The sequence below is a fragment of the Camelina sativa genome, chromosome 5 (assembly GCF_030686135.1).
Source record: "Camelina sativa cultivar CO46 ecotype springtype chromosome 5, ASM3068613v1".
Classification (NCBI taxonomy): Eukaryota; Viridiplantae; Streptophyta; class Magnoliopsida; order Brassicales; family Brassicaceae; genus Camelina; species Camelina sativa.
This window is the reverse complement of record NC_141884.1, coordinates 14,045,417-14,117,014: the sequence shown is the minus strand read 5'-3', so window position 1 is coordinate 14,117,014 and position 71,598 is coordinate 14,045,417. Positions and strand designations below refer to the sequence as shown.

General features: G+C 33.1%; 7 protein-coding genes, 1 long non-coding RNA gene, 2 other non-coding genes and 1 pseudogene across 14 annotated transcripts; 6 read left to right on the top strand and 5 right to left on the bottom strand.

The window, feature by feature from the left end:
• Positions 1 to 1,624: 1,624 nt before the first annotated feature.
• On the top strand, positions 1,625 to 2,323 carry LOC147943735 (uncharacterized). The gene is made up of 2 exons (XM_087512340.1): positions 1,625 to 2,060; positions 2,151 to 2,323. The coding sequence occupies exons 1-2, from the start codon at positions 1,625 to 1,627 to the stop codon at positions 2,321 to 2,323; spliced, it is 609 nt and encodes a 202-aa protein (XP_087368466.1).
• Positions 2,324 to 3,896: 1,573 nt separating this feature from the next.
• On the bottom strand, positions 3,897 to 5,508 carry LOC104789243 (MADS-box transcription factor PHERES 2-like). The gene is made up of 3 exons (XM_087452820.1): positions 4,723 to 5,508; positions 4,483 to 4,572; positions 3,897 to 4,229 (listed from the first exon to the last, which is right to left on the bottom strand). Exons 1-3 carry the CDS (start codon positions 5,431 to 5,433, stop codon positions 4,107 to 4,109), a joined length of 924 nt encoding a protein of 307 aa, XP_087308946.1. The 5' UTR covers positions 5,434 to 5,508; the 3' UTR covers positions 3,897 to 4,106.
• An 11,971-nt stretch (positions 5,509 to 17,479) lies between these two features.
• On the top strand, positions 17,480 to 18,242 carry LOC104786827 (zinc finger protein ZAT12 pseudogene; annotated as a pseudogene). Its single transcript, XR_015558476.1, has one exon. The product of XR_015558476.1 is annotated as a zinc finger protein ZAT12 pseudogene (transcript).
• A 2,580-nt stretch (positions 18,243 to 20,822) lies between these two features.
• LOC147943734 (uncharacterized) lies at positions 20,823 to 21,429 on the top strand. The gene is made up of 2 exons (XR_015598223.1): positions 20,823 to 20,960; positions 21,126 to 21,429. It is a non-coding gene; the product is annotated as an uncharacterized LOC147943734 (long non-coding RNA).
• Positions 21,430 to 28,522: 7,093 nt separating this feature from the next.
• LOC104786826 (uncharacterized) lies at positions 28,523 to 29,150 on the top strand. The gene has a single exon (XM_010512286.3). The coding sequence runs from the start codon at positions 28,616 to 28,618 to the stop codon at positions 28,946 to 28,948; it is 333 nt and encodes a 110-aa protein (XP_010510588.1). The 5' UTR covers positions 28,523 to 28,615; the 3' UTR covers positions 28,949 to 29,150.
• TRNAC-GCA (transfer RNA cysteine (anticodon GCA)) lies at positions 28,990 to 29,061 on the top strand. The gene has a single exon. It is a non-coding gene; the product is annotated as a tRNA-Cys (tRNA).
• Positions 29,151 to 29,604: 454 nt separating the features above from the next.
• LOC104786825 (histone H4) lies at positions 29,605 to 30,160 on the bottom strand. Its single transcript, XM_010512285.2, has one exon. It carries the CDS (start codon positions 30,080 to 30,082, stop codon positions 29,771 to 29,773), a length of 312 nt encoding a protein of 103 aa, XP_010510587.1. The 5' UTR covers positions 30,083 to 30,160; the 3' UTR covers positions 29,605 to 29,770.
• Positions 30,161 to 32,396: 2,236 nt separating this feature from the next.
• LOC104786824 (UDP-glucuronic acid decarboxylase 6) lies at positions 32,397 to 35,273 on the bottom strand. 4 transcript variants are annotated; one of them, XM_010512284.3, is made up of 10 exons: positions 35,042 to 35,273; positions 34,590 to 34,675; positions 34,128 to 34,302; positions 33,937 to 34,028; positions 33,692 to 33,845; positions 33,530 to 33,607; positions 33,348 to 33,441; positions 33,192 to 33,258; positions 32,921 to 33,025; positions 32,397 to 32,811 (listed from the first exon to the last, which is right to left on the bottom strand). In XM_010512284.3, the coding sequence occupies exons 2-10, from the start codon at positions 34,671 to 34,673 to the stop codon at positions 32,629 to 32,631; spliced, it is 1,032 nt and encodes a 343-aa protein (XP_010510586.1). In that variant the 5' UTR covers positions 34,674 to 34,675; positions 35,042 to 35,273; the 3' UTR covers positions 32,397 to 32,628. The 4 variants fall into 4 exon arrangements, with proteins under 4 accessions (XP_010510586.1, XP_087306197.1, XP_010510584.1 ...); XM_087450071.1 differs by having other exon boundaries at positions 34,590 to 34,683; positions 35,042 to 35,221; XM_010512282.3 differs by having other exon boundaries at positions 34,808 to 35,081.
• Positions 35,274 to 49,834: 14,561 nt separating this feature from the next.
• Positions 49,835 to 52,048, bottom strand: LOC104789242 (uncharacterized). Its single transcript, XM_087512339.1, has 2 exons — positions 50,960 to 52,048; positions 49,835 to 50,866 (listed from the first exon to the last, which is right to left on the bottom strand). Exons 1-2 carry the CDS (start codon positions 52,046 to 52,048, stop codon positions 49,835 to 49,837), a joined length of 2,121 nt encoding a protein of 706 aa, XP_087368465.1.
• Positions 52,049 to 54,932: 2,884 nt separating this feature from the next.
• On the top strand, positions 54,933 to 55,004 carry TRNAH-GUG (transfer RNA histidin (anticodon GUG)). Its single transcript has one exon. It is a non-coding gene; the product is annotated as a tRNA-His (tRNA).
• An 83-nt stretch (positions 55,005 to 55,087) lies between these two features.
• LOC147943733 (uncharacterized) lies at positions 55,088 to 58,764 on the bottom strand. Its single transcript, XM_087450072.1, has 3 exons — positions 58,012 to 58,764; positions 57,127 to 57,294; positions 55,088 to 57,020 (listed from the first exon to the last, which is right to left on the bottom strand). Exons 1-3 carry the CDS (start codon positions 58,546 to 58,548, stop codon positions 55,332 to 55,334), a joined length of 2,394 nt encoding a protein of 797 aa, XP_087306198.1. The 5' UTR covers positions 58,549 to 58,764; the 3' UTR covers positions 55,088 to 55,331.
• Between the last annotated feature and the right edge of the window lie 12,834 nt (positions 58,765 to 71,598).

Sequence of the window (71,598 nt, the reverse complement as noted above, 5' to 3'; positions counted from 1 at the left end):
GTGTGCTTTTAGAGTCTTTTTGGTCTTTTGTGAGTCTCTACAGGTTCTAGGTCACTTTGGAAGGAAACTGAGTGTTATGGGGATGAAAACAAGCATCTGGAGCTAAAGTTGGTTGAAGACCGGTTGGACTAGCAAGCAGATGGAGCAAACGCAGAAAAGCATCCGAGATCGGCTGATTCGCATTTGAGATCGACCAGGCCCATACCCGAAGCAACTTTTCCTTTTATGTTTTAAACTGACTTTTAGGGTTTTATTTTACTATTTAAGCACGAGGCTCGACCTCTAAAAAGACAAGTTTTTATTCTACGCAGCCTTTGAGCACTTGTAAGCTTTGGGAGAAGATCTCTTATCCTTTCTAACCCTTTGGAGAAGAATTCTAAACCCTTTTATTTCTCTTTGCAATTCGATTATGATTTCTTCATCTTTGATTTGATGTTCTTTTACTTCCATGTCTGAGTAGTTTTACTATTGGGTTTCGGGTTTCAAAGGGGGTTTTATGATTATTTAAACTAAGGTTGTTAGATTTGGGATATATCTATTTGTTCTTCATCTATTGTTGCTCTTAATGCTTAAGCTAGACTGATCACCTAGATTAAGATCTTAGGTTTAATTCCTCGTGGTACCGAAAGTGTTGTTGAGTTACTTGAAAGAAACATAGGTGAGCAAGGTGGACCTTAGCCAACGAAAGTTGAAGTTGAGGCACTTTGTGAACAAATCAAACTTGAACTTTAATGCTTTCTTGTTTATCTAGATTCAAATGGAAGTTTAGGGTCTAGTTATTTCTTTGCAAAGTTAGCTAATGCTGCGAAAGTAGGTTAGCTTTATAATAGTGATTTGAGTTCAAGAACGGTTCTTAATGCATTCCAATCTATCATCTAAATTTGTGATTGTAAACCCCTAACTGATTCCCTGCACCCAATACCTTTCCTTGATTTTGCAACTTTTATTTATTTTCTGTTTTTGATCGGTTACTTGAGACACAATCTTTCTTATTGCCTTAGCTATATTTGATCTTTACAATTTCATAGTGCATCGCTTGGTCTCTGAGGACTCGACCTTAAAGTGCTGCGACGAAACCACTAGATCGTGGTTGAGTGTACTTTGGGTTCAATTGACCTTTGATCATATATCATCAAAATAATCAAGAATCGTACCTCAAATTGGAGTGCCAAACGTTTATCCCCTGCAGGCAAAGAAATCATGTTGAAATCGGTTGCATTAGCTATGCCAGTCTATGCGATTTCCTGTTCAAATTAGCTATGAGTGTAATAAATGATATTGATTCCCTGTTAATGAATTATTGGTGGGAGAAGGGTCCAAAGAAACGTGGTGTACCTTGGATAGCATGGAAGAGACTACAATACACTAAAAAGAAAGTGGATTGGCATTTAGAAATCTAGAGAAATTTAACGATACACTCCTTGCAAAATAGGCATCGCGACTAATTCACCATCCAAATACTCTGTTTGCTCGTATAATGAAAGCTCGCTATTTCAAAGACGATAAAATTTTAGATGCAAAACTAAGAAAGAATCAGTGATATGGTTGGTCATCTATGTTAGTTGGAATTGATGTTCTAAAGAAGGGATCACGTTACCTACTAGGATATGGCAGGAATATCAACATGGCAACAGATAATTTGGTTGATTCTCACCCACCTCAACCTCTAGAGATCATTCACACGAATCAGGACTCTGATAATAAGTTAAACACTCTTATATCAAATTGTGGTTCTCACAGATATTGGAACAATGATCAAATACAGGCTTTCATCCACCCTAGAGATCATGAGTTTCTACACTCGATTCATTTACTAGTCACTACTTTGGAAGACAATTTAATTTGGCACTATGCACCATATGGCGCTTACACTGTTCGATCTGGATCTTGGTTCCCCACCCATGATCCATTGAACTTTAATCCTCGAGCACCGGCTCCACATGGTTCACATAAGTTAGAGACTAAGATTTGGCAACTACTGGTGCTTCCGAAAATCAAATATTTTGTATGGAGACAATTATCTGGTGCTCTGGCAACACGATCTCGATTGAGGATGAGAGGTATACGAATTGATACACTTTTCCTATGATGCTGTGTGGAAAAAGGAACTATAAATCATACATTGTTTACCTGTCCTTTTGCTAATCTAGGATGGAGACTATCAAATACGCTCCCACAGAATCAGGATCCTTTGGAGGATATTGAAGAAAACATTACGGTTGTTCTGAATTTCACTCAATCTTTGAATGAGATAAGTGCCAAACATTTAGAACCTTTTTGGATCATGTGGAGAATCTGGAAAGCAAGGAATAATTGGGTTTAAAGTCCTTCAAAAATTGTGGTGAAGGCTAAAGCTAAAGTTTTGGAATGGTGTTCTGCATTAATCCCACAACATTACCGTGATTTTTCGCAACGCTTGGATTCCCTCCAATCTACACATTGGACACTCCGTTCACTACCTTCGGTTAAATGTAATTTTGATGCAAGATTCAATCAACAAACTTCAAATGCACAAGGTGGATGGATAATTAGAGACCATCAAGGTGTTGAGAAAACTTGGGGTGCTATTGATTTGGGTAAAGTATCTTTCCCTTTAATAGCAGAGACTAAAGCTCTGTTAACAGCTTTACAACAAACATGGATTTGTGGTTACACATCACTAATCTTCGAAGGTGTGACACCCCAGTTTGCGGAGAGGTTTAAAAGAATTGATTTGGCCACCTATGTCACCAAAGTGCACTTATCTTTTAGGTCAAGAGTCCTGAGAGAACTCCAGAGTTAAGCGTGCTTCAGCTGGAGTAGTCTCAGGATGGGTGACCTTCCGGGAAGTAACTGTCAGAACTGTGCAAGTGAGGACAAAACACAGGGAAAGATCATGTGGTGATTTGTATGGATGGTAACAAGTCATTAAAGCCTCCCAGACGTAGCAAATCGGCCGTCAGATATGGATGGGCTCACGGGTCTAGTGAAAGGACGTGAGGTCCATTAAGGAAGGTGAGCCCATGGACTGGGATTGGACATGGGGCCCACTAAGAGGTGGCGGTCGGGGCGTTACAAATGGTATCAGAGCCAAACCCAGACGAGTGTGGAGTCAAGTAGACTCACACCGTCGGGGGGACGGTCTTGGTGTGCAACGAGGACGTTGCGATCTGTTAGTGAGGGTTAATTGTGACACCTCAGTTTGCGGAGAGGTTTAAAAGAATTGATTTGGCCACATATGTCACCAAAGTGCGCTTATCTTTTCGGGCAAGGTGCACTTATCTTTTCGGTCAAGGGTCCTGAGAGAACTCCAGAGTTAAACGTGCTTGAGCTGGAGTAGTCTCAGGATGGGTGACATTCCGGGAAGTAACTGTCAGAACTATGCGAGTGAGGACAAAACACAGAGAAAGATCATGTGGTGATTTGTAGGGACAGTAACAAGTCTTTAAAGCCTCCCGGACGTAGCAAACCGGCCGTCGGATATGGATGGGCTCACGGGCCTAGTGAGAGAACGTGAGGTCCATTAAGGAAGGTGGGCCCATGGACTGGGATTAGACATGGGGCCTACTAAGAGGTGGCGGTCGGGGCGTTACAGAAGGTGACTGCGAAGTTCTCGTCAAGGTCATCAACGATGAATATGTCTGATGTGAGATAGAAAACCTGGTGCAAGACATTCATTTCTGGAGGAAAATTTTTATTTCTCAGTCAATAACTTATATTCATAGATCATGTAATATTGTAGAAGATACTCTCTCCAAATCATATTTGTAGCTTCCCCCCCCCCCTTCCCCCCCCCCCCCCCCATCGGGTCTTTTACACTTGATGTTAGTTGATCTAAGAAATAAATAAACCCCCCCTCCCCCCATCGGGTCTTTTACACTTGATGTTAGTTGATCTGAGAAATAAATAAACTTTAATTGACGAAAACAAAAAATATTATAGCTCTTAACTTATTTATTGTTATTTGCCAAAAAAATTATAACATATTAAGAAGATTGCATAATGTTTATAAACTACGAATATAAGACATACAAATCAACGATTTGTTACTGAAAAATGAGAACTTCTGTAAAGATGAAAAAGATATAACATCGTCAGGCAATGGCGTCTGCGTCTAAATAGATGCTTTAGAACTTGTTGGGATTGTCTACTATCCAAGGAAAATTTGTTTCCTCAGCATATTTGATCATCTCTTCAATGAATCCTTGTTGATTTCCATCATAAGTTTGATTTGGATAGTGAATTTCATCCTGAAAAAACAATGGAATATTATTATTGCTTATGTTTTTTTTTTGTCAACAATTTTTAATGCTTATGTTAACAAAGAATTAAGCTACAAAAATATTAATAACATTATTAATGCTTATAAACTTGATTTTTTCAATCAGTATATATAGATTTTGGTTCCTACTAGTATAAAAATCAAGTTGATTACAAATCGTTAATTAGTTTAAGAGAAGTAAGAACTAGTTCTAAATATATGGATATTAACCAAAAACAAACCTGATCCACTGATGGAATGTAAACTTCTTGATTGTTATCACTTATCTGAAAATCAACATGATCTGCTCCATGGTTTGAAAGGGTCATGGACTGCAATTATTTGGTAAGTTGATGAGAGTAGAAGCATATGAAACTCATGTATCTTATGATTTAAAATACATGGAATTATCACAACAAACAAATCTGATTCATAGTTGGACCACAAAATTCTTGGTTATCACTGAGGAAAAGAGTACTTACAAGAAAATTCATATCTCCTGGTGTTTGATTTGGAGAGACTATGAGCTGAAACTCATTGGTTGGTTGAGGATAGTTGAAGAATAGAGCATTCAGAAAGGAAGAAAAACCCACTTCAGCCATACTAGGTGGTGCCATGAATGGGGATACATCGGTTGGTGCCATGTCCGCATCTGCCATGTTTGCAGTAGTAGCAGTTCTTGCCATTTGCATTGAAGAAGATTCTCCAATTTCAAAAGTTGGCTGGTTGAGATTTACCTTTTTATGATGATAAAGATCCTTAAGATATCCATCAAGAAACTCACACAAGTCAGAACGATCTTTATCGTTCATTTGAAAATCTTTCATGTTACCACCAAAACACTTGAACATGGCCTCCTTTAGGCGAATTTCTTTATTATCTTCAACCAACTTATCCTCGTGTTTTCTTACTTTTTCAATGTATTGATTGAGAAATTTTTCATGGTTCAGCACTTCACATTTCTTCTCTGTCACCATTAATGCCTTCTCGATCACACTATTCACCCCAGATTCCGATGGCCACGCATCTGGAGTTGAGTTAAATGGATTGTAGATGACAGCACATACATCGACATTGCATAAAGTCTTGAGATCATTGAGTTTCTTCTTAAATCCTTCCTTCCTCCGGTTGAATGTTCGTTTCCTAATCACTTTATTGGGGATGAAAGTTAGATTTAACTTCTTTTTTGCCATGACTACACTGAAGGATTTGTTTTCTATGGTTTAGTGGTTATAGTAACACAAATGTTTAGATAGCTATTGGGTCCACGTATGGGCTGTCAATTTTCTAGCCTTGTATTTACAGATTCTGTATACCAAATTAGAGTAGATTTTTTACTTAATATATTAATTAGATAATGTGTAGTCAAACTTCGTAATAATTATTAATTTATTAGTGAGATAAAAAAATTGTAATTGAGTAGTTATCTTCAACTTTTCTATGATTGGTGTGCATTAAGGTTTTTTCCCACCTCTACTTTTTACACCAAAACAAACTTTAAAATTCTATTTAAATTGGACTTTTGTAATCAGTTGTTGTGAGTTAAATCTTGTTAGGCTTGGCTCAATAGTCCTTCATGTTTTCAAAAGGATAACATGAACTTGTTTGTTTTCCCCCATTTTCATGGTCTTGTCGATTTAAGTCAAATCAGATCATGCTATGAGAATATATGTGCTAGAACTAGTACCCCAAATATACTAAAGTGACAAATTGTTTACTTTTGAAAAGAAAACAACTAAAACAAGTTGAATTGAACTTCTCACCACATGTACGTCACTCTAGTAAACAGAAGTTGTATAGTTACAAATAAATGTGTAGGAATAACATGTTTTCTGTAGCTAAAGAGAAATTGTTACAGATTTGTTACAAAAACAATTAGTAATTATTTACTCGTCACAAACTGACCTCTTCATCGCAATTCGTAGCTATTTGCTACAAATTAGATACAGTCGAACTTGTCGCAATTTGCTACTAATTGATACAGTTATCTACGCTGGTTTGAGACAATTACCGTCAAACGTATTAGTAGCAAATGGTTACATAACGTGACAAAAATTGGTGTGGCTACATACTCACAAAAATCTTCAAGGGTGGTTGTCACTATTTTGTTACTAATTGGGACAAGAAGTTTGTCGCACATTTTATGCAGCTAGCTTCGGCAATTAGTTTCGATTGATTACAATATAAACGGTAACTAATTATTAGCTACGTGTTGTAAAAAGATATGTAACAAAGTTGCAACGTCTTGTAGCTATCTGTTTGTTCGTATCTTATTTGAAATGTTAGTTTGTTATGAAAGTCGTTGCCTTCTGATGCAAGGTTTAATATGTTGCACCAAATGGAAAACAAAAGTACAAACAGGAAGTGATACAGCAGAGTTTTAAGCAAAAGATACAGAGCAGAATTTTAAGCAAAAGACTACAGATCAAAGTGAATAAACCGAAATAGAAAGCAGAGTTTTAGACCACAATATAGAGCAGAGTTGTAAACCAAAAGACTCTGCTCAGATTCTTAAAACAACGAGCAGGGGTTAAAGAAAGCTGCCATTTGTTACATAAATTCAAAAACCTTTGTTACAAGAGGCTGTGTGGAACTGGACACCGCCATTTGCTCGTTTGTAGCATGATTACCATCCCCATTCTCAGTTCCTGCATAAAGAAAAGAAGCCAAGTCTCAGAACATCCACACCAAAACCTTTTCTGAAACAGAGTTGAGTTAAGCTGAGATTAACATTCTGAGATAATCATAAGGCAACCCATCATCAGGGATACTTCTTCCATAGTTTCCAGCTCACTTATGCAAGTAGCTACTTAAAATATGATTCATGATTGAGCTACAATGACATTCAATATGCAAGAAACTTAAAGCTATAAACTTGTAAGAACCATCTCCAAATTCTATCAACTAATTTACAACATGTTGAAAAGCTCGTCTCTCAGCTTTTGTGGTTCTCTTTCAACAGCTTAGAATTCTTCTTCTGGTCACTCTACTCCATTACACTAGCCATCTGTGCAATTAATTATAAGAACATTAACATCCAGCTAAAAAATAACCAATGAATGAATGTAAACATATAAACATTACTGGCATAACCAAAAAAACTGAACAACGCTAGTAGAATGAAAAGAAAAGCATATGCGTACTATTCGAAAACAAGTTATTACCTGCAACAAGTGAAAGCAGTAAAGCTTCGGAGTGGTAAGAGAGTAGTGCTAACAACTGCCTCTACGGAGAGATAAAAGCCTCACAAAATTCTGAAATCTTGAGTTGCAATTGAGAAAGTTCCCACTTATGCAACTGCAGCAGAGTTGGGCCTTCATTCAAAAACATTTCCATTGTTTAACACTATCAGAACTCTATTTAAAAACGAAGTAATATCACAACTCAACATCAATCAAAGCATCAACAAACACAGCAACGTGCAAAAGGGATGATAACACAGCGAGCAACGGCGATTTCAACACTAAATTTCGAGCTAGCCTAAAATTTGATCCAATAAAAACAGTTCAGAAGAAACCTACAATACATTGAGAGAGATCAAGAGCTAGAGAGACTCGAATCAAGTGTTTGAGATCGAAGACAACCTATATGTATATTACACCAAAAACGAAATCATAATGGAAGATAAAAGTTCAATCCTATAGATTCGTCAAGGAAGAAGGTAAAATTAAGTGTAGACAAACCATCAGATCTATGGAAATAAGAAGGTGAAAAGTCTCGTGCGTGGCTCAAAGGGTTCCCCGTTGATGTTTCAATGAAACTAGTTCTGCTCCCGCCAATGATGGTCACGGCGAATCCGTCTCTTGCTGCTGTGTAGGTTGGTCGACGCCCATCGTGATATGAGGTTTTAGGTCGCTTGGCTTTTGGTTCTTGGTAGGGTTTCGAAGAAGAGAAGAAGAAGATGAAAGAGTCGATAAAGGGGAGACTGAGGGGAATAATTTTTAACCAAAAGAAAATAAAAAAGGAGAAAATGTTAGCCGTTAGATTTAATTCATCAACGATGGAGGATAAGCCAAAATCCAATCCGCGTCTCAATGGATTAGCCAATAAGAGGCTTTCTCGTTTATTTTGTTTCTTTATTTAGTTTTATAATTTTTTGTTTAATTTTTATGTATGAGTATAAAATTAAAGGTTTAGACTGGGTTTGGAATTTAAGTTTTAGGAATTGAGAATTTTGTTTTTGAATATATATGATAATTGAATTGATAATTTAGAGATTTAAATATATAAGTAACTAGTATTTAAAATGTATTAAATATATATATATATATGTTACACTTACAACTAACTAATTTTTATAATTATTTGTATAATGTTACACTGTCACACATTGTATCAAAATGTTTGAATTAATTTTTCATAATTTTATATTATTTTAATAATTATTAACTACAATTTGTGACGACTTATGTTGTGTGAACCGGAGCTATGATACTTTGTGTTACAAACTTTGAAGCAATATTGCTACACTTTTTTTTGTTACTATCCGTCATTATATACCTACGTTTAGTGACATATTAACTACAAATTAAATGAACTAATACTTTGTCACTAATTTGTAACTTTCTGTAGTTATAGTTTGTTACTATTTTTTCCGTAACAATCGCACGTAGCTATATGAACATGTTTTACTAGTGTCAACTTTAACAAGATGTACTAAATATTATTTTAACGACTTCTAGATTATATGAATCTAAGACCGCAAATCTAAGCTTCCTAACGGTGACTCTACACATGGTTCTCGATCTTACAATATCAGTAGGAGAATACAATACAATACAAACATCTTAACAGTATAGACAAGCGAGGGAAGAGACAAGGTTAGAGAGAAGCCATTTAGTAGTTAGTAGTCACCTTTGTATTTTAACATTATCTTCCTATGGAAATGGTATCAACTTCCCTAATCGTATATGTGAAGTTGTACCAACCAAAAACTGAAATATAGTTGGTTCCAATTTGATTTATTGAGAAATTACAAGAAACAAACTTGAGATCTGAGTGGACATCTTACTAATTAGTAAATAACTAAATACTAACCCGAAATATAATAAAGACATGGGGCTAATTCTTTGACTGTGGACGAATTTGGAGTGAAAACAATTAGTTCATTTAAACACAAATTTTAAAGTTTAATAACTATTGGACACAAAAGGATACGTAAGTACGTTGTAAAGTGTTAAAAGAATCATGATTTATTAATCACAAAAATCTTAGACTACGTAGAGAATAGAGAGATGTGAGTCTAGAATCTTAGAATAGAAAAATCATGTGATTCTAACTATTTAAATGTTCAACCTATTTCGTTTCTTTTTTGTGACCTTTTTCCATTTTAATATTTTATTATATTTTCAAATATATATGAATATGAATACTTCGACTGAGTTGTATTATTAAAAGATGATTTTAATGTACTTTTGTGTACAGATTTTTTTTTTTGAAATTTTTTTTTTCATTAGTTATTATTAAGCAAAAAAAATTCTTTTTTTACGATAATAGATTTCAAACTTCGAATTATTTCATGTTGATCTTATACAAAAATACATATGATTCATGCAATAAAACAAAAGAAAGTGTTAGTGCCAAATTAAAAGAACTCAAAAATGAATTTTCGAATTTGTTAATAGATTCTGAGAAGGAAGATGTAATTCAAATAATATAAAATAAGAAAAACACAAATTTCTATTATATGATTATTTTCTGAAAACAAAAGCACCTAATCTTCTAAAAAGTTATAAGATAAATTCATGTTTTCTCTACTCTACCTAAAATAGAAAAACATCACAAAAATTTACTATATCATATAATCTATTATTAAAAATATATATACTATCATAGTTTTCGTATTTTTCTTGAAAAAAAATATACTTTTTTGACCACACACACAATTTTATCAATTTTACATGGTATCAGAGCGTAGATCCTCTAATCGATCCAAGTGTCTAAATTTCTTTAAATTTTCTAGTTCTTTTTTTTTCTTGTGTATCTCTCTTGAAAAGATGGGAGACAATGGTAAGAAGATGCTCAAATCGTCATATCCGGTGATCAACAGTCATCACATAACCATTTGCGACCATCACTTGGTGTCACTTAACACCAACACTCTCACATGCCCAGCTCACAGGCGGTGGGCAGAAGTATAAGTACCTAAGGCCCATCAACCTTTTAAAAATTTTCATAGTAATAAAACCCAATTTTGTAAAAATAAGTAGATATTGGCTCTAAAATTATATCTTAGTAACTTTGGACAAAAAAAATCTATAATGTATATTTGTTGAGAAGAGGCCCATTAGTTTGTTTTTCATTAAGAAAATGTCCAAAAAATATTAACTACTTAAGAAGGTTAGAAAAAAATTGCTCAAGACATTTTAATAATTGTTGGGTCAGGGTTTTACTCTCGGCATCAACTCTGTTGATCTCTCCTCGACCGAACCCTACAATAGCTATGCAAGGCAATCATCCACAACATAACACACATTAAACAAGGCAATCAATCACACATCACCAAAAAAGCACAAAAACACACAATCTCAACGATTAGATAAACTATGATCCCGCGCTTACTTTGGAAAAAATAAAAATCTCTGACAAGAGCAACACCAACATGTCTCAACAACACTCAGATCTCTTTCTCCACATATTGATCTCACCAGGAAGTTCATATAAACATTTTCCTTTCATCCACAAGACGTTCTCATAACAAAAAAAAACTCTTTCTACGACATAAGTTTTTTTTTGCCCAAAACAACTTTTTATAAAAGATGTTTTAGATTTTTCCTAAAATTACTAAACCGTAACCCTAATCGCTTATGATGTCGATTGACACCCAATATTAAAATCAATACTTTAGTCCACAAACGTTACAATAATACTATTAATAAAATCAACTATATCATTTAAACAAAAATCATGTTTTCTAATTGATCAAAGGTCAATTAACAACCTAATGCATACTCAACCACAATCTAGTGGTATTGTTGTAATATTTCAGGATCGAATTATGAAGATTAAATATAGCTAAGACAAAGAAAAATTTGTGATGAAAGTGACTAACAAAAAACAGTAAATAAAAGAGTCTTTTAGTTCAATAAATAAAAAGCATTCGGCACAGGAAATCGTCAGGAAACATGATTTCGAATTTAGACAATTAGATAGGGATGCATTAAGCACTGTTATCGAACTCTTATCACAATTGTAAAGATAATCCACTCTCGCAGCGCTAACTATCTAAGCAGTGAATTAACTAGACCCTAAACTCTCGTTTGAAACGAGCAAACCAAGCAAGCATTGACAAGTTCAAGTTTGATTTGTTCACAAAGTGCCTTAACTTTAACTCTCGTTGGCTAAAGATCACTTTGCTCACCTATGTTCTATTCAAACAACTCAACAACACTTTTGGTGCCTCGATGAATTTAACCTAAGATCTTAATCTAAGTGATCAATATAGCTTAAGCATTAAGAACAAGAATAGATGAAAAACAATAAGACTAATCCCAAATCTAACAACTTAACATCAATTAATCATAGAAACCCTTCTGAAACCCTAAATCCAATTAAGAAACTACTCAGACATAGAACAGAAACAGAAAATCAGTGATGAAGAAAACATAATTGAATTGCAAAAGAATAGATAATAGTGTTTAGAAATCTTCTCCAAAGTGTAAAGAAGGATTAGAAATCTTCTCCACTCAGCTCTCAATACAGAATCGTCTCAGAAAATAAAGTTTATGTCTTTGGAGGTCGAGCCTCTAACTTAAATATCAAAATAAACCCTAAAAGTCGGTTTCAAAAAAAAATTGATTCGGGGATAGGACCGGTCGATCCCAAATGAGGACCGGTCGATCATGTGTCTTGATTTTGCTCCTGTTTCACCTGCTCACCAAATTGATACGTCTTTACTGTATTGCCCATAACTTTCGATTGCACCGTTATCTTCTTCAAACCACTTGAAAATAACAGATAACATCTTCATGAAGCTTGTGTCCAAAATTGAGAAAAATATAACGGTGAAAAGTTTTTCGTCTGAGGCCAAACTTCTGACGTTTCAACTGGTCTTTTAGCTCCAAATGCATGTTTTCGTCCCAAAACGTCCAGTTTCCTTCCAGAGCAACTTAAACCCTATAAAGACTTACAAATGATTAAGATTTAACAAGACTCTAAAAACACTCTAACTTAATAAAAGACTCCAAACAAATGTAAAAACAATAGTTAAACTTTATAAAACAAGACACACCACCAATATAAAGTGTCTCAAAAAATCACTAGATTGCAAAAGTTTATTTATATAGCTTATAATATTACCAAGAAGAGGAAACAAATGTTGCAGAAATAATTAAATACCAAAAATTAATTTAACTAACTGAAATAAATATTTGTTTTGTGACTTCTAAATACATGGTGATATTTGGTACCGCAAGCCTAAACTTCCTAAATTTGGATTCATGACCTTACAAGTGTTTTAACATCATCTTCAACTATGTATTAACTTCTCTTATCTTCAATGTGAAAATTAATGTCCTAACCAAAACTGAAATATAGTTGGTTGCAATTTTATTGGTATACTTTTTAACACCTAAACAAACTTGAGGATCTGATTGGACATCTTACTAACCCGAAACTAACAATGACACGTACGGCACTAATTCTTTGACTGTGGACGAATTTGGAGTCAAAACGATTAGTTCATTTAAACACAATCTTAAAATCTAATTATGTGAGACAAAATGATCCACGTAAGTTGTAAAGCACGAAAGGGATCATGATTTATTAATTAGGTAAATCTCAGACTCTCTCCGTAGAGAGATTTGAGTCTAGAATCTTAGAATTTGTATACTAAAAAAAAAATACTAATGTGATTTCAAATATTTTAATGTTCAACCTTTTTTTTTTCTTTTGTGAAAGGGCGGCGTGGATCATGGACTTTTTTCTATTTTAATCTTCTTCACACTTAACTTCACGCGCGCCTATGTACTTTCGTGTACGGATTTTTTGTTGAAATTTTATTTTCCATCGGTTACTATTTTGTATTCTTTTACGAGAATAGATTTTAGAATTTGAAAAATATTAAATGTCCATCTTGCAAAGAAACCCCATGTGATTCATGCAACAAAACAAAAAGAAGTATCAATCTATACTATTAAAAGGGAAGCACTATTTCAAGGCAAAAATGAAACATTAGAATATATGACATAAAATGACCCTGTATAAATTAAAAAGCATAGAAGATAAGAAGGACATAGAAGTAAATTTGAAATGTAAAAATCACAGGATCCTTCTCTGACCCAGGTGTAATTAATTCGGATCATGTTTAATTTATCCGGAGTCAGATTAATAGTAGTAATAGTAGATATAAACAAACAAAGTCTCGGCACTACTATAATTACTAATAGTATATATATGGTACCACGAGTGGCCCAAATGTAATAAAGACTTAATAAATGACTTAATATAAGAAATATTAACTATTACTATAATTACTAAGATATTGCATACCATAAAAAACGAATACCAATAATAAAGGAAAATAAATATATATTTTTGTCTTCATACTCACGCAAATTAAACTTTTATTAATACTCACGCAAATTAAGCCTATACTAATTATGTGAAATCAAAGATTACCATAACCAAGGAAATCACTAATGTTGAAAATGGAAAACTATCCTTATGTCCCAATCACACAAATTAATGCATTTCTAAATAGGAAATTAGAACAAATTAGCATTAGTCACGGGTGTAATGTTTCCAAAACAAAGAATAAAATATTACACCACATAACTCCTACTTACCATAATGATTACAAACAAAGAATGGCAAATTAATTTGCTACCGTACAGCTATATATAATTCATGATCCGAATACAAGAAATCTTAGAATAATATCACTTCATATCGTACAATACAAGAAAATGGCTGCAAATAATGGAATCACGAGTCTTGCTAACATAAAACTTTTTAAGACGAGTTGGAAGATCCAAGTACGGATCGTTCATTTGTGGAGACAAGATACGATTTACACTGGGGAAACCTTAGAAATGATCTTAGCAGATGTTGAGGTGAGATTATATTCATTTACTCTATCTAATTATATTTGTTAAACCCATATATATGATTATATGACTAATAATATATTATTTCCTGACTATAGGAAACTCTAATCCATGCCACTGTTAAGAAAAATCTTATTAACAAGTTCCACAGACCCGGAGATCTCGATATGAATTTTTCTTTTTTTGTGAAAACCAAAGTGCAAAAGAAAACCAAGAAGCATTTTAATTTTAACCGAGAGATATTGTTTTGGGCTTACTCGAGCCCAACATATTATTGTTAACCAAATCTTTTTATGTTGGAGTTAATAAATACAATAGATATAAATTATAGGAATTGTAATGTAATTAATCCATTATATGTATTTTAGTCTTTTTCCATAACCAATAAAAATGGATCTTAATCCTATGCTCTATAAAGTCGACTATCTAAATAATATAGATGATAGAGAAATTTATGATTTTTCTCAAACGAACAAACTATATAAGACAAACAACTCAAACAAATATTTATTAAACGAATATTTATTAAGAATAACAGTTCTTTTCTTTAAAAGATAAACAACTTTTGATCTAAAGCAATAATAATTTTATCACTGAAAAAAATACTATAAAAGAAAGTTTAGTTTTTGCAAACAATCCCGCACGTACGTGCGGGTCCGGATCTAGTGTCAAATTAAAAGGACTAAAGAAAAATTGAACCCAAACGCATCCAAATCAAAGCAAGACTTAATCAAAATTAAGTTTTCAAATTTCATCATGAATTCCGGGAAATACGGTGTAAGTCAAGTAATATTATAACTTTACCATATTAGTTTTCTGAAAATAAAAGTCATTAATCTTTTAAAAAAATATAAGATAAATATATGTTTTCGCCACTCTATCTGATTAAAAGGCTAAAATATAAAAACATAAAAGATGTACTATTCTCAAAATAGTATTAAAAATATATACTATCATAATTTTCGTAATTCGTTCAACAAAAATACTTCAAGTTTAGATTTAAATAGTTGAGAATATATTTTAATATATTTTTAGCAATTTTAAACACTAAGTTAAACATATATAGTTTAAAGTTTAAACACTCTTGTTGTTGTATATTGATAAAGTTAGAGATTTCAGTTTCTAACAAGAATGAGAAAGTTAGAGATTTGTGTTTTTTTTTTGTTGTGGTCACTTAATATATTTATTTTTCTGCACTTTCATAACAAAGCAAATTAAATCTATGAACTACATGACCCACCATGTTGGTTAACATATTTGGATAATACGTGCTATATATTGGACAATAAGTTAATGAATTAGTTATAATCATTTAAAATTGTACATATACAGCTTGCTTGACCATTTTCTATATTCTTAAGTGAAAGGTTTTGGTACCATATATTTAAGACATCCTTTTTGTAGTAACCGACCATAAAAGCTTTATATAGAGAGAAATGAAAAATAATATTAAATGTAGTCATTATGTCTACATACATTTGTGAGCTTGCAAACTAGTATATTATAAACCACTATTTTATTTTTTTCTCTTGATTTAAAACATCGGTTTACTTTACCATCTTCATAAATTATTGTTCATCTTATCTAATGAAAAAATATATGTATATATATATATATATATGTATATATATATGCATATATATATATAATGATGTATGGTTCAGTACAGAATTATATGAATATCTGAATTTGGATTATAGTTAAAGTATGAACTCAGAAAATGATTTAGTTTTGAGTCATTAAGAATTAAATTTCCTCACCTAAAACATACAAGATAAACACGTAATGTAGTTTTCATGCGTGATGATGTTGAATGAAGATTGATCTAATCTACACGAGAGGAAACACAAAACAAAAAGGAGGAAAAAAGTTAGTAATAGTAAAAAGTTAGATTAAATAGTCACACGCGTGTGAAAGTGCGAGTGGGGGATAAAGAGAGGGTTTTATAATAGTAAAACACTCTAGAGCGTCTGACTCACGACTATTTTGTTTCCGCTCGTCGTTTGGGTTTGGTAGGCGATGACGTTTCTGTGACTCAATCGCAACTTGCCGTACCAAAAAGTCTTACCGTACTTGTTCTTCAATTACCAAAATACCCATTTCTTAATATAATCGTTTCTTTTTAAAAGTCTTGGGAAAAAAAAAACAGATGAGTCTTTTGGGACTAAAAGAAGATATCACAACCAATGTTTCTTTGAGCCACGGTTTTAAGCTAGTAAGTTAAACCCCTTTATCCTTTGATACGTCCATGTTTATATATAGATTTATGGCTGGTAACACGCGAACACAAGACATGCATGGTCATGGTTTCTCCAAGAAAGATCGACCAGTGTACAACTACCAACACCTTACGTGTTATCTTTATTTTTTATTAAATAATTTCCACCATAAAATTATAATCCCACTTTCAGATATTAATTAAACCATAGTTACTTGTTGACAAAACATTTTTATTATTATTGATTCTCTTGATGGTTAGATTATGAATGATAACAATATATGTGTTGTGGCAAACGCAGCTGTATTACCATTAGCATTGGTTGGTACCAACAACATCATAAGCTTATAAAATATCTTTCATTATTTTTTAATCATACCGCAATTTTTGTAATGCAGTATATTACTTTCTAAAGTGCTGATCACTTTAATAAACTTTGGGTCAAACAATTGGATCTTTGCTATATTTAATGATTACTTATACAAAACTAATTGATATTACGTGAAATTTCGTTAGATATCTTCAAACTTTTATTTGTTGAGATTTCTATAAATCTAACTTTCAGTTGCTACAATCTTCTATGTGGTCGATGAAACAAATAATGAAATACACATCATCTAGTGTTTCGCATTATATGGTCATTCATCTTAAGTAAATGCAGTAACTTATGGCCTTATAGATTCTGTTTACATGTCTGTCTCGTTTAGCAGTTGAACATGATACTAAATATATATGATTTGTAAACTCAAATGAATAGTCAGTTATTGTTATATTTTTGCTATTTTTGTTTAGAATAACACGAAACTATTATTGAACGTGGAGGGTCAACGAAAAGGTGTTTGTTCAGCAAGAGGAAAGGGTAAAACAAGAATTTCAGCACTTCGTATCACAAACAATAAAAAGTCAATGCAAAAAAAGCTAAGCTAAGTTTTTTCGCTTATAAAAACACGATCAAAAAATACATTTTTCAACAAAGTCTTCGTTTCATTTTTCATTCTTTTCATCTCTCAACCAAAACAAAGAGTTTCGTTTTTTTTTTTCTTTTTCAGATCAATTAAAATGGAAATGGAAAGATCAGACATGGAGATGATAAACAAGATGGCTAGCTGTTTGATTCTTCTATCAAAGAATCATCAAAACGACACCAAAAGCCGTGTTTTCGCGTGCAAGACATGCAACAAAGAGTTCCCGTCTTTCCAAGCCTTGGGAGGCCACCGAGCAAGCCACAGGCGATCAGCAGCACTTGAAGGCCACGCGCCTCCTTCTCCCAAGAGAGTCAAACCGGTGAAACATGAGTGTCCCATATGTGGTGCCGAGTTCGCCGTAGGGCAAGCCTTGGGTGGTCACATGAGGAAGCATAGAGGTGGAGCAGGAGGAGGAGGTGGCCGGAGTTTAGCTCCTGCTACGGCGCCGGTGACGATGAAAAAGTCTGGCGGTGGTAATGGAAAGAGGGTTTTGTGTTTGGATTTGAACTTGACGCCTTTAGAGAACGAAGATTTGAAGTTGGAGCTTGGGAGGTTGATTTTCTAATTTTGTTCTTTTTCTTTTTTGGGAGGTATACTTGTGTAGAGTAAGTTTATTTCATCTAATACTTTTATTTCTTTAGACTTTCAGTAATTTTTGTATAAACAAATTTATGGTATACCGTCATGTATAGATACATATTGTCGAGTTATATATTATATTTTCAAGAACTAATATATAGGGTCTGTTTTAATAATAATCATTTGTTGAATTCTTTCTTGGAGACTCATTGATAATTTACGTAGACATATACTATGAATTGTGAAAACATTATATTAATTTTGAACTCCAATAACACACCTTAAACATATGAAAACACACAAGGTTCAGATTTTTAGTTAATATGAAGTAGTTTTACTGTTCTGTTAGTAGTAGAGTTTCAGTAGAATCATGTTCCAAGGACCATATATATTTTATTTGGTTTGATAAACTAATCCGATATATTTGTCTTGTACATAGGAGTATCTTGGTTTTCTTATTTTTCTGTAATTATGTCTTCTTCATAATTACTTTTGGTAACGAAAATGGAAAGTCACTTACTAGAAATTTCGAGATTTCTTTTCGGTTTAGCTATGACTCTTTGGTTTAAAGAAAAGACAGATTATAGAAATCAAAAGTTATGTCATGGACCTCATGGTCATGGAGAACCAAAATATCCACATAAAAATAACCCCCAATTGAAATGAGTCGTTGGTGATAAACATTTATATATGTTAGTTTAGTGGTTATATTCATGTGGATTAGACCAGAGATTGCAGATATTATAGTCATGTGGTTATAGTCATTTGGTAGACGGAATGTCTTATTATCTAGCCACTTCATAATCCTTGCAGATTTAAGTATATATATATGAGAATGAATATATTGTGTGATAAAACGCATCGCTCCAATAATTTTGGCATTATCGGACCAATTGTAAAACACGATATTATTTATATAGTTTCCTAGAAAAACAAAGTTCAAACATTAGTAATTCCAATATTCCAAACGTCCTAGCTAGATGTATAGGTGACGATATATTTGAATAATTTGTACGGAGATAGATGGAGCGATAAAGTTTGGATCTAGGGCTTCTTTGATCGCTAACAAAGTTTTCCGTGAATATATAAAACGAATAGCGTGATATCATATAAAAATCAGATATTATCAGATTAAATAGCATGATGCTTTTTAGAAATACATGCAAAATCCTCATTATGGAGTTGCAAATTTGCTGCAGGAAACATTTGGCAACGGAAAAAGAAAGGTATTTACTAGAAATTTCGAGATTTCTTTTCATTTAAGCTATGACTTTTTGGCTCAAAAGAAGACTAATTAGTATACCAGAAATCAATGTCATGGGTCATGGAGAACAAAATATCCACATAATTAAAACTAAATCTCAATTAAAATGAGTCGTTGTTACCGAAAGATATGATAAGAAGAAGCAAGTGATTGTAGTTTAGTGGTTATAGTCATGTAGTTTAGTGGTTATTGTCATACAATTGATCGGTGGATTTGTTTAGGCTTCGTGGATCTATCTCCAGTTACAAAAAGAAGTATATAATTAATGAGGATGATTTTTTTTTGTGTGATGAGAAAATAGCTTCGATTTGTTGCATGGTTGGGAAAAAAAAAAGATTAGTTTTGCCAGACGTTTTCGTGGAGAAAAAATCAAGTTTCAACTTAAGCAGTCACTATTATATAGCATCCTATTGTTTGGAACGTTGACGTAAAATATGTTCTACCTCAAACGTACTTACGAAAAGGTTTATGAATTTGTTCGAGATGTTAAGAGATATCAAAACGTATACACTTACAAGGGGCTTCTAAAATTTTGTTTTTTGTTTTTCTTCAAACTTGTACTTTGTGTATATTTAGTTTACATAACTATATAAATTATATTTAAGCAGCGTTTTTATTTACATAATCATATAAAATTTTGGATTACTTATTTAATTTCTTTCAAAATTATTAAGGGTTTATTTTTCACAAACGAATCACCATGGTCCATGGAAGTTACCGATCAAAAAAGGGACAATTGCATTTTTAGTACCTTTATTTGCATTTGAATGAGTTCATAGACCCTATATTCGTTTTTCGAGAAACATAACCACTAAAGGTGCTGAAATTACAGTTGACCCCCTTATGACCAAACAAAAAACAACAGCCTAAATGACAGATTTAACCCGAGGAAGTCTGCCGTAGTTATCTTTAAGGTAAATTATAAATTGACGTCAACAAGAAGACATAAAAAGACGTCTACTCCTTAATTATAATTGAAAAATTATAAAAAAATAATTTGATAAACTTATTGATCAAATAATAACCACGTAGACTTCATGCATTAAAATAAAATAAATTTACATATAAACGAGTCAAATTAAACAAGAAAATGTTGACTAGGCAAAAATTATTTGATTTAGGGTTTGTTTAAGTAGACTTCTCTGCAGATTATTAGTGGTTGACTTTGTTATGCCATCAACCATTAATATTATATTATCTTAATTTCACCGATAATTTAACCAAACCGATAGCTGAACCTAACTGAATACATACTGATTCTTTGATTTTAACCTAACCGGATAATTTAATTTAACTATATATATACTTCTCTCTAAGTCAACCCTACTTTTTTATGTGATCTCTCTCCAAAAATTTTCTCTCAAAAATTCCAATATTGTTGTTCTCAAAAATTCAGCTACATATACCCACAAAATATTTCGTGGTTACAAAGATAAATATGAAAACCCTAGATTCTTTTTTATTTTACTTGTCTCTCTCTCAAATATATCTTGGCTCTCCAAAAAAAAACAAAATAAAAATAGATCTAAAACTCCAATCCATCCTCTTTTTTCTCTCTTGTTTTTTTATTGAAGAAGTTCTGCAAATGTGACTCTACGAATCTCTCTCCAGATCTGGCCTTCATTCATATTCAAATCTAATCCCAAAGGTTTTGTTTCTTATTTGGATCTGAGAATTGTTATTGGGTAATCTGTTGGAAAAAGTTTAGTTCTTTCTTTTTCGAGTTTGATCTCAACTTTTTTTTGGATTTTTATGATTTAATTGCTTGAAGTCAGATTTTTACCAAAGCTTGTTCTTGTTTTTAATTTTACAGGCAGAGGAGAAGATTAAACAGGAGATGACGGAGGCCGAGAATTTTACAGCCGGAGGAGAAGATTAAACAGAAGATGGGGCGGTGGAGCAGTGAAGGTGGAAGAGAATTACCCAGAATATGTTTGTAAATAATTGAGATTTTGATTTTTTTTTATTATTAATTTAATTATTATAATAAATTATTTTGTATTTTTTAAATAAAAATTTGAGATCTGTAGTTTAAAGTACGGTTTAGTTTCCCAGGAAGAAGTCTTCCAGATAAGTCTTCAGCATAATCATTACAAATATTAAATTGATTTGACTGATTTGCAAACGGTTCATTTTCCCGTGCAGAAGTCTACCAGAGAAGTCGTCGACATAATAAAAAATATAATTTTTATAAAATTATGGCAGGTTTCTCTTCTAATTTGTCAAATTATCCAAAAACTAAAAAAAATTCATAGAAATTTGTAATTTCAATAATATTTAGTGTAACAACTAATAGCTAAGAATACCCTTCATTGTAGTGTTGGAGACTAAAATCATTCACAGTTGGGTAATTCTTAAAAAGTTTATATATCACTTCATTTCATACTTATAATTGTAGAATTCTATATTCTTAGAAGAAGTCTTCTAGATAAGTCTTCAGCATAATCATTATAAATATTAAATTGATTTGATTGATTTGTAGACGGTTCAGTTTCCCGTGCAGAAGTCTACCAGAGAAGTCGTCGACATAATAAAAAATATAATTTTTATAAAATTATGGTAGGTTTCTCTTCTAATTTATCAAATTATCCAAAAACTGAAAAAAAAATTCATAGAAATTTGTAATTTCAATAAGATTTAGTGTAACAACTAATAGCTAAGAATACCCTTCATTGTAGTGTTGGAGACTGAAATCATTCACAGTTGGGTAATTCTTAAAAAGTTTATATATCACTTCATTTCATACTTATAATTGTAGAATTCTATATTCTTAGAAGAAGTCTTCTAGATAAGTCTTCAGCATAATCATTACAAATATTAAATTGATTTGATTGATTTGCAAACGGTTCAGTTTCCCGTGCAGAAGTTTACCAGAGAAGTCGTCGACATAATAAAAATATAATTTTTATAAAATTATGGCAGGTTTCTCTTCTAATTTGTCAAATTATCCCAAAACTGAAAAAAAATTCATAAAAATTTGTAATTTCAATAAGATTTAGTGTAACAACTAATAGCTAAGAATACCCTTCATTGTTGTATTGGAGACTGAAATTATTCACAGTTGGGTAATTCTTAAAAAGTTTATATATCACTTCATTTCATATTTATAATTGTAGAATTCTATATTCTTAGAAGAAGTCTTCTAGATAAGTCTTCAGCATAATCATTACAAATATTAAATTGATTTGATTGATTTGCAGACGGTTCAGTTTCCCGTACAGAAGTCTGCCAAAGAAGCCGTCGACATAATCAGTATAAGGTTTAAATTGATTTAATTGATTTGACGTTAGTTGGTAAAGAAGTCTGCCAAAGAAGTCGGTTTCTTTATATTTTTTTGGTACTGTTTCAAATAAACTGGAATTGGTTTTCTAAAACCGAGATTATTTTTCTTGTCAATTATACAGACTTCACAGATAACTACAACACGTTGACTTCCTAAATTAGTCTACCTTAATGACCTAATTGCCTATGAAAACCAAAAACCTGATTTCTCCATATGTATAATATGGATTCATGTCAAAAACATACAAAGCCAAGTATATAACATATATCAAAGAATACAACAAGAAAATCTTAAAAATTATTCACCAATTTGCAATAAATTGGTTTTCAAATAATGCTGACTTCATGTTCACATCAACGGGTAGACATAAAAAAAACTATACGAGGATAACTTCAAATGAAGTCTATTTCTTGCGGTCTATTTTTGCAATTACAATTTAACAAAGCAGACTGCAAACGAAGTCTACCAGAACCGGTTGACTTCTTTTGTGGTCTTCCTTTGTTAAATTTTTGGTTAGTTTTGCAATTAAATAGATAAAACTAGGTAGACTTCAATAGAAAGTTCAACTGGTTAACTTCAGTTATAGTCGACTCCGGTTATTTTTGCAATTGACCAACCTATTGACTTTACAGTAGACTTCTGTCTACTATGTAGACTTCAACTATCCGTCAACAAGAAAAAGTAAACTTTGTCGTGGTTAGTTTTGCAATTGACCAAGTTTGACTTTTGCCAAGTAGACTTCGTACGAAGTCTACAATAATGATGACTTCGTTTGCAGTTTGCCTTGGTCATTTTTGTGGTTGACCAACATTTGAATTTTTTAATAAGTAGACTTCTTTTGCAGTCAACTAATTATTTTAATATAATAATATTACGGTCAATGCTTAAATATTTTGGTCAATGCCAAAAATAGTCACTATAGAAGTCTACTCGTTTATTATCGTAAGAAGACTTCGTCCGGCAGTCATAACTAAAAAGTCAAGAATTTGGTCAATTGCAAATATACACCTTAGTAGACTGCAAATGAAATATCTGACGGAAAGATTATAATGCAGTCTGAACCATATTTTTTTGTTTTCAAATGAAATTAAGTAGACTGAAATTGTAGTCTACGGGCTCGAAACTCGATAAAATTTTAATTGCAAAATTGACCATAGAGTAGACTTTACATGATATTATGACGGTTAGACTAACAAATGAAGTCTACTTCCGCAAAAAAATCAAGGAAAATCATCAAATCTACCGGAAAATAACCTTATCGGTGGTTGTTTCGCAATGACAAGCACCAAGGACGTCGTCTTTAGTCACCACGGAAGAAACTCAGCACCAATTTAATCACTATCCAAGAATCATGACATATAACAAGATAAATGCACTTGCAAATTTTCTTGGATTAAAATGGAGAGGAGATGGAAGAAAATGAAGTTTTCATAGCATTGGGTGTTATTTAAGTTTACAAATTCAGGTTGTTGAAGCTTTAAGAGCTTCAAATTTGGTTGTTCATGGTTGTTGGAAAATTGATGGTGGTGGCACAACCGTAAATAAAAGAAGAAGATGAGGATATGGATGTAATAAATATTTTTGCAAGAAATTCAAATAAATCAGAAATAATGGCATTTTCGTGAATACAATTAATGACCAAGGATTTAATAGGGAGAAAGTGGCAAATGTTGGAGAGAGAAAAAGAGGTGTCTAAAATTGTAATTGACTCAAGTTAGGGGTCCAATTTTGCAATTCTCCCATCAAAAAATCGGTTGAAAGAAGTGATTAACCAAAATTCTTTATAAAAAAAATAAATTATTTAGGGTTTAAATAGTTGATACATATATATTACCTTTTTATGATAATTATATGATTAATACAATATAATACAGATTAATTCGCATGTGTACGAAACATATTAATAAGTTATGTATAAATAAAAAATAATTAAAACAAAAATTATATATGAACTGCATCATATAATTGTTGGTCCCATATAATTTTAAAACAGGTCAAACCCGAAAACACAATCATATTTCCAAACATGTTTAAAGCCCAAACTGAAAAGAAAAAAAGAAAAAAAAAAAAAAAGATGTTGAGATCTGACTATAATTCTTTGATGAATGAGTCCGGTCCAAAATAGATTTTGAAACTGAATAGTCTTCAACAGATTTTCAGAACTATCATTTTCACCTTAGTCCCTATGAAACAATAATGGGGTCTCTCGTCAACTAAATTAATGGTTGGAAACGATTAACTAAAATTTAGATAGTTATCTCTTTGGCAATCTATCTCCTTTGCTTCTTCATTTTTCTTGAAAACATGCTTTAACTTTTGGGAATCCAATTAGTTCATTGATTTCAGAAATCCCATTTAACTAGCTTGTATTAAGTTTTTGAGGTTTCTTGGTGAAGATGGTAATGATGCCTTTATCTCTTTACTATTTTATTATAATTTAGTATAGTTTCGTCGGCTAAATTAATAATCATACAAACTAGTAAGGTCAACTGCTTGTTGAATTAGTGATTTTCAGAAATTTACTAAAGCTTCCCACTAGTTAGTATTTAAACAAATCTAAAAAAAAACATATAAATAAATTATTTAAAAAAAAATTAGACACCAAATGAAGTAAACTTTAAAGAACTCAATAGAGGAAGTAAGGAGTAAGGACTAGTCTTCTATTAGAAACAAAAGTCATGGTTGGCGAGACTTAGGATTATATTTGGCCCAAGATCAACTTTATGGATTGCTTTTTCGTTGAGTCAATTCACTATAAGGATTAGTCCGAATAAGATGTCAGATGGTTGTGTTGGTATGGTCCTGGCAAAGCAACTTGAATAGAGTCAGAAACTAAGAACTAGCTCTTATTACATAGATCCATAATAACGTCAAACTTTGAGTTAATGAGAAAAATCCTACACTTTGATTTAATTCATAGCTCTTCTATCTCTTTCACTACAAACTCAACTAACCTTCTTCATACATATCTCTTCACTACGTACTTAATATTGTCAAATTGTTTCTATCACTAATCACTATTAGTGGATCGTTAGCATTTTACATCACTTAAAAGAAATTGATCGGTACCTCGTTTACAAACGGACCACCTTATAAGTTACCGACCAAAACAACGATTAGGAGAAGTGATTGAAACATGTGGTTGGAATGAGTGGTTCAAAGAAACGATTAGAGGAGAAAAATAGGCGATTTCTAACCACCCAAAAAATAAGAAGTTTACGTCATTCTTAAATTGTATTATTATTTTTAAAAAAAATATATTTTCATTTATTCCCTAAAAAAATTAAAAAACTTTCAAAATTTTTATCTATATTTAATGAAATTATGCTATTTGTTTATTAAACAAAAAGTTGGACTATTTAACCGCTTAATACACATCAGCAATCCTAATTATTCTCCACAAAGAAGAAAAACACTTACTTATTAATCCAACGGATACAATATCTCCACGCCATCAATAGAAAGCTCCAGCAAGAAAAAAAAACTACCTAAAGAAGCCTTTATCACCTAAGGCGTCGACAAGAAGAAGAAACGAGTCAAGAAAAGCACAGAGACAGACAAGATCTACATCTTCAAGGTTCTGAAACAAGTTCATCCAGATATTGGAATCTTAAGCAAAGCTATGGGGATTATGAACAGTTCTATCAACGATATATTCGAGAAACTTGCGCAAGAAGCTTCGAAGTTGGCTACGTATAACAAGAAACCTATGATCACTTCTAGGGAGATTCAGACAGCTGTTAGACTTGTGTTACCTGGTGAACTTTTCTAAGCATGCTGTTTCTGAAGGAACGAAGGCTCTTAGGTTTGGGTGGTTTAGGCTTAACATATGGGTTTGTTTTGTTATGTAATCTGATGGGTTTATGGCTTTGGATGTAATTTGTTGAAGAATATTATGGTATTAATGTTTCTTTTGAAGTAGATTATCAATGTTAAGTGACTTGGAATTGTGTCGAAATTTGTTTGAAGTTCTGCAAAAAGTTTGAGTTTAACTTTAAATGGTGCATGGTAATTGGAATTTCTTGATTTTATAGATAGTTTTGTATGATGAATTGGTAATTTTACTAGATCAAAATTCGTTTTTATTTAATGTGAACAAACTCATTTCCTTGTAATGTTTTCTGTTTGAATAAATAGAAACCATCTGTTTGATCAAAAAAAAAAAAGCTCTTGTTTATTCATCTTAGAAATGATGGACACCCCTCAGAGTATATGTGACCAAAATAGATATCTTTAGTAAGTAACAACGAGAGTTGGAATAAGAGAGGATCAATCTTTCTTAGATAAAAATGGGGTCATAGAGATGATGAGACTTTTATTAGCTTATATATATAACAACGTTTTTAGTTTCGGTTTGGGGTTTGGTTATTTTCACAAACGGCCAAACTAATATATGGTAGTCTCCATGTGTTGTAAAGAATAGTGATTAAGTTTGAAGCTTGAATGTGATTCAAACCCTATATGCTTTGGATTTTGTGAAATGTTTCTAGAGTTGCATCATATATAGTATACCGCCGCCACTCACAACTTGGATAGGTTAGTTATTGATTCCCACGAAAATAACCGCGGCGTACAATGCTCCTATGACCATAGATAAGTCTCCTGCCGTCGACCTGTTACCTCCTATTTGCCGGAAGATGGTACCATCCAAGAGAGATGTTGCTAATGTGAAAATGAACCGGACAAGATTGTAGTCTGGTGATCTCCAATACGTCCACCATTGTTTCCATAGGCATGATTTGAACTGTCCCCATGTGTTTATTTTAGTCTCCAATACGTCCACCATTGGTTCCATAGGCATAATTTGAACTGTCCCCATGTGTTTATTTTAGCAAAACATTTAGCAACATGATGATTATAAACATGTTACGATGATAAATCTATAACTAATGTAAAAATAAGCAAGAGGAAAAATTTTTAGCAAAACATAAAAATTTTCCAAGCAATATAACATAACATTAGTTTTTTTTTTTTTTTTGATAGGCTATAACATTAGTTAGAACTAAATGAAATAATCAGAAATGGAATCCTAAAACTAACTGTTAACTAAGAAAAATAAATCAAAACAACGAGATTTATGATGATTATCTAAAACCTCTAAAAATATTGATTCAAGATACTAAATTTTTTAAAAAAATTCTTGCATTACTCTCGAACCTACTTTCAATTTAAGGATGCATATAATGTAACAAAAATTTTTGGTTAAATTAATTTTACATTAATCATTAAAACAAATTTTAAAAACTATATATAAATTCTGTAAATTCACCTTAATTAGCTAATATGCAACAAAAACAGAGATCTAAGGGGATGTGCTCGAGCCTTGACAACTAAATATAGATGTGATAATATATGAGACTTTAGGAAACGAGAGTTGCTAGATCGCCTTTTAAAACCCAATGAGTGTTTGCGTTAGTCCCACTTCTAAGACTAATTAATTATGATTAACCTCACTTGTGAAACAAAAGTTAAGTAGTACTTGTATGTAGGTAGAAGTTGCCAATGGGTGACATGTGTTAGGAACTTAGGATATGTTCAACATGAATTATAGAGTAATGTTGGTCTATCGCTAACCTCTTCTTACTGCCACATATACATTGGATTTAGTCAAAGCCACAAACTTTAACAACAATTAAAATATCCGAAAAATGTTACTCTCATCATCATTGTAAAATCTCATGACTCATTCTCAACCCTTCATTGACCTCTTCTCCGATCCTATCATTAGAGACACTAGATTAGTTCACGGGGTACATTTTTCTCTCGTTAGTTAGGTGAATAATCATTAAAACTCGGTCACTACAAAATTTATTCAAACCACCACAACCTAATTAATTCAAGATTAATAAGAAAAATGGCAAAATCGTAATTGTAAAATAGAGTTCGTGAAAACGTGTAAGCGCCCTCTCTCCCACTCCTTCGTCACATAGTACTATCACAATCAACACACTCAAAATCTTTTTTTTTTTAACTTCACACACAAGACAAAACTAAACAACTTCTAGTTTTGATCCTTAACAATGGAACCAATACTTGAGAAAGTCTCAACTCGTTGGAAAGTTCTTGTTCAAGCAGCAACATGGACAATACTCCTAATGTTAACGGTGGCTTTGGCTTCATTCGCTCCGGAGATGGCTTTCGTGTCTAAAATATCATCATCTTCTTCTTCAGATGGGTTCGTGAGGATTCCGATGGAAGAAACTGTGATCATACCTTCAGAAATGGTGAAGAAATCGACTTTGGATCTTTTTGTTCCGACTATATTCGCAGGAGTTATGGTTGTTGCTTCTGTCTCTTTGTTACGGTCTTGTTTTGGTATCGAAGGTGTTGTAGAAATGGAAGAACAATGTTGATTAACGTAATATTCTGTTTATTTTAATAGTTTAACAACAAAGGGTCCTTAGCTCAGTGGTAGAGCAATTGACTGCAGATCAATAGGTCACCGGTTCGAATCCGGTAGGGCCCTTTCTTTTTTCTTTCTTTTCTTTTCTAATCTGTGTCGCTGTATTGACCGTTGATTAAATCTGATCTGACGGTAAATATTTCGTTACAAAAGAATGTCCTGGATCGATGACGTGGCTGTTGAGTAATAACAATATTATCCCAAAATTACCTCACAAGTTTATGAGTCTTATATTTAAACTCCAAACAAACACTCTAAAATGCTCAAATTTAGTCCACAATTTGATTTTCTTTTCTTTTAGAATCTGTGTCGTTGTATTGACCGTTGATTCTATCTGATCTGACGGTGAAATGGTTCGTTACAAAATTATGTCTTGGATCGCTGACGTGGCTGTTGAGTAATAGTATCTCAAATTTAGCTCAGAAGTTTATGAGTCTTCTGTTCTTAATCACTAAACTCTAAAATGCTCACATTTAGTACATAATTTGATTTTAAATCTCATAAACCCAAAATCCTCATAATTAAGTACAATTTTATAAAATTAAGGACTGTTCTTATAGCAAATAAGAGTAGATTAGAGAAATTAAGAGCAATTGAAACTATCAGTAACCAAATGAGATCTTCATTACAGCAACTTGCAATTACCCTAATTACAAATCTCAAACCCTAAATCCCTAAATAATTCTGAAATTTCTTGACAGCAAGACTTAATTAATCATCATAAAAACACAAGAAACCCCAAAAACAAAAAGAAAACTCAAATTTGTTAAAATCAACCACCAAATCCATAGAGAGTACGTCCTTGCCTCTTCAAAGCATAAACAACATCCATTGCAGTAACAGTCTTCCTCCTAGCGTGTTCAGTATACGTCACAGCATCTCTAATCACGTTCTCGAGAAAGATCTTCAGCACACCTCTCGTTTCTTCGTAGATCAGACCACTGATACGTTTCACTCCTCCTCTACGAGCGAGACGACGTATCGCTGGCTTCGTGATTCCTTGGATGTTGTCTCTTAGAACTTTTCTGTGTCTCTTTGCTCCTCCTTTGCCTAACCCTTTTCCTCCTTTTCCTCTTCCTGACATTTTTTTCTTTTTTCTTTTTTCTTGGGAGAATTTGAGATTTGTTTAAAAGACGATTTGAAGTTTTGTTTGGTTGCTGAAGAGGAAGATGATGGATTTATAAAGAAGATGCTTTGTTTTGGAAAATGAATCGTGACCGTTCTTTTTAGTCTTTGATTGTACGGTTACTGATGACGATCCGCGAGAAAAGGTTAAGAAGAAATATGAACCGTTGATTACTATTAAATCTACGGTAATAGATTGGGTTATTAAGTCACTCACACGGATCGTGTATTTTTGTTATTTTTTTCTTCAACCGGTCCGGTTAAGGATGGGAGCTTTAGCCTAGAATGAAACGATGTCGTTGTAAAATTTCTGAACCAGTGAATAACCGGGACGGTTTATTGATAATGTGTGTTTTATCTAGCTAGAATGAAGCGATGTCGTATTGAGGTGGTTTCGGCTCTGCTTTTGATCAAAAACAGAGCTCAAAGCTCTTCTTGATTCTTTGTCTTCTCTTTTTATAAGCTCCTTTATCTCTTATGTAACTCAAAGACTCCACTGGCGATGAATACCAAAAGTATTGTTCTTCCAGTTATGTATTGGATAAGCACAATCTATATATTTTTTTTTTTTTGGCACAATCTTGATATTAGCCTATCATACGTGACTTGAAACAACTTGCAAGCTATAGATTTGTTGATGAATCTCTCATTCAATACAAAAGCAAAAGCTCATTAAAGATAAGAAAACTCTCGAATGATCTCCTGTAGCAAAGTCAACTTAGACAAGCATAATGAAATTATGTTTTTATCATTTTATTTGTTAGGTGTGTGAAATAGTTTCGATAATTGGATCTGTCCTTTACGTGACTAAAAAAAGTATTCCGCTGCCGGGGTTTGAACCCGGATTTCACAATTGAAATTAACCTGTGTGCTACAGCGGATCTGTTTGAACATATCTACAATCAACTAGTATATTAATGAAAACTTTAGTGTTTTCTTAAGAGGAGAGACTCTTAGGGGGTGTATTCAATTTGATATTTTAAATGATTTGTGTGAAACTTACAAATCCTATGTTATTCAATCATGTATTTTAAAAAGTCTATTAAAATTCACTGTTATTCAACTGATAATTTAAAAATCTACTTTAAAATCCACTGTTATTCAAAATAGTTTGTGAATTTGGATTTTAATGATTTTTGAAATTCTGGAGGATTTAGGTGGGATTTGTTTAGTTAAAAATAGAGAAATCCAAATCTCATGGTTTTATGTGGGATTTGAAAGAATTTTACAATAAATCATATCAACTTCCCTAAAATCTTTCAAAATTCCAAATTTTCTAAATCCCATCAAATCTTCCAAAATCATGGTTTCAATACACTCCCCTTAAGTTTATTGGAGTGTTCTGGTTTGGAGCATTTAACAGTGTCCACAACTTAAGGATTGGGTGCTTTAGCTAGAATGAAACAAGATTCTTACTCTTGTATATGTCTCTTCAATTATTTTTGCTTCTCTCTTTTTTTTTTCTTTAACTTAAAGACTTCACTAATAGTGAATTGCAAGGTATTGTTCTTGCTAGCTGGGAATCGGATCACATCGATCTCGAACTACTAATAAAACATGTGTTCTTGATTCAATCTTCAGACCAATACTTTATGGTATTTGTCATAGAATTTTCAGCAAGTTGTAAACTTATCCAAAGTGGAAACAAAACAAAGAAGAACAAATCTTGAAGAATGAACTCAGAGTTTCTTCTTTGATCATGGCAAAATGATATTATCACAATCTTGGTATTAGATTCACACCGTAACTAGATTCAACACAAAGCTCATGAAAGATCAAAACAAAACATCATCTTAAAAGTCAACTTAGACAAGCATAATCGATTTTAATCAAAAATAAAAGTGGTATATTGTAAATATATTGGATCTGTCCTTTCCTTGACTAGGAAGAAAGCAAAAAAGAAGTATTCCGCTGCTGGGGTTTGAACCCGGATTTCATCATTGAAATAAACCTTTGTGCTACAGCGGATCTATTGAATGTATCTCCCATTGACTAGTATATACTCTTTATAAAAAAAATTAGTATTTTGTACCATGTGTTCAGACTTAACTTAAGACCTTGTGTTAAGAGGAGGAGAGACTCTAGTTTTGTTGAAGTGTTTTTCTTAACAATGTTAACTTTGTTATTCTTCAAACCAGTGGTGTGAATGAGATTAAAAGGTTGTAGAAATTGACATAAACTAGATTTATGCATAGGAAACTCTATAAACCAAAAAAATTTGGTTTACAGCACAAGGAAAAGAGTTTGGACTTTTCAAGTTTTCACAAGATCAGTGACGATGAAATGACTCACTTTGTCAACTAGGCTTAGTTGATCTCATTGATTACATGCTCATCAAAAAATCCAAGTAGTAGTACAACATCACTCCCTAAAATGTTCCTCGTTAGGAAGCTTATTCGCTATAAACTCGAAATGCAAAAAAAAAAATATAAGAGAGGGAAAAAACAAACATACAAAATCATGAATAAAAACATATTTTTTTTCTCTTCTTGAAATAAGTTTCATTCACTTCTTTGAAACACCAAGCCTGAGACGGAAGTCTTCTTCCATAAGAGGAAGCCCTTCACGTAGCTTCACCTTTGGTTCCCAACCAAGAACTTCTTTAGCTTTGCTTATGTCTGGTTTCCTTTGCCTTGGATCATCTGGTGTGTTCTCTACCATTTTTATCTCGATGTCCGGTTTAATAAGCTGCATATATCAATTGTCATTAGTATACATTACTTATTGTTACACATTAGAGCTATAATCACATTTATGCATGTGAAATGAAATAACAAAAATGACAGTGCTAATCAACCTCTTTAACCGTCTCAGCGAGTTCAACCATCGTGAATTCGCCTGGATTGCCTATGTTGATCGGTCCGGTTTGGTCTCCTTCCATCAGTCGCATTAGACCGTCCACCTACAAAACCAAAGTTGTGATCATTTCTGCATGTTGTTACCAATCACACTTTTTTAGTGGAATTCTTTTCGTGATTTGGTAAGAATAAGATCAATGCAAGTATAATTTAATATTTAATGAGTTTGAATCATGATAAAGATATTATATAGGGTAGACATACACATACCATGTCTGATACATAACAGAAACTGCGGGTTTGTGTTCCCGGTTTCTGAACAGTTAGAGCTTCTCCCCTGCAAAACCATAACTAATAGTCTTAGATTCGACTCAAAATAAACCCGGTTTATAAAAAGTGAAAATTCAAGAACTTGAGGTTAGTCACCTGAGAGCCTGAGCAATGAAGTTGCTCACTACACGACCATCGTCTATGTTCATACGAGGACCATATGTGTTGAATATTCTTGCTATGCGTATTTCTACATTGTCCCCATAGCAATATGAAAATAAGCTAGTAAGACTAGATCCAAATTTCCAAGGAAATGACAATAGACTGATTAATATTACCAATCCCATGTTGCCTATGGTAATCAAACATTAGAGTCTCTGCCACACGTTTTCCTTCATCGTAACAGCTTCTAACACCTTATAATGTGCAACACATTGGTGTGTTAGTTCATTAGTATATATAGCTGAGATAATTACAAATAATAGTTATATATGACTTACCGATCGGGTTTACATTTCCCCAGTAGCTCTCAGGTTGAGGGTGAACCAAAGGATCACCGTAAACTTCAGATGTCGAAGTAAGCAAAATTCTAGCTCCAACCCTCTTAGCTAGTCCTAACATGTTAAGTGTGCCAATCACATTCGTTTTTATCGTCTGCCAAACATTAAAATGTGAAGATATGGTCACAAGTCATTAACATTATATCATCATTTTAGCGGATTTTGGTTAACGAGATTTAACAAACCTTAACCGGGTTGTATTTGTAGAAAATTGGAGATGCAGGACATGCTAAATGGTAGATTTGATCAACCTCGACTAACAGAGGCTCGGTCACATCTGAAGATTTTTGTTTTAATATTGGAGTTAATTACTAATGCAATGTTTTGTATTATCACTATGAGTATCGATTAAGATTGACTAATCAAGAAGATTTACCGTGACGAATGAGCTCAAATCTTGGATGACCGATCCATTTCTTGAGATTGTCTTTTGATCCTGTGAAGTAATTATCCGCAACGATTACTTCATTCTTTTCATTTTGCATCAATCTATCAACGAGATGTGAACCAATGAATCCAGCTCCTCCTGTCACCAAGATCCTCATATTCGACTGCTTTCCCAAAATCATTCAACAATTTAATTTCGACATGTCAGTTTGCATTAATACACCTGGTTATTCAAATCTCGCATAATGCATGTTGTTGACCATAAAAGAAAAATCAATGTCAAAACATTTCTAACTATCAAGCCTTTTTAGGTGAGATTGAGATCTATACCATGAATTTAAACTTTTTTCTCTTATGACTTTGACTTATGCATAACTACAACGTTTAACTAGAGTTTAAGTTTAGAGACTTAAGATATGTTGACTGAGAAGAACAAAATAATATAATTGACCTGAAAGAACTTGGAGTTACGCAGAGGAGAAGGCATCGGTGGTGGCTTTGTCGTTGTCGTCCCGTTGGAAGAATTCGTTGCCATTTCTGCAAAGCTGAATTAAATTTAGTAAACTCTAATCACAGATTCATCATGAGATAAGAATACGTACACATGTTACATATATATATATATATATATATATATATAATCACACGGATTATAGAGTATTAATCAACCTAATGAGGCAGTGAGAAGCTGGATGTAAAGTTGCAACGAAAACTATACACAAATCACTCTTCTGATCTTGATGACATAACAAGATTTAATGGAAACTATATTTATACGCATGTAAACTTAGATAAAAATCATATGAAACAAGAAGATGAGTCCCACAAAATTTGTAAACTACGTCAAACAAAAGAAAAGAAAGAAAAACAAAAATCGTGGGAAATAAAAAGAAAATTCCCTACCAGAAATATTGAAGCTTCAAAAGAACTAAAAGTGAGACACGACGAACTTCACCAAACCCAATTCTAATTTGGTCACCAAACGTCGCTTACGAATAAAGTTTCAATTAAAAAAGAGTTCTATATCAAGAAAGAGAGATAAGAGAAGAAAACAAAGACTCAAGAAGAGTTTGACTTTTCACTATTCGATCTCTACTAAAGTTTAGACTAAGGATTTAAGCATTTAATGGATCTTAAATTTCGAGATTTGCGACACGATTAAATAAAACTTGTGGGATTAATTAAAACAAGATAAGCTTAGAGCTAACGTGTGATATGCGCCGTGGGAATCGAACCATTGTGTTGTTATTGCGCTAAACGAATTTACGTATCACACCTTTATAAAAAAAAGTTACTCGCAATTTATCGAGAATAAGATTATTCTTTGGCTTTAGTATTGTTTTTGTTGGGCAAAATAATTATTAAGATTAAAAATTAAAAGAGAGGTTCAAAGTTCCAAACTAGAACAAAGAGAACCCAACACAGTGGATTTCTGTTCTAAAATTAAAGAGCTGATTAAGACAAAAACGAGATTCAAAGAATATAGTTCGTATTAATTAACTTTATTCAAGTGAAAGAATAAAGGAGACAAAAAGGAAACAAATTTTAGGGGTGTTATTGGATTCTAATTTACAAAGATTTTTTTAAAAGTTCAACAAAATCATTAAAAATGAATAAGTGAAAGATTGTTTAATTAGGGGGTGTATTCAATTTGACATTTTAAGTGATTTGTGTAAAATTTACAAATCCTATGTTATTCAATCATGAATTTTAAAAAGTCCATTAAAATTCACTGTTATTGAACTGATGATTTAAAAATCTATTTTAAAATCCACTGTTATTTAAAACAGTTTGTGTATTTGAATTTTAATAAGTTTTAGATGGGGTTATTAGTTCTATGATTTTAATGGATTTGAAAATCCAAACAAAAATCATGTGTTATTCAATCATTGATTTTAAAATACTTATAAAAATTATGTGTTATTGGTTCTATGATGTACAAATACTTGTTAAAATTCCATGTTATTCATTTAATGATTTGTTTTTGGATTTCAAAATCCACATTATATTTTAAATAGATTTGAATGGATTCGAAAGTGTAAAATAGAAGGATTCAAATCCAAGGATAAAACATGCTATTTCAAAATTCATGTGTTTTGATTTTTAGAATTTACAGTTTCATATGAATTTAGAAATCACCTCTCCAATAACAGCTCTTAGTGATTCTGAAGGATTTGAGAGGATTTATTTTTAGTTAAAAATACAGAAATTCAAATCTCATGGTTTTAGGTGGTATTTGAAATAATTTTACCATAAATCATATCAACTTCCCTAAAATCTATCAAAATTCCAAATTTCCAAAATCCCATAAAATCCTCTAAAATCATGGTTTCAATACATCCCCTAAGAATACTAGAGAGTTTTGTTGATTAGTTTTCTAAAATCGTGTAAAGTGCTCCAAACAATCCTCGTATTTTTGTGATACTTTCCATGACTTTATTTTGTAAAGAAAGTGTCTAAAATCATGAACCAATAACATAATAATTGAGTTCATTAACAATCCTAGATTCTTTTGTTTCAATTGAATAACACAAAAATTTTAATGACTTTATAAAAGTATGAGTCCAATAACCCAAATTTGTTAAGATTTTAAATAACTTTTTACAAATCACAAACTAATAACACTAAACTTTAACAGAGTTTAACAAAATCTTGATCTATTAACAACAGATTCTACATAACATTTTAAATCTTTAAAAGTCTATTCAAATCTCAAACCAATAATTCCCACTTAGATTGTCATCGAAAAACAAAAAGATTTTTAAGATTAAGGCCTTGAATGGAAACTTCTCAAAAGCGGATTTCAACACTATTTTTCTGAAAATTTGATTCATTCACCAATCACACATCATTGATGTAATTTGCGTTATTGAAAAAGAAAAATAGAAAACGCTAGTTCGCCCTAGCCGCTTTTCTCTCTGGCACAACCACCGAAGTTCCTTTCCCCGGCGGCGCCGAGACCGATCGGCGTTGCTGGGCTTTGGTTTCGTCATCTCTGTCCTCTCCTCTGTCTGCAAGTCTCGCTCATTAACTGTTTTATTTTCATCGGAGTCCTCCTGAGAGTCCAGATCTCAACTCAGATATTGCATCAGCTTCATCTACCTACCATCTCTCCGCTTCCGTCTCCCTCTCTCAGTGAGGTTACTCGCCTGAGTACCCAGCTGTCTGAGTTCACTCCTCAACCCCCCGAATGCCCTGGTAACCTTGGAGACTATCTCTCGATCTGGCTTTATCCATAGTCAACCTTAACATCTCTCCAATCCTCAGATTTATATACTCTCTCCAAGTGTTTTACTTGGCTGCAGCTGGACGGGAGCTCTGTGTTGACACCGGAGACTTTGAAGATCTTGATGAAGAAACCCATAACCTCGGCTTGCTCTGTCCCAACCTTGTTATTTCTTTGGCACAGGTTTGCTCCCCAATCTAATCTCGGAACTCTGGTAGATAGTCTACTTTGCCTAGACTATGATTCATCCCTGCACTGGAAGTCTGGAACCTACTCACACCCGCCTATAATTGCTGTTTATCAAGTTCAAATTGTTTAGTACCGATGTGTTCTGCTTGGTCAAGACGAGGTTCCCTCGATAGCAGAATATTGGTTTCTTATAATTTGCTTGAGAATATTTTGTGTCGAGTTCAGTGTGAATCCATGTTTGGTCTAAACTCCACTCTCTTCCACCCTAGTCAACGCTTGATTTGCTTAGTGGTATCACTAGTTCGAAGACTGCTTTTGATCCCTAAGTCACCATTGTTGCTAGACTGGTATAAGAGTCCTTTGAAAACCGTGTTTGTCGGATCTCCTAGGGATGTTCTCTTTGATGGAAAAAGCTTGGTGAAGCTTGGCATTATGATCCCACCTATACAGAGTTGGGGTTACCGAGCTCTCACCAGCCTCCTATCTCCACCTCTCCTGATTGCAAAGCTCCCAAAACAGCAAATCATCTACTTTATGAAGCCCCCTCATAGAAACTTGAAGATTAGTGGCATTGTGACCCCCACTCTATGGAGTAGTGGTTACCACAAGCTCTTTAAGCTCTTCTCACTCAACCTTGGACCTGCAACTACTTTTGTAGCGATCGGTCCTCAGAGCTCTACCCTTGCTCAACCTCTTATCAAAGCTCTACCTAGAGTAGCCCTCCCTCACTCCGGTGAGACAGTCAGCTTTGACCCTTTCATCGCCAAATAGTCTTCGATCCAAGACAATTGCCACCCATTCCTCCATTGACCTGCTCATGGAATTCACATCAACTTATCTTGATCTCACAGGTTCCAGTTTGCTTCCTACCATGTGGTTCATACTCTCAAGCTACTATCGATTGTCCCTATCTACTTATGTCTCTATGTTGATTTATGCTTTGGGCAAGTTCCCTTTATGTTGTATCCTAAAAACTTTCTCTACCTTGTATGTTACCTTCTATTTTAATGGAATGATAAGATCTGTTTGATCAAAAAAAAAATAGAAAAGTTGGTTGCATTTTTCATGCTGTGTATTATCACGGGGACCACAATTAATTTTTAGAAATGTCTATTATGTAGCGGTTTTGCCAATAACGCGCTGAACAAAATAATTCTTTACTTTTTTAACAGTAAAACAAAATAAAATTAATGGATTTTTGTTTCTCTTGTTGTGATCAATTAATAAAAAGTAATATCAACATAGATTTTAAGAAAAGACTTTATGCTAAGTTCAAGTTAAACTTTTAGTTTAAATAAATTTAGATATTTAACGTTCTTAATATTTTCTATTAACACAAACAAGATAATAATTTATAATTATATTAATTACTTGTATTTTAAATTTATTCATATAATTATTGTTCTAATAATCATATATCTATATATCTACAAAAATAAAAATATTTATCTATTAATACAAACAAATAAAATATATAATTATATTAATTATTAATAAAACAATATGAAATCTGCACCGCAAATAGTTTTTCACCAATCAAACATTATTTTGTACTGTTTATTTTGCATTAACTGCATTTGTCCCGCACGTACCGCAGTTCAACCGTACCACACTATCAAATCGTTTGTCCCGTACAACTAAATCTGTTGTTACCATTCGGACCCTGATTTTAGTAAAAAAGAAAGGAGAGAGTATATAATATATTTTGATAATATTCTAAATTTTATTTTTTACATCAAATATGTTCAATAAAATTCATTATTGCATGAAAAATGACCGGCTCTTATTTCATGGGCTAATATTTGAAGGTTTTAGTATCTCCCTAAATAAAATCCAATATAAACAAAATCACAAAATTGTAACTACATACAATATGTTGGACGAGTAGATGAACTACTTCAGGACAGAATTGTTGATGGATTTCCTGAACTACTGGTTGACAAGCCAAATAAGTAAATGTTGATTGCAAAGACAAATATTCTGTTAGAAATCCTAGATCCACCACTTATTCCTCATCATGACCACTGATTATAATTTCTTCATTATGGTGATTGATTTGTAACTAATTTATACATATTTTCAATTAATATAGATTATACTATATGTAAGAGTTATAAAAAGGCTCATTTGTTTCATTGTAAAGATATAAAAGATTTTTGAAATATAAAAGAGAGAGTTTTCTCACTTTGAAGCTTAGACTTTGTTTTTGTTTATCTAAGTTAGGTGGATTCATTTACTTAGTAAATGTTTGTTCTTATGTCTTTTTGAGCGAGTCATCAAGGCATAGAGCTTGTGTTGTATCAAAGTCTTATCACATGAAACCCAACCCATTGTTTTTATTTAATATCTTATTAAACTAGTGATCTCATACTCACTATCATTTCTAACAACATTCAAATCAAATAGCGGAAAATATCAAACATTAAAACAACAAATACTTCAATAGAATAAATAACCAATATCAAAGATGTCTCCAAATCCTAAACCAACAATTCAGAAGCAAGCAACATGAATTAAATAACCAACAATCTAGGCAACTATCTAATGACTCATCTCTATCAACCTAACAGAAGCCAGACACTCTCCTCTTCATCGCTTTGATTCCACGATCACACTTTGCCTTTATCTGCATCACAAACACAACAGAGATGCGTGAGTATTATCATAAATACTCTGTGAGGCGATCTTCCCATCTATTGGGCTATACACACAAACGAAAAAAAGAAAACACAATCAATACACAAATAAACAAGCAAGCCAGACAATTCTGAACACATGCATTGACTCTTCGCACTTGCGTCGACCAATGCAACATCCTTGCATCGAGCGATGCAGTCCTTCGAATCCCAAGATGCAATCGACCGATGCAACTCCTTGTGTCACCGTCAAATCCCTAACTGCATCGACCAATGCACTCCTTGCATTGATCGATGCAGCACACGAGACATCGCCAAACGCAATCTCCTCCGTCTCCTTTCGGCTCCAAGTTGCCAAAACCAACCTATAAAGGTCACAAAACTCACAACAACCACTCACATACAACCACATAAGCATTCAACACTGTGGTTGGAGATCTAAGGCTGAGGACGTGGGGAAAGCTTGTGGTTTTGTGTTTTATGGTCGTCTGTTAGTCGAATCTCTCTGTTTTGCAAAGGTGAGTGCATGACCATAGCTTATCTAAGTTAAGATCTATGTTTGTGTGATTTTGTGTATTGTGTGATTGTTTCTTTGGATGTTTCTATGCTTTCATGGCTCCTGTGGCTTGGATTCACTCTTGGGAATGCATTGGATGTGTGTGAGGAGTTTGGAGATGGAATTCAGAGCTGGAGATCGAAGGTAATCGACATTTGGAATCGGTGTCGGTCAACACCAATGTGTGGACGGTGCGAGGGCTTTGGTGAGTGTCGGTTGACACCATATGGAGGTCTCTGCTAATGGGACAATCCTTGTGCGTGGTCGGGTTTGTATACCTAAGGATGAGGGTCTAAGGTAGGAGATGTTGATAAAGGCTCATTCGAGCAAGATCTCTCTTCATCCAGAAGCGACTAAGATGTACCGTGACCTTAAACGGTATTATCACTAGGTCGGGATGAAGAGGAATGTCGTTAGCTAGGTCGCGAGATGTGATATCTGCTAGTTAGTGAAGGCTGAGCATCAGGTGTCGGGTGGCTGTTGCAGAGTTTACCCATTCTAGAGTGGAAGTGGGATATGATCACTCTCTAAAAGTGGTGGATTTTGTGGTTGGCTTGCTTGTTTTGCGAACTATGGATGTTATTTGGGTGATAGTGGATCGTGTGACCAAGTCTGCACATTTTCTGGCCATTAAGAAGACTAATGGAGCGGCACTTTTGGCTAAGAAATATGTGAGGGAGATAGTGCGGTTGCACGGTGTGCTTGTGAGCATAGTGTTAGACAGGGATTCCAAGTTCACTTTGGCGTTCTGGAAGGCATTTCAGGAGTTGGGCAAGAAAATGCATACGAGTATAGCTTACCATCCTCAGACAGATAGACAGTCACAGAGGACGATTCAGACTCTTGAGGATTTGCTGAGGATGTGTGTGTTGGACTGGGATGGTCACTGGGCTAATCACCTGAATCTGGTAGAGTTTTTTTACAGCAACATCTATCAGGCAAGTATTGGGATGGCTCCTTATGAGGTGTTGTATGGAAGGCCATGTCGCACACTATTATGTTAAACTCAGGTGGGAGAGAGGAGCATATGGGAAGCAAGTTTTGTTCATGAGACCACAGAGAAGATCCGGGTGCTCAAGCTGAACATGAAGGAGGTTCAAGATCGGCAGATGAGTTATGTTGATCAAAGGAGGAAGTTCATTGAGTTTGAGGTTGGTGATAGAGTGTACCTCAAGATGGTCATGTTGTCGGGTCCAAACAGGTCTATCTCAGAGACTAAGTTGAGTATGAGGTACATGGGTCCTTTTAGGATTGTTGAGCGGGTGGGACCAGTTGCATATAGGCTGGAGTTATCTGAGTTTATGCATGCGTTCCACAAAGTCTTCCATGTGTCGATGCTGAGGAAGTGTCTTCAAAGGAATGACGAGTTGTTGGCTAAGATTCCTGCATATCTTCAGAGGCGAGGATGAAGACAAGGTTCAAGAAGTGGTTCGAGAAGCAGTTTGAGGCTTAAGCTTGTCTTTTCTTGGTTTCAAACTTTGTTTTGTTGGCTTTGTGCCGTTGTATCTTATTTTTCATTATGTGTTTTCATTTTTATGTTGGTCGACACCAATGCTTTGACGGCGCGAGAGCTTTGATGATTGTCGGTCGCCACCATGTGGAGGTGTCGGTCGACACTGATAGGGCTTTCGGAGATGTTGAGCGGGTGTTGGTCGACACCAGTTGGGTTTCGGTAGACACTAGGTGGCCAGTGTCGGTCGACATCCTCCTCAGCAGGCGACTGATGTTTGATTGCTTTGTGTATTGCCTGGTGTGTTTGTTGTTTGTTGATTGTGACATGAGGTGATCTTATTGCTTGTGTGTAGCCCAGTAGATGGGAGGATTGCCTCACTAAATATTTCCAGAAATACTTATGCATCTTATTTGTGTTGCGGTGATGGTAAAGGCAAAGTGTGATCCTAGAATCAAAGCGATGAAAAAGAGGATGTTCTAGAGGCTCGGTTGTTTTGTTCTATGCTCATGTTAGGTTGCTAGAATGGAACATTGTTGTATAGAACAGATGTTTAGTTTACTGGTTCTATGACGTTATGTTATTGTTGAATCTTTGGTTGTTATTTTATTAGTTATTAGATTATTAGAATTGATTTATGTTATCCGCTATTATTGATTGAGGCTAGGTTACTAGTGAATACGGGATCACTCTATATTACAGTTTTAAAAAAAAAATTGGTCGGGTTGTTTTAGATTACACCTCGTAAAATCGCTAGGCCCATCCTCTCTGTCTCGTTTAATGACTAATCTTTGCCTACCATCGATTGTATGATTATGTCTGTCTAATTTGATTATAACCTATCTAATCTGGTTATTTCTAGCTTAATTTTGTGTATAATGGTTATTTTTGAAGCCAAATATAAATCACATTTTTTCTTTTGTTATTTAGACATTTAAATTTAGACTTTGTGATGTTTTTACTATAACTAATATACAAATTTGTAATGAAAATCATAAAATTTTATTTTTAAAATTATGGTTTTATGTGTATACCTTAATTTTAAAGATAATACTATAGATTTATATTTTTTTTGATATTTTTTTAACAGAAATAAAATTATACATATATTTATTACTATATATTTTTATTTTATTATTAATTTAATCAAATAATCCTAAAACTAGTCTTTGATTAATTCCTATTTAATCTCCAAGTTTTTCGTTAAGCACTAGATCCACTACAACTGTCCGACTAGCGTCTAGCAATTTATAAAACAGGGGTTCAGAACAATAAGTTGAGAAAACAATAAAGTTTACTGATATGAGCCAAAAATTTATCCTAAAAACTCATACCATAGCCTTTGTTTAGACGTAAAGAGACAAAAAAGTATTTAGCAAAAGCTTCTCTTTAACCAACTCTCTCTTTAAAAATTAGGTTGATTGCTGGAGTTGGTTTTTTTTATTAATTAATGGAGAATTTTATATACGTTTTTATACAACTTAAATCATAACTTTAATTATATAATATAAATAAAAAAATATTTAAACTAAATTCATGAAGTAAATCACAAAAATTAATTAATTAAAACGTCTTATAACACATGCTCTAAGGACATGATTAGTGGGAGTTGCTCACGTTGATGCTCTTATTAGATAAATAATTAAAAGAAGAGAGAAGAAAAAAAAAAATAAGAAGCGTTGCTTGGTGGAGCACGATAAAAAACGTTGCTTATGTGAAAATAGACATGTATCATTTTCTTATTGGTATTAGTATTAAAAAAAAAATCAAAAAAAAATGTGTAATAAAAATATTTTTTTAGTTGTTGTAAGAAACTTGCTCCGTTAAAGATGGTCTAATCAATCTAACCATAGTCTTGTATCATTTGCTTTAAATTATATACGTCAAGTCACCGTCATGAGAATAAAACAATCCTCCTGAATATACATCAATATATCTTTCGGGAGGCATTAGTGTATAACAAGTGAAATCTTACTTTTCTATACCTCGGTCAAAAAAGGTATACATATCATCGACAATATAGATTTATTGAGTTTATCCCCAAACTAATGTTTCATTTTTGGGAGATTTTTAAAAATACCATTTTTCTATACCCTTTTATGATGTCCATTTTTAAAAATATCTCTTTTTAATATATAAAATAATTAAATTCTAAATCTTAAACTCTAAATACTAAACCCTACTTCCTAAAAATTATACCCTAAATATAAAATAGAAAATCCAAACCTAAAAAATAAAATAAAAATTAGTTTAACATATTGTAATTATGTAAAAAAGGGTAAAAATGAAAATGTTCAAAAATATAGATATTTTTGAAAATGTGTATCTCAAAAAAGGTATTTATGACAAATTCTTTTAATTTTTCACATTCTTTATAATGTTTAGAAGTTTTTGATTTAGACTAGTATTATGCTTATGATTTAAACTTGTTTTCACTATTTTGATGTGGGCTTTTGTTTTAAAACTATAAATCAAACAGCACGGTACACATATGTTTTGCGGATGATCTCATTCTCTTCGCTGAAGCCTCTGTAGCTCAGATTCGGGTGATTCGCGGGGTTTTGGAGAAGTTTTGCTCAGCGTCAGGCCAGAAAGTCAGTCTACAGAAGTCTAAAATCTTCTTTTCTGGCAACGTATCTACTGATTTGGAGAGGTTGATTACGGATGTGAGTGGTATCAAGTCAACAAGAGATTTGGGGAAATACCTTGGTATGCCAGTTTTGCATAAGAGGATTAATAAAGATACATATGGGGAGATTTTAGCAAGGGTGTCATCGAGATTGTCGGGTTAGAGGGTTCAAGTCTTAAGTCTCGCAGGACGGGTGACCTTGACTAAGGCGGTGCTATCCTCAATTCCAGTCCATGCTATGAGTACTATTGCTCTTCCGAAATCGGTTCTAGATGGCCTACACAAAGCATCACGTTCCTTCTTGTGGGGAGGCACTCCTGAGAGGCGTAAACAACATTTACTGGGTTGGAGTAAGGTTTGCAAGCCAAAACAGGAAGGGGGTTTGGGGATTCGCTCAGCACGGTCAATGAATAAAGCTCTGTTGGCTAAAGTGGGTTGGAGATTGTTGAATGACAGTACCAGTTTGTGGGCCAGAGTGTTGCAGAGCAAGTATAAGGTAACAAATGTTCGAGACTGCTCTTGGACAATCTCTAAGAATACATGGTCTTCTACCTGGCGAAGTGTGGTTTCATGCGTCAATGACGTGATACGTCCAGGTACGAGTAGGGTGCTGGGTGATGGGAAGAGCATTCGTTTCTGGGATGACAGATGGTTGCTGAATATCCCGCTGCGCGACTGTGCTACGGGTCTGTTGCTACCAGGCTATGAGGCGTTATGGGTGTGTGATATGTGGAATCCTAGTACGGGTTGGCAATGGAGTAGGATTGACCCATATGTCTTAGAGGATATTCGATTACATCTGACAGCGGTAGTGGTTGATAATGTGACGGGTGGACATGACAGAATCTCCTGGGGGGAGGATCCAAATGGGAAATTTTCAGTTCGTACTGCGTATCACTTTCTTACGCGGGATGACACACCAAGACCAAATTTGATGTTGCTGTATGATCGTCTATGGAGGGTGATAGCTACTGAACAAATCAAGATCTTTATCTGATTGGGCTTACATCAAGTGGTGATGACAAATATGGAGCGCAAACGACGACCCCTGTGTGAGGATGGGATTTGCTCTGTTTGCAAGAGTGGGGAGGAGTCTTTATTACATGTACTTAGAGACTGCCCTGCTATGTCAGGTGTGTGGAATAGGCTTGTCCCTCGTCAACGAAGAGCATCCTTTTTCACAATGTCTTTACTGGAATGGTTTTATACGACTCTGGGAATGCAAACTGTTACGTATGGGAGTCCTTGGGCTTCTTTATTTGTGACGGCAGTGTGGTGGGGATGGAAGTGGAGATGAGGTAACGTCTTTGGGGTACAAGGTACATGTCGAGATAGAGTCCAATTTTTAAAAGAAAAGGCCCAGGAGATTGTTGATGCGCATAAGAGTTTGCAAAGTGTAGGAGAAACTGTACGTAGGGAGGACAGGATGATTTCTTGGCATAGACCGAATGCGGGTTGGTTTAAATTGAACACTGATGGTGCATCAAGAGGGAACCCGGGTTATGCGACAGCAGGAGGGGTCTTACGGGATCATGAGGGTGTTTGGCGCGGGGGTTTTGCTTTCAATATCGGAATCTGTTCGGCAATGTTAGCAGAATTATGGGGAGTCTACTATGGACTTTGTATGGCTTTGGAAAGTAATATACGATGTGTGGAGTTGGAGGTGGATTCGGAGATGGTTGTTAGTTTTCTCACGACAGGGATAAATGATTCTCATCCCCTGTCCTTCCTAGTACGTTTGTGCTACGGCTTTATTTTTAGGGACTGGCTAGTCTGCATTACTCATGTCTATAGGGAAGCTAACCGTCTTGCGGACGGCTTAGCCAACTATGCCTTTTCTTTACTATTAGGTTTTAAGGTTTTTGAGGTTTGTCCGGATATTCTTAATGCCGAGCTGCTAGCGGATGAGACTGGAACTGCGTTCCACGTCGTGTTCGTATGTAACTTGGTTTCTTTTTTGTTTTTTAATAAATTATAGGAGACTTTGTCTTCTCTCTTCCACCAAAAAAAAAAAAAACAGCATGGTACACATGATTAATGCTATACGACAGTTAATTATTTTATTTTAACAAAAGTATTTGTATCATCCCAATTTTTTATCAGTAAAATTAAATAACTAAACCCCAAATTTTTTAATTTTCTAATTTTGTTTTATTTTGAAATATTATTGTCTCTAAGAATAATTATTATTTCAGATATAAGTTTTGTAATCCATTAAACACAGGAAATATTAAAACATATAATATTAAGAGGTAGCATTGATGTTAAAAGTTTTAAAATGTCAGATGTAGTAGTTTTTAAGAAAACAACTTGAAACTTATTAGTATTAACATTATGCAAACATATAAACATACATAGACAAAACAATATGACACAATCTGCTTTTACTTTAGTTACGCATCAAATATTTTTTTTCCATCATCTTGTCGTATTTTTATGTGTCAAAATTGTTTATCATCTTCTGAATTGATTGAATTACACATATAAGTTGTACACATATGATAAAAAAGCTTTAATGCAACTGTAAGAGTTAGGAAAACACATTCTCTATAAATGTTGGAACTTAATCTCTTACAATCACAAATGTTTAAAATAAAAAATTCAGCGTTGTGGCTAACATATCTAATAATTTTTCTATAATTTTTTAATGTAATAGGATATTGGATCACATAATTTTAAATGGTTTTTTTATGAAACATAATATTATATACATATAAAATTATGTGATCCAATAACCATTTTTGAACCATATACTTTTGAAAAACTCATGTGTGATATTCTGAATGTATTTTTCTTTTATAAACTTATTTTATTGTGTATAGAAGTACAATTCTACACATTGTTTTCTTTTATATATATATATATATATATATATATATATATATTAATTGCTCATTTTGTGCACTATTTGCAGTGTTCAAGAAAGTGCTAGGCGGTATCTGGGCGGTGACCCAGCGCCTAGCGCCTAGAACGCCTAATCGGGGCCTAGACGTTTTTTAGGCGGTTTAGGCGTTTACAACATAAAACATTATATATAAAAAATTATGTACAAATATATGTTAGAAAAATAAAAAATTACAAATTATAAAGAAAATTAAGAAAAATACATTTATTTAAAAACAAAATTAAGAAAAATACATTTATTTAAGTTCTATTAACAACATATAAACATTTATAATTACGTATACTGATATAAAACTTAATAATTTAAATATATATAGTTAAAAATCAAAAATAAATATTAAAATTAAATTAATGTAATTTTAAGCGGTTTAGGCGGTTATCTAGGCGTCTGCTGAGCGCCTAGCGCCTAGACGGCGCCTAGGCGGTCGCCTAGACCGCTTTCTTGAACACTGACTATTTGCCTTAGGCTAAAGATGTTCTGGAAAAAGCTTATTTTTTGGATTCGAAAACATTTGATTTCCCTATTTATGGAGCTGATAACATAATGAGCTTATAAAATGATATTTTGAATACTTATTGAGAATAATAGTATAGACTTAAATTATTTTATGGGCTGACAGTTTTTTTCCCCCTGTACTTGTCACTTTCTCAGCTTTCCAACATGAACTTTTCATCTCTTAAAATACCACCATCAAAAATTATTTCCTTCACAAAACTACATCAATTATTTTTTTGGTCCTTAAAACTACATCTCCAATCAATTTGAAATTTACGATCTCTAAACCATGTTTAACCATAAAATAGCGTTTTCTGTATCGTAATTATACTAACCTCAAAACACAAAACAAGACGACGTCGTTTTGCTATTTGTCTTTTTTAAAAAAACCAAAATCGATTTGGGGTTTAAGTTTTGTTCGTCAAATTCCCAAAAAATCATGAGCTCCTTTTTGGCTTCAGACGATCTCATGCTGGTGTGGTGAGGATGCTATTGTATTCACCTCGACGACAAAGGAGAATCTATACCGGAGATTCTCCCGATGCTCAATTGCGAGGAAGGTATAATTGTTCTTAGCATTCTTAGAGGAAATTAACATGGTCAAAGAGAATTTTAGTGATTTGAAAAGTGATGGCGCTCGAGAAGAATTTTTTTGTGAAGATGGAGGAAGAGATAGTTAAGAAGATGAGTGAGAAGATTGATAAGTCATCTTTGAAGACCATAGGTTTTGCAGTTGTATTTGCAGTCTCACGTGTTTGTTCATTATTTAGTGTGTTGGTGTCTGACTGCTTGTTTATGTGACTGTGACTAATATTCTATTTGTTTTTGTAATGCCAAATCCAAAGTAAATACAAAACAAAATTTCTGACAAGATTTCATTTGAATCCATACAAGGTTTACTATATCATTTGGGTCAGAACAAAATACATCCAAATCCTAGAATGAAAATCCAAAATAAAATAAAATAAAATGTCATCACGACATTACCCAAATCCAAATGAAAAAGATAGAAAACCACACTTAAAACATAGCTATGACTCCCATTGACTGCTTTCTTGTGTGAGTATTAGTGTTTCAGGTCCATGACTTTGTTTCAGGTCCATGAGTTTGTGTGAGTTTTTCAGGTTCTGATGTTGTTTGTGTGAGTGTTTCAGGTCCATGAGCTTGTGTGAGTTTTTCAGATTCTTGTGTTGTTTGTGTGAGTGTGTCAAGTCCCACACTTAACACCTGCAGCGACAAAAAAAAAACATAGTGTAAGTGACACAAAAGCAGACACAACACAAAAACCTGTAGACACTAAAAAACAGACACAAAAAACCTGCAACCACAAAAAACAGACACAACACAAAACCTGCAAACACAAAAAAACAGACACAACACAAAACCTGCACACAAAAAAACCTGCAACCACGAAAACAGACCTGCAAACACAAAAAAACTGCAGACAAAAAAAAAACTTCAACAACAAAAACAGACCTGCAAACACAAAAAAATAGACACAACACAAAACTTGCAGTCACAAAAAACAGACACAACACAAAACTGCAGACAGACAAAAAGCCAGATACAAAAAACAGACTTGCAAAATAAAAAAACACAACGCAAAAAAATTAGAAACATGCCTCAGCCAGTTGCATTGTGTCCTGCTTCTTACTCTTCTTACTCTTCTTCTCCTTTGGAAATTTTGCACATCCAGCTGCATTGTGTCCTGCTTCACCACATGACTTACAATGCATTATCCTTCCTTTCCTTCCTAGTTTGAGTATTTCTGGTTCCCCTTTCTTCTTCTTCTTCTTTGGAGACTCCAGCTTACCCTTGATCTGATCATATTTCTTCTTCTGTCCTTTCTTTCTACCAGGTGGAATTGGTTCTGGAGGTGCTTTCACTAAGACATATTTGTTGGTCATCCAAAATCGTTGACCTCTCACAGGATTAGGACCTGTCTCATATTGTTCCAACCATACTAGAGAGCTAAAGCATGGAGCAACAAAATCTTCAACATTTTTACCAATATCTATGATTGCTGCATAGGCATGCTCACATGGAATCCCTGTGACTTGCCATTTGCAGCATGAGCATTCCCATTTCCCAGTACTCAAACACACACCTTGTGAATTCCCATCTATCCAAACTTCAAACTTCTGATGTGTTCCTTTTGTGACTTCACATTTCATAGCTTCTTCCTCCTCTTTTTCCAATATATCTGATACATACTCAGATATCTTCTTCTTCCATTTTAGTATTTTCTTTTTTCTCTTAGTTATACGTGCCATCGCTTGCCTTCTTATTGTTTCCATCATTGGAACCAATGCTTTTGCTCTTGCTTTGACGATTGTGGCATTAAAGGACTCATTTGCATTATTGTCTACATCCTCACAACAACTGCCGATCTTGAAAAAAGGTCTACACCAAGTCTTTGGTTCCTCCTTCATCACATCTTCATACAACGACATGCTATATGCTCTCAACTCATTCAAAGTAACTTCATAGGCAGAATGGTTGTAGCTCCAAGCTAAGTTCCACACAAACTTCTTCAAATAATCTTTATTTGCATGTTTCTTCTTCAAGTTCTCCACAATATGCTTGACACACGGTCTATGCTCAGCTTTTGGTAATGCACTTTTAACTGCACTTATGATTCCCTTCAAAAATCAAACACAAAAGTCACATTATACAACGTGTAAAGACAGATTAAACTATACCACATCATTATACTACAAATAAAAAAGATTTACCTTGCAACGGTCTGATAAGATAACATAATCACTGCCATCTTTAAGATTCAAGTCAACACTAAGCTGATTCAGAAACCAAAGCCAATTGTCTGCAGTTTCAGCTTGAACACAAGCCCAAGCAACTGGATAAATCTGATTATTAGCATCATGACCTATAGCAGTCAATAGACAACCTTTAACAGCATGCTTCAAGAAGGTTCCATCAATCCCAATGATTGGCCTACAATAGTAAAATGCATTCTTCATTGCTCCAAGACATACATAGATTCGGTCGAACACATCTTCTCCAGCTGCATTAGAAATGGTGTCAACAAATGCAGTTGATCCCTTGTTTGAGTCTATAATTTCAGCAACATAACCTCGGATGTGAGAAAATTGCTTGTCATATTCTTCTTTTAGCCACTTCAATGCTAGAAGTCTTCCTCTTTGCACTTGTCCAATAGTGCTGCATATTTTCCATTGCTCCTTAATATGCCGTTGAATTTTAAGAGGCATAAAATTAGGCTTCAATCTCAGCTTGTCCATGAATAACCTTCCAATAACTGGACTCTTAAGCAACTTGCATTTCCCATTAGAAGTACAACTGTGATCGGTGCATATAGTCTTCAAAACCCACATTTGCTTCAACTCTTCGTATGCACAGTACACATACCAACCACAACCCTTCTTAATAGCACACCTAAAACTGATTTTATCCTTCTCCCACCTATCTTGTCTAAGATTTTCTCTATTCTTCAATGCATAATGCAAAACAGTCTCTTTGAACTCAAAACCAGTGAAGAAAGTTCTACCAATAGCCAATTTATCATATGTTCCCAACCTAATCTTCCTATCTCTAGTAATTACCGGATCTTCATCTTCGTCAGAGCTATCAGGAATGGTATTACGACGAATCTGAAACTCATCGAACCAGTCCTCTACAGCTTCCTCTACCTCATACTCAAACCTTTCCATCACGTCATCTTCACCTTCTTCTTTGGATCTCTTTCTTTTCTTCTTATTCTCAACATCTCTAGCATCCTCTTGATCGTCTTTTCCATCATCTTTTGCTGGAGATTCGTTTCTACTCCTCTTTCTTAGCCTCTCCATGTCGATGATGTCTTTGTCGTCTCTTGTCCATCATCGTCTCGGTCGTCGTCCCCATCATCTCCACTTTCTCTATCATTCTTCTCTATCACTCTAATCTTGTGAGGCATTTTTTCGTTAACTTGGAATCAAAGTCTGGATTAAGAACCCTAATTTTGATTTTATCTAGATTATTAAAGAGCTAAACGACGTTGATTAATTTCTTTTAGTTTTAAAAAAGTAAATAACAAACCGATGTTATATTGTTTTTGTGTTTTGAGATTATTATAATCACGATACAAAAACGCTATTTTATGGTTAAATACGGTTTAGGCATCATAAATTACAAATTGATTGGAGATGTAGTTTTAAGGACAAAAAAAAAGTTGTTGTAGTTTTGTCAAGGAAATAGTTTTTCATGGTGATATTTTAAGAGATGAAAAGTTCATGTTGGAAAACTGAGAAAGTGATAAGTACAGGGGGAAAAAAACTGTCAACCCTTATTTTATTCACAAATTAGTTTTGATTATGTTTTGTTATTTTGTCACTTAATGATTCTTTTTTTTTTAATTTTTTTCAATAATCCTCTGTATATAAGTGGAGATGTGTTTTACTTTTTAGTAAAATGATGTTGATGTATCGTGTTCAAGATATTTTTCACAAACTTCTTGACTAATACAACTTTATATTTTTGTAACATATTATGGCGATGACGATATAAATATTATTTTTTGTAACATGTGACGGCTATGATGATATAATTGACCGTTGAACTAAAGTTTTTTTTTCAATTCAATTCAAGTGTTTTTTTAGTGTTGAAAAGAGTCGATTTTCTAAATTAAAAGATATGATTTATAATCCAATTAAAATCACTTTCTATTAAAAAAAAAAAATCAAACCAATCTGATATGAAGTAAGCTGAAATAAATACTTAAATTCCAACCAGATCTTTTAAATGGATTCATTATTTGTATATCCAAAAATAATATGAAAATTTAAACATAACTATAAAAAAAACAAAAACCTATATTTATTTATAATTGAAGATATGATTAAAGTTATAATAGAGGATATTTTATTAAATTATTATATATCATTGTATTCCTTAAAGAAAATAAGCAAAATAGTAATAAAAATAACTAAAATTTGTTGATAATGCATGAACCCACCATCCACAAGCAACATCATCATAAGAAACCATCTTCATGCTTCATATTAAAAGCCACAAACATCTGCATATATTTCTCCATAAACATTTCAAAATCCACCTAAAAATAGCACTACCAATTATTCCGCCAATTCACTTCCATGTAAGCCCTTTATCCGAGTCTGGACTTGATCCCGAGTCTGGCCATGCTATTGTATACTTGTTTATATAGGAAAAGAAATAGAAGGTACAAATATTTAATAAAACAAACTAGTATCCCAGATTTTCATTTTTTTTGCTTTATTTGAGTTTATAATTTGGAAAATTGTAACTTATTATATAGGAAAAAAACTAGCTAATAAAAAAAATAAAAAAAAACATTGCAAAAAAGAGGTTGGTCACAGATTGAACAAATTGTCTGCAAAACATGTCTTAGCACAGCTGTAAGCCTAGGGTTAGAGGTCAGATCATCAACTACTTCTTCTTCCTTCCACCCATGTAATAAGAGAGCGAATAAAACATGGTTTTCTGAAATCCCCGCATTGTTTGCAGTATTAGTGATGGGTTCTTGGAGTACATAGCTATTGACATCTCCAATCTGTATACAATTCAAATATTTAGAAGGTCAGGAAAAACAAACGATTTGAATATCATGATTTTAGATTAGATTTGAAAGGATTTTATAATAAATCAAATGAACTTCCCTACAATCATCAAAATCATATAAAATTCCATAAAAATACAAATCACTTAAAATACTGAATTGAATACACCCCCGTAATAAATATAGTGATGTAATTAAAGTTTTATTGATAATATTTTAATTTGAAGCAGTAATTTTCATATTTTTTATTCGAGACTTAATCAGGTAATTTTAGGTTTAAATCAGATTTTAACCATACACATTCTATTTGACAATAAAATTTAACCAGCTATTTCATTGTAATAAGCCATATTTTAATTTTCTACACTTCATCTTAATAGATATGAGATACAAAAATTATATGAAGAATAATCTATGCATCATATCTAATATATATGTTTTAGATTACAGAGCTATTGACATCTCCAATCTGTATACAATTCAAGAATCTGTAATCTAAAACATATATACTTTAAAATATTAGTTTGAATATACCTCCTAACTACATTTCACATATTAGCATTTTCTGCAAGTATTATTTAGTTATATATATATATATATATGTTTTTGATCTAAATGCTACATGCTATTGTATATTTGTTTATATAGGAAAAGAAATAGATGGTAAAATATTTAATAAAACAAACTAGTATCCCAGATTTCCATTTTTTTGCTTTATTTGAGTTTCTAATTTGGAAAAGGGCAATTGTCATAAATACCACTAAAATAGGTTTTTATTCCAAAAATACCACAATTTAGTTTTTTTTCCAAAACTACCACTAAAATGTATTTTTTTCCAAAAATACCACATAATTGAACTAAAGTTCTAATACTAAAAACTAATTCCTAAATTATAAATACTAAACCCTACCCCTAAAAACTAAACCCTAAAACTAAATTTGTCAACCCAAACATAAAAAAAAAATTCTACATTCTTAAAATTCAATTTTTTGTGTTAGTGGTAATTTTGGAAAAAAAAAATTTTGTCGTATTTTTGGAAAAAAAAACTAAAATGTGGTATTTTTGGAAAAAAAACTTTTTTAGTGGCATTTGAAGGAATTTCTCTTTGGAAAATGTAACTCATTATATAGGAAGAACTAGCGAATAAAAATAAAAAAGTGGCTGTAGTTTAGTGGTAAGAATTCCACGTTGTGGCCGTGGAGACCTGGGCTCGAATCCCAGCAGCCACACTTTCTTTTTTTTTTGTTTTTTTGTTTTTGTTTTTTTTTTTTTTTTTTTGTGCACCAGCCACACTTTCTTTTTAAAACTAATATTTCGTCATTAAAAAAAAAAAGGCCTTATTGTACCCTCTCAAATAGGCCCAAGATTACAGGAAAAAACCTTCGTACTTTTGTAACCACTTTTTTACTTCACACAATCGGTATTGTTATTGTTGGTGGTATTGGTATAAGTATAACCGGTTAACCACAAAGCCTTATTACAGAAAAGGTAAACACAAAAACAAACGTTTCCTTCTTTCGCACGTCATTGTTGTTTATCAATGAGAAGATACATCATCATTTGTACAAAGAACGTATTTTGCAAGAGATCTCATGCAAGTTAACATGGCTTGAAGGGTTCTCTGATTGCACAACCTCTTTGACCATCTCTTCAATCTCTCTTGTCTCTTTCCCAATCTTCTCCACACAAAACCCTAATGCGCTCAAACTCAACACGACCTCACTCTTGTCCACTTTGACCTCTTCTCCGTCGTCTCCTTCTTCCACACGGAATATTCCATCCGCCACGCTTCTGCAATGCTGGAGATATGTCTCTAAAATCTTCTCCGGCTCGCTCTCGGCGGTTGAGAAGCTAGGGTTTGGTGTCTTCCCCAGCTCAATGTCCCATGAGATGTTGTCGCTCTTGGCCAGTGCCTTTTCGAGGGCGTCGAGTGATTTGAGTAGTGTAATTTCCTCGTATGATTTGGCTAAAAGACCTATGCTCCCTGTTAGACTCTTGAGATCTTTGTCTACGTTGCTTAAAATCTCCTTGCACTGTGGTGATTTTGTTTTTCCTTGTTCTCCAAGAAAGCCTATAGCGTAACCGCTGAATTGCAATAGATCAGCCATTTTAGACAATGACTTGAACAGCTTTTCGTAGCAAGAAAAGTTGAAAGGCGAAAACCAGAAACTTGGCTCTGCATGGGCTTCAGCCGTGAACTTCTTGAGCTCATTTAAGTGACTTCTCAACTTCTTTTGACTCTCCATTATCTCTGCTTTACTCGCTTTAGCTCCAAACAAGCATGCACACTCGTACAAAGCGTGGAAGCTTCTAGAGAGCTCAAGTTTAGCTATGTTAGCGGCTCTCGTGGGCTGAAAGATAAGCTCCACCATGATGGCACAAGACAAACCAATAAAAGTCTCGATGATTCTCTCGATCGCGAACTCGCTTGGTGGGCCAAAATTCTTCCTTCCGAGAATCAAAACGGCTCCTATAGCCGCCGATATACCTCCGGCCTGTCCGTACATCTTACTCCTGCTCAAGAAGCTAGAGAAGAGAAACCATGGAAGCAGAGATAGAAACCTAACTGACAAAAACTTCTGAAACACAAAACAACCCATCACTCCATACACCGTTCCTATCACTGTTCCTTGTGCCTTCACATTCGCCACTTTAAACGTCGCCTCTCTCGCCGCTGCAAAGCTGACCGCTACAGGTAAACCAGCCCAATATCCGTTTGGCTTACTAAACATCGAACCTAGCAGAATGGCAAAACCTAACGAAAGCGAGAGCTTTAACGCGGGCATGACCTTCTTGCTGTCCCAATCGTTTATCCAAGACCTCGTTTTGGATTTTTCTAAGACCTTGACTTTGTTCTCCTCCGATTTAGCCATTGTGATGGTTTCAAGGAGCCTGAGGCAGAACAAGAAGAAGTAAAAGGGTAAATCTTGAGGCGTTCCCGGGATTTCCTGAAGTGTTTGGAGGCACTCTTCATCGGATTTTTTGGGATCGGATTCTGGTGTTACCGACGGTTGCGGACTATTGTTTGCTCGTTTGATTGAGAGAATCACACGTTCTTGTATATTCTTGAGACCGTCTTTCACTTCACCCTCAAGTAAGCTCGTAGGAATAGGAGATTTGCTTGCTACTACCATTTCCATTCCTCTAAGAGCAATCTCCATGCTTTGTAGTTTCTCTCCTTTGTTATCATTCACGTTTTGCCACCTCCATATCTTAAATGGAAGCCTCTCCCATGTCATGCTTGGCTACATACACAAAAACATTCCCATATTAGAAATAATGTATACATACATTTATACTATTTTTGTAAGCACAAAAAATTATGTTATTATGAGAAATATAGTTAATTACTTGGTAACGTTTGATTGTTTGATAAAGCTTGGAGGAAGTACGAGCCAGCACTCGAGCCTGTGAGACTGACGCCGTTGCTGACATGGCATCCTCGGTGCAAAAAGCCTTCATGTACAACTTCACTCTCGTCGTTATGTTTTGACCAAGCTCTTTGCTGCTTTGTTTCACCTAAATATTTAAAAATTAACTATTAGTTTTCTATTTTATTTTTCTTAATATTATCAGATCAGAGAGAATCCCATGCCATTGCCAATAGGTTTGATTTAGTAGTACTATGCACGAAGAAGCATATATAATTTTAGGGATTATATAAATTAATCAAAAAAGGGAATCGTATTTGTCTGTGATGCGACACAGCTTGTACGCAATATTGGGAATTAAGACAAAATTTTCAGCGGTGGTTGCTGACATAAGGAAGATTAGTATAGTCTATAATAATGTGGTACGGAATAAAGTTAGCAACACACTTTAACACCCACGTCAACATGTTTTGTGACTGTACTAGCAAGTCCACCAATATTATATGGCATGCTATAATATCTATTAATTTTCTCGTTACTTCATTTGTTCATCAATCTAATTCGAACACGTATACGTCGAGAAAATCATTAAAATTACAACCAAACTTATAATTCCTCTTATAGTGAGTGGTTTAACAAAAAAAAAAAAAAAATCCTCTTTTAATGGAAATAACTCCCTAAAATTATGTAATAATTTTTCTAAATCGTGAAAAATATACGTATAGCTTCTTTTGATTTCACATGCAATAACAAACACGTAGAGAGAGGTACATGTGTGCACATATACGTAACAAGTTGGGATATTTATATGTATATATTGACTATTGTCTATTGAGAAAGTGAGAGAGAGAGAGAGATATAGTACCTCACAAGTAGCCAAGCGAGGAAGTGGGACGAGAAGTGCAAGAACGCAAGCTATAACACCAAGCGCGGTGCTAGCCGCCACTCGAAGAGGGTGCATAACCGGATCAGTCTCAGCTCCTTTAATATAACCAATAACATAAATGAGAACGATCTGGCCTAACGCGATTCTCTTAGCCACCAAGTGGGTCGAACTGTTAGGTAGCACCACCACGAACGCCGCTAGAGCCGCGGCGAGAGCAGTGGTTTCGGCCGTGAGACGAGCGGGTCCTATAAGCTTTAACGTGACTATCGCAGGTCCCACGCTCTGACACGTGGCGTAAAGAGCTAACCAGCAGCCACGTAGCGTGTCTCCGAGTGTAGCGTCGGTGATGATGAGGATAACAGTAACGTAAGAGAAGGCCGGGAATGCCACGTGGCGGTTGATCCATTCGGGGCCGTAGAGTGTAGCTGCACCAACGAATGTACAGGCTAGAGCTGTTCGGAAAGCTGAGGCTAGGCACGTGCGCCACATGGCTCGGCCTCTCTCTGTCATTTGCATTATATATATAGAGAGAGAGATTGAGAGAGGGAGAGAGAGCCAAAGGCAAATCTAAAGAAGATAAAGCTTAAGCTTGGGAGCTAGTTCGTTGTTGTGTTGTGCAAGAATCTAATGATTTTGAAGTGAAATAATAGAGAAATTAGAAGAATATGGAATAATTTGAGAGAAGTGTGTGACGATGAAGGGGCTTTATAAAGATGCGTTGATTTGATGAGTGGGTCAGTGATCTAAGGGAGGACGTGGAAGTACACCAAGTGGGTTCCACGTGCGGAAATTAATGGATTATTATGTAATGAAAATCAAATTTTATCTTTTAATCAAATGAGTTTTTTTTTTTTTTTTTTTTTAATTGATACGGCATAGTGGCTATATAGTAATGATCATATTTGGTGCCTGTTAGTGTGTAATATATGTGTTCTTGGCCTCGACCGATGTATACGGGTGGAACATACTGAAAAGGAGCAATGGTTTTTTAAGTATTTGACACAAAGCAGTCTTAAATCACGTTTTCAAACAAAAAGTTAAGAAATAATATAGTTTTGGTATCTAATAAGTAATTCGAGTTTCGTTATTGGAGCTCATATAAAATTCTGATTTAAGCGTGCATTGATCAACTAGTTTAATTGGACAAGCCCAGTCTTTGGGTTATTATAGCTGATTGGTGAATGTTGTGGTGAATTAATACATGCTCTAAACCTAAATATTAGTGTTTTCAATAACTAATGAATTCAGCTGTGTTATTTTGACAATTTGAATAATAATGTAATAGAATAATAAATACTTTTTTAAAAGAAAATAATTTATGTGAAGTGATATTAGTGCAGTGGCAGGAGTTAAGTTCATTTGTAGAAGGTACAATCACACCAGGGATCGAATCCTGCTTCCTACAAATGTAGGAATTTGGTTAATAAACCAGCCAGTTGTGGTCCAATAGTTGACAAAAAAAAATAATAATAATAATTTATGGAGAAAAATGCAATAAATCATCCAAACTACCATGATTTAGTCCAGGAACAAACTGTTTACAAGATTTGTGTGGAATCCATTTACCTCCATTGCCATGAGAGGGATGATCCACCTGGTTTGTTATGGCCTGTTACCCTTCCAGTGAGAGCTCCGTTTTCATCTTCTTCAATCGCCATGACCATTCGGCAACCATCTCAACCCTTAATCTCCTCCATGGAGCACACTTTTAAAAGCTCCTATGCGTATATCGTAAGAGCAAATTATGACCACCTGTTGGTCAGGGATTTCCTGAAGCTTGCCTTCAAACTTGAATCCTACAAGATATCAAAAGATCTTCCACCCTTTGCAAACTCCTCAAGGTTATGCATCTTTTTGGAACACTCATGGAGTCTTTATCTTTACTTTTTTTGTAACCTTTTGCTTTTAAGTTGTAAGAACATTCCTTTTTTGAAGTTTTAAGTTTAATGAAAGTTTGTTGTGTTAAAAAAAAAAAAATCATCCAAACTACCAAACTACCAAAAAGGCAAAAAGTGAAAGATTAACTTTGAAAGAAACCTCAACGTAAATAGTATTAAATTTTTTTTTAAAGCATTTCAAAACGCAGTCATTTTTATTTTAAACATGTTTGGTAACTAAACTTGAAACCAAAACAATTTAGAACAACAATAAAAGTAAACAAAATTCATAACAGATAAAATCTATGTACAAACGCAAAAGCGAAATTTTTGTACCTAACTTAAGTGGGATCGATTCTATCTGATAAATAAAAAAATTAAAATCTTTATCTAATGCTTCAGATCTTCCAAATTTCTCTAAATTACAAAATCTAGAAATTAGAGAAATCGCTCTTCAATAATTTTAAGTTTTATATCGGTTGAATACATGCTCTATCATTATTATGTTTTTAGTTCTCATGTCATTATCCTTAAACAATAACGATTAGAATTTGTAATTTCGTCTGCAAAATAATGTCAAACGTTTTTGTTGTCAAATTCTTTTAAATGGTTTGTTTGCAATTTTAAAGTTGATTTTGCTTTCTTTTTTTTTTAACTAGAATTATTATTTTAAGTTTTCTCTAATTACGTATTTATGACATAGTTACATGTTCAATAAAACAATATAAAATTACAAGCCAACAAAATGGATCATGTCATGTTTATTATTTTATTTTGCAATATTTATCTTTTGTATATCTTTTAACCACTTTTTCTTGACCGCCTCACAGTTTGTTTGTAACATGCTAATTTCACAAACGACAATTCTATATAAATTAAATTATATTCTAAATACAAACAAAAATAGACCGCTAGAAGCATCTTGAATATAATGTGAATTTTTGTTTATCTCAAGTAATAATTAAACATATTGTTCTCTACCTATTCTCATACCTACAACATAAATTTTATTTTGGACCAGTGAGCTACTGAGCTTTTATAATTTACTTAAATAAAAAGAAGATAGGAAATCAGTTTAATATGTTTCTTCATAGACATCCAGCTGATTATGATTTTATTTATATTATTTATTTTTCCGTAAAAATAATCGAGGACAATTTTGGAATTATACAATTTTGGGTATTTATATAGTTCGATCGGAGTATTGGTTTCTAACTTAAAACCCTCATGATTTCATACATCATTCCACTCTCTTTCATGGTTCCGTCGACTTAAAAGAATAAAATTCTCCAAAAAAAACATACAATCTATACAGTTTGGTTATTTATACAAGTTGATCGGAGTATTAGTTTCTAACCTACAACCCTCATGATTTTCAAGATCATCTAACTCTCTCCCATCGTTTCGTCGATTTAAAAGACAAATTTTGAAAACTCCCAATAATACCAAAAAATAAAAGATTTCTACATACGCTACCTATCTTGTGCTTAAGTTTCTTGCAGTCGTTGAATCTCGAGAGGTATGAATCTTGATCCAATTTGTCCTCGTTGCTATATTGAGAAGGAAATCATTAACCATGTTTTATTCATCTGCCCTTTTGAAGTTATCCTTTGGAGACTATCAAATACCCTATTTTTCAGAACTTTCAACCAAGACATCGAAGTCAACATCACCAAAATACTGAATGTCTATCACACCCAAAATGTTCCAATGGCGCAAAAACTTCTCCCATTTTGGTTCATGTGGAGAATATGGAAAGTACAAAATAATATTGTTTTCAATAAAGTTCGTGAAAATTTCTCGATAAACTAGTTTTGAAAACACATCCAGAAGTTACATAATAGATTTAAGTCTCTCAAGATACAATTTATATGCACGCAAGATCTACAATGACACATCTATCTTCTTGGTTACCACTGGCAACACCCTTTATGAATTATAATTTTGTTGGCTGGTTTAATCTCCAAACTCAACAAGCTAGAGAAGGATGTATAATCCATGATTATCAAGGGATATCTAAGGCTTGGGGTTCTTCAAATTTGAAACATACTTTCTCTTCTTTGACTGCAGAAACTAAGATTCTCTTAACAACGATGCAACACGTCTGGATTTATAGTTATTCTCTGGTCGAGTTTGAAGGTGATAGTAAAGTTCTAATCAATGCGATAAAGGGGTCTCATCAAAACTGTGATATAGAAACCTGATATTATACATACATTGGTGAAAAGAAAAGTTCACATATGTTCATCTTATTTTTGCAAATCCCTTGTGTAATACTTTAGCTCATAATTTGGCTAAAGTACATCGAAATTAGTCTTGAAGATTTATATTCCAATTATGTAAATCCAATTTGATTCAACTCTTGTGTAATGATTTGTCTAATTAATATAATTCTTTTAGGCGAAAGACTGAAAAATGATGGTCACCTACACAAATTATACGCGAGCACATGGCCACACATTCAATAATATAAATATCTTGTTAACTATAAAAACTATTGTTATCACATATGTGATAACAAACATGAGTTTGTGTACAACACCATAATGATCCAACTTCGGTGCTTTGGTTGCCAGAATCCAGCATTGACCAAAAATTATTTAGAAAATAATAATTTATTATAATTATTATAAACAACCAAAAATAAAAAATAATTATATAATTTTATTAAAAATATTATATAATAAAATTTACTACAAAATAGTATAACAAATATAAATTTTTCTTTTGTAATTTTAATAATTGGATTTTAATTATTTTTAGATACATGCTTTTTATGTAAATAAATAGAATTTTGATTATTTTCTTCCTTTGGTTTCCTTATAAAAAAAAAAGTTGGAAATGTCTTGTATATATTTCAAATGACATAATCTCATAAATTTTCTCAAAAAAAATATATATATATATATATATATATATATATATTTATGAAATGACCCCACCCATTTGAATTTTAACAGTAATTTATTAAATAATCTATATATATAAAGTTACCTTTCCGCACTCCTCATGCTGCCACATCAGCAACTCATTCTTTTTATTTGGGCCTAATCCTAAACACTAATCCACTATGTAGCTTCTAATCCATTCATTCATAACACTTTAAAAGCCCATATTAAACCCAAATGTTTTAAATAAATAAATATTTTAAAATAGTAAAAATAATACTATTGATTTATTTTAGTAATAATATTATTATTCAAATTTTAACCAAAAATGATCATATTCCAAAATTTAGTATGAGTTACTAAGTTTTAGAATATAAGTAAGATTTTAATACATGTGGAGTAAAAAACAATTTATGTAATTGTATTTATAAAATTCTAAACATAAAAATAAAATTGAAGTGAAATATTAGTTTCTAAGAAACAATTTCACTTATAGAAAATTAAAAGATTAATTATTTAACTCAACTTAAAAGTTTTGATCTAAAACAAAGATATTGTAAGAGTCACAATTTTTTTTGGGAAAAACTATGAAAAAGAATCTTGAAAAATTAATCCATCTAAAAAAACACAAAATCAATGGTCACAATATATAGAGAAAATGATATGTAAGTCGTTATTAAAAAGTGACATGTATAGTATATCTCAGAATGCATATTATCAACCGGACCTAAAATTCTATAACATGATAAATAAAAAAATATATAAAACATGCTTGAAATTTTATCAATTTATGATCAAATGCTTTTAACCAAAAACATTGCCAGAAATAACATATTACTAAAGTACACCATGTTTTTTTTAAAAGCCGAAGCTGAGGTTGCATCACAAAATTAACATATGAAGGGTTTTAGACATATATGTAACTTGGATTAGTGAACGGATGTCGGGTTTAATCATTTCACCATTTACACATTCTTGACTTGGTCGGAAATTCTATTATGACAGGCGATGCACTTGGATAACTCCGTTGTAGTGACATAACAGTAAAAGTGTTCATCAAACTTTGTATATTTGTATTTAATGTGGGATATCGATATATTTAAATGATTTCTATAATTAGGTCAATGATCGACCTTCGGTGTTAGAAATTTTAAAATGATGTTTTCATTGGATATAAATATGGAATGTACTCTTCGAAGGAGATTCTTTAAATCATTTTTTGTTACTACGTTATATATTATTGATTTACCATAAAAACATTACTGCGACACTAGACAATATATATATATATATATATATATATTAGTAAAATAAGTATGACTTTTATTTGGATTTATCTTTTAAACTTTAAATGACTAATTATATTTATATTCAATGATTTTTATTCCTAAAAAATTTAAGCTAAAATCTCTCGCAAATAAATATAACAAATAAACATTATCTTCAATAATATATATGTTGTATGTTACTTAGTAAAATAAGTTTAGTGTTTATATAGATTTATACTCAAAAATTTCAATAAATATATTTGAGCTCAAAAATTTATATTGATAAAAAATATTTTAAATTAAAATCCCGTGCGTACGCGGGTTCAAATTCTAGTAATCTTATACTTATTAACTAACTTTTCTGAATTAAACATGCCATCAATCAACTCAAAAACAACATAAACCAATACCAACAATAAACCAATAACCAATAATTGTCATAAACAAAGTATCTAATAACCAAATAACCTCAATCCAATCAATTAACCAGCAATTTAAGCAACCGTTCTTTCTAACAACATTTTCAGAACTAGCAACCAAACATAAATCATAACAATAAATCACAACAACCAATGAGTCTCTAGATTATCCTCATAGTGAGAATTTCATAGTCACCACAACAGAAAAGAGAAACGTGAGTATTATCACAAATTATCAGTGCGTCGATCCTCTCATCTACTGAGTTATATTCAAAAGTGATAATATACAAAAGTAAATCTACAAACAACCAAACAAGCAAATCAGACAATAATAAAATACTAACCACGCTTGTTGGTGCTTGGTGTCAATCGACACCCACACTTGACAATATTCAAACATCACTGGTGTCGATCAGCATCACCCTCTAATATCGATCGGTACCTATCATGCTATACCATCACGAAAACACCTGATATTGACCGACACCCACATGGTGTCGATCGATACTATCTTCCTAGCGTCACCTTTTGTCGATCTCTCCTCGACAATCTTCATCTCCAGGCAGCTTTTCCTTAACCATAACCCTAACAACAGTCATGCAAGGCCATTAACACCATATAACTCACATTAAACAAAGGCAATCAACAATACTTCACAGAAAATACAGAAATATATAATCTAATCGTTTAGATAAGTTGTGGTTCCGCACTTACCTTGAAAATAATAAGATTGATGCACGAACGAATCACACAACACTACAACAACCCAACCATGTCACTGCAAGCTTCAGAGCCTTATATCTTCTTTTCTACAAACAGATTTCCCCATAAATGATACAAAAAACCCTCTTCTTGATCACAAAATGAACACTCACATAAACTCTTTCATCCTTTCACAAAAAGATGAAAACATCTATCTTTGGTGTCGATTGACAAACACACCAAAATTCTCATATTTAGTTCGTGGCGTTACAATTTAAAACTCAACCTTTGAATTTACAAAAAAAAATATTTTTTAATATCTGTTAACCGTCAACTTTTGTTAACAGATTTCCCGGCCAACGTCGGCTCCGGCGTCGGACATACTCTTGTTTTTTCTTTCCTTTGCTTGTAATTAGTTTCTTTATCTTTCAAATAAGGCTAACGAGGGATGTGTTTTCTCAATCAAAATATGCAATTGTTAATCGCTTTTTGTTATTGGAGTTTGTTCCTTCGCCGGAATAAGACGGTTCAGTATGGAATCACACTTGTGATTCTTTTTGTTTTCAACCCCATGGTGATTCGTGAAGCACTCAGTGGAAGGATTCACTAACGGGACAGTTCATCTATCTTTTGATCTCACATCGGAACGCTTACAACATCGATCGTAATACGGTGTTGCTTCGGCTACATCAATTACAGATCAGTTATCTCTGACGTGGTTATTATGACGACGATCAATGGCCAAACACATTGGATGACGAAATTTATAAGATCTTTTGTCCCAAAATGTGTGAGGCGTTCTCGCATCCAGACTTTCATTTTCCTCTTACTAATGGAGGACAACCCGTCGGAGAAGTTACATGAAGTAATCATAAGAGCTGTTCATTTCTGGCAGTCAAAGAAGATTGTCAACAAGAGAATAGAGATTATGACTCACTCATCATGGGTGATATTTACAACCACAACAATGCCATTGCGTTGCGCTGGAAATGAAAATGATTATAAGGTTTACGATGTAATTGATGGATCGTAACTTTTTGATCTTCAAAAAAAGTATTGGAGTTTCATAAAAGAAGGGATAGCCAAACAAGAAAATCAAATTAGATTGAAGACGAAAATGATGAAGGAAAATCACATATTGATAAATCTGTTAGCGTGTAAGGCTTATCTAAAAAAGAAAGCAACGTGTAATTTTACTTTTTCGGTTATTTCGGGTTACTTAAGTTTTGGTTGTATGGATTGTAGAGCTAACTTGCTCATTGATATATTTGTAATCTCATATCATAGTTGATGAAGATGTTGAAAAAAAAAATTTTAAAAAGATAAGGTATAGTACTAAAATTTAAAACAAATTTTACTATGCATAAATTTTATATTATATTTTTATTTTATAATTTTTGGTATAGAATTTTTTTGTATCACCAAAATTATTAAACCAAATATACCACAAATTTTGTTTGGCATATAATATTCTGGTGTATTTTGTAGTTTATTTATTTGTATAATATATTATTATTTGTTTTTACAAAATTATGTGACTATTTATTATTTTCAATTATTAAAAATAAAAAAAAATATTTTTTTTTGAGAAAAATGAAAAAACTGTTTTAGTGTCTTTTTATTAAAACCAGTCATCATTGATCAGTATCGATCAATATCAGATTTATGCAAACAAAATATTGAAGTTGGATGGTTATGATGCTGTACATATAACCCATATTAATTTGTTTAGATATGTTCTTAATTTCTTATATGATAATAATAATTTATATAACTAATAAAATATTTCTATTTTGTATGTGGTAATCATATTTTTACGTATATTTCATATAGTTGACAATCATTTATTGAGGAAAAAAACTAACTATATTCACAACAAATGACAAAACACATGTGCCATTTGTACACATGCGCTAACAAAAGCCGGAAGGTTTTATGTGACCGACGTAATGATTCAATCAAAACCGTTTTTGTCCATGTCTAATGTAATACACTTCTTAAAATTATCTTAAAAAAAAAAAAATCATAGTGAAGAATAAGGAAAAGAAGGTAGTAACGCTAAATTCATATGTATTTCAGGACATATGATTTAATAATTTTACTTTTTCTGTTATTAACTCATTATTTTCCTTATGGCATATTTATTGATATTTTTTTATTCATTAGTGTAGATATAGAAATAGGATAATGTTTGCTAAGTTATCTTCAGTTTTTTATCAGGCATACATTTGAAATGTTATCTTTTGTCCATAAATACTCTGAAAATCTGATGATTACCAGACTCACCGACTCAGAAGAAAAAGAAAGAAGACAAAAGACTCCCATGAAAACAAGGTTTGCCGACTCAAGATCATAGAAAATCCAAAATGATCATGTGGATTTTTACTTAACACATCATCCACATGCAAATGCATCACCTTTGTAGTTCACTCAAAGACACGTAGAAGCTTCTCATGCGAAACTAAAATAATCATCAAATATATATTTTGTATAAGCTAAACAAGAAAAAGAGACTACATTGTAGAAGGCAAATAAAAAATTTGTTCTTTTCTTTTTTGGGTGTAAATGTTAAGATGGCAAAAACAAATTTTGAGATGACAATTTCTCCACAGTTCTCCGTTTAAATTTCATACTCTTTTTTTTTTTTTTTTTTTTTTTTTTTTTTTTTTTCTTGTTTGTATTCAAGTGAGTTTGATGAAACAATAATCATACCAAGTCAAATTTTACATACAGTATGATCTCACGTCAAACAGATAACATAGATATCTTAGTAACAAATATTAACAACTTTTACACCCTTATTTAGTAATACAATTTCACCACCTCTATTAAACTTTTGTTAGTAGCAGTTCAATAAGTTTTCCGGTTAGTTAGTGTGACTGTTTAATTTGAATAATAATGTAATACAAACATTTTATTTCTTTCCTTTTTGTTTTACAAAACACATAGCTTATCTCACCGTCGCAGCATTAGTATTCGTCCCGACAAGAAAGATTATTACTAATTTACGTTCCGCCGTTTACGCGCATCTCTTTAATTTCCTTTAAAAAGAACCAACCTCCAAGAAAAACAAGAGAAAGGTAGACATAAAACTGAGAAAGATGGTCAATGGAGTCGAAAGCAATCTCAGGTTCAAATCCGTACCGCTGTTATATTTGACAACAAGTTTCAAATACACTTTTGTGTAAAAAGGACAGTTCCCACACTCGATGCTAATTAGTACTACATCTTTAACAGCTGTTATCCCTTAACCCGAGGCTTAAACCAAACTCTATAGCAAAGTAGTGACCGCATTACATAGTTTAAGTGACTCTAGAAACATCATGGGATCATTTTCCCACCTAAACGAGCACTTAAGATAATATTTATGATTTGTGTTTAGGCGGCTGTATACTTATGTTTTTACTTTTTAAAAACATTTATTTTAACAGCTATATTTGAATAAACAAGACTCAATCTCTAGAGTAAGTAAAAAAACAACATTTCGAGTTAATAAGCGGCGAAAATTAACCGCAAAGAGAGCCGACCACTCTCTAAAACGCGTGCATGTTAATTAGAGCTTTAGCCGCCTTCAAATCTCCTACCAAATCTCTCGTTTTCCATTAAAGTTTAGACTTTAGATCTCACCATTATCCTCTACGTTTAATCCTCTAATTCATTAGTATTACTTTTTTTTTTGGTACCATATACTGTATTATATATACTAAACAACTAATTTTAACTTTCTATCATGCGGCCAAAACTAAAGCCAGGAGAAACCCAACCTAACATTGGACTCTTTTCCTAATTAAAGAATAATAAGGACTACAATAGAAATTATCGAAGTTGGATGTTATGTATAGTTGCTATCTAGTAATTTTGGTTTACATCGAAAGTTCCCAACATTTCATTTTCAACGTAGACTAGAGAAGTACATTTTTTAGTTACTCTAACTATTGCAATTTGAAATATTGTCAAAAATATATATATCTATATTGTAATTTGAAAAAAAAAACCATATCCTGTTATTTTTCGCAAAAATAGTAAATCGTAAATAAAATGTAATGAATAATATATAGACATGCAGCTGATGTCACTAAATTATAATATCTTGAAATTCCAAAACCCTTTACTCTATTCACAAAGTGGATTTCTTCTAGATTTCCACTTACATTATGCTTGGTCCTAATTGTATTGATATTTACTTAAGATTTTTTCTCTCTTTCTTTTTTTTTTGTCTGTGTTCCTTGAGAAGGAGGAAGGGTCAAGTGGGAAGTTACGAAGCCTTCTAAGAAATTTAGTTAGTGCATTTAGTTAGTTAAAGCCAAACATTGAATAATCTTTATTTCTATCATTTAAACAATATATAATAAATCAGAATAAACATACATCTGCATTAATATTATCCTATACATCTCTCTTAATTTATTTTTGGGGTTTTTTTACTGAATTATTTTAAGATTGTTGATTAGAGTTTAGAGTCTAGACGGTTACATTTTAATCTCTTAACAATGCATTGTCAATATGGCGGAAAAAAACCAACAATAGACCTTACTATTGAATGCTTGGTGTCGCATTTTATTTGTAAACAGTAAACATGTAAGAGATTCATATTTACCGGTTTTAGAATTCAATATTATCCATTATCCTTACATTTACATACATCAAATAAAATTTATATTTATATACCATGTCCTAAATTTGATGGCGTAATCAAAGTTCATGATACCGACAATTCTCACACAGTGCTCAAAATGCTAATGACGATGTTCGTTTACGTGACAACCCCACTCAAATGAAGGCCACTAATTATAAGTTGCTAATTAACGATCATCATTAAACGCTTAAATTTCCAATAGTGGCTTTTAAAGTTATAAAAAAATTAGGTTTCAGGAGAGACAAACAACTCACCTAAACGTAGGCCCTCTGTATTTTTGTTAAAAGCTTATTTAAAAAAAAAAAGAAGATTAAACGTATAATTAAGTTTATCGTAGAAACATCACTTTAAATGAAAAAGGTATTGCGAAAATAGGACTTCTTAAAAAAAATTTACGCCAGTAGGACATTTTGCTAATTAACAATAAGATTTTATATCCTTGGGTTGTAAGGTTTTTGCTTTTTGTTTTTTTAAAAGTAAAAATAGTTTCTATTTAAATAATAAACTTTCAACAGTGTTTATTTTCATAATACGTACATAATGAAAATGTGCATGCGAAAACGGACCTTCGTAGATTTCAAGGTATTAAAAATAAATAAATCTGAACGCTCTGCCATTTCTTAGCCCTCAAAACAACAAAAATTTTAAATTACCACGTCATAAATACAGAGAAGAGTTATATTGCGGGTGACTTTTGAGATCATAGTATTAACCTGCATTTATTTGATGTAGAGGGTTTTCTTGCAAAAAATAATTACTTGGAGGGTTTTTTTGCACAAAACCCTTTAATATATCTTTTAATTGTCCATTCAATTGATGTGTTTAAGTGGTTTAGCTGCGTTATGAGTTGCTGAGCTGAGAAGTGGTCTGGCTTCAAAGCCTATAAACCATTTCAAACGTTTAAAAGTAGACCATATCAAAGAGTAGAGTCGTCCTTTTTTTTCTTTCTTCTCTTTTCAGCTGTAAATGTTTACTATAGTATTAACCAAAAAAAAAAAAAATGTTTACTATAGTGTTGTTTAAGTGCTATTATAGAGTAATCAGAAAAAAAAAATCTTCCATAGCAGTTAAGCAAAATGAGCTTTCCTCATGTGCTATGAACGTGGATATTTGATGTAGTGAAGCAAACATAGTGAGTTGATTGACATTATAAGCATTTCAATTAGGGATGTTAAAAGTGGGTAAAAACTCAGTGGGTATCCGAAATCCATGCTTAAAACTGGGTTTTGGGACCTATATTTTTACTAAGAAATCAAATGGGTTAAAAATAGGCAAGTACCCAAAACTATAAAGTCTTACACGGGTTTACCCTATCAGTTATGGGTACCCACTGGATTTTTGTTTTTCTTTCTAATCACCTACACTTTTTTGTTGTCAAGTCTAATCACCTACACTAAACCCACAAAATCACATTTTCCTACAAAAAACGCAAAACACGAAAACTCGTGTTTCTCGCCAAAACCGCAAAATTATATTTTTCCTACCAAAATTGCAAAATTTCGTTTTTCGCCAAATCGCAAAATTATGTTTTCCCGCCAAAACCGTAAAATCTCATTTTCCGCTAAAACCGCAAAATCTCGTTTTCCCGTCAAAACCGCAAAATCTCGTTTTCCCGTCAAAACCGCAAAATCACGTTTTCCCGCCAAACTCACAAAATCTCGTTTTACTGCCAAAACCGCAATATCTCGTTTCCCGTCAAAACTGCAAAATCTTGTTTTCCCGCCAAAACCGCAAAATCTCGTTTTCTCGCCAAAATCGTAAAATCTTGTTTTCCCG

Bases quoted from the DNA above. Each gene is read 5' to 3' on its own strand.
- LOC104786825 (XM_010512285.2), bottom strand. From the start codon at position 30,082: ATGTCAGGAAGAGGAAAAGGAGGAAAAGGGTTAGGCAAAGGAGGAGCA.
- LOC104789242 (XM_087512339.1), bottom strand. From the start codon at position 52,048: ATGGAGAGGCTAAGAAAGAGGAGTAGAAACGAATCTCCAGCAAAAGAT. The intron at 50,867-50,959 runs GTAAATCTTTTT...TGATTTTTGAAG, and splicing joins TCTTATCAGACCGTTGCAAG to GGAATCATAAGTGCAGTTAA.
- LOC104786824 (XM_010512284.3), bottom strand. From the start codon at position 34,673: ATGGCAACGAATTCTTCCAACGGGACGACAACGACAAAGCCACCACCG. The intron at 33,846-33,936 runs GTTTGTTAAATC...AATGTTTGGCAG, and splicing joins ACAAATACAACCCGGTTAAG to ACGATAAAAACGAATGTGAT. The intron at 33,259-33,347 runs GTGACTAACCTC...ATGGTTTTGCAG, and splicing joins TTCATTGCTCAGGCTCTCAG to GGGAGAAGCTCTAACTGTTC.
- LOC104789243 (XM_087452820.1), bottom strand. From the start codon at position 5,433: ATGGCAAAAAAGAAGTTAAATCTAACTTTCATCCCCAATAAAGTGATT. The intron at 4,573-4,722 runs GTAAGTACTCTT...AAATAATTGCAG, and splicing joins CAGGAGATATGAATTTTCTT to TCCATGACCCTTTCAAACCA. The intron at 4,230-4,482 runs GTTTGTTTTTGG...TTGTTTTTTCAG, and splicing joins ACATTCCATCAGTGGATCAG to GATGAAATTCACTATCCAAA.
- LOC147943735 (XM_087512340.1), top strand. From the start codon at position 1,625: ATGGCAACAGATAATTTGGTTGATTCTCACCCACCTCAACCTCTAGAG. The intron at 2,061-2,150 runs GTATACGAATTG...TTGCTAATCTAG, and splicing joins ATCTCGATTGAGGATGAGAG to GATGGAGACTATCAAATACG.
- LOC104786826 (XM_010512286.3), top strand. From the start codon at position 28,616: ATGGAACCAATACTTGAGAAAGTCTCAACTCGTTGGAAAGTTCTTGTT.
- LOC147943733 (XM_087450072.1), bottom strand. From the start codon at position 58,548: ATGCAAATGACAGAGAGAGGCCGAGCCATGTGGCGCACGTGCCTAGCC. The intron at 57,295-58,011 runs GTACTATATCTC...TTAAATATTTAG, and splicing joins CTCGCTTGGCTACTTGTGAG to GTGAAACAAAGCAGCAAAGA. The intron at 57,021-57,126 runs GTAATTAACTAT...TTGTGTATGTAG, and splicing joins AAACAATCAAACGTTACCAA to CCAAGCATGACATGGGAGAG.